Source organism: Phalangium opilio, unplaced genomic scaffold, assembly GCF_054372755.1.
Source record: "Phalangium opilio isolate 3A_F unplaced genomic scaffold, DU_Popi_V2 ptg000094l_1, whole genome shotgun sequence".
Lineage (NCBI taxonomy): Eukaryota > Metazoa > Arthropoda > Arachnida > Opiliones > Phalangiidae > Phalangium > Phalangium opilio.
In genome coordinates this window covers 1,778,968-1,851,056 of record NW_028324199.1, presented here as the reverse complement: position 1 = coordinate 1,851,056, position 72,089 = coordinate 1,778,968, and the positions used below count along the sequence as shown (strand labels likewise).

Sequence of the window (72,089 nt, the reverse complement as noted above, 5' to 3'; positions counted from 1 at the left end):
AGTACATGGTTGGTAGGGACGTCATGTTGAAGGGAGTCCATTGTCAACTTAGCGCTATATTTTTTTTGACGACATGGTCGGTAGGGAAATTTAAAGAGGGAGGGAGAATATGTGTTAGGACTTTGTCAACGTGAAAGATTCTCTTATCAGTTCAAACACAAGAAGATAATCTAACATCAAGGTCATATCTCGGATTTTTACCGTATCCTTTAGTTCTGAAAGTTGTGACGATGAGCTCGGCCAGGACCGAGAAAGAACTTTTGAAGCAGCGCTCCACAGCGGTGGAGAATGAAGTAACATAGGTGGGGCTAATTTTAGCCTGAGAATGGAGGGTTCATCCACGTTGACGGTTTTTACTACTTTACGGCGACGTTGTATTGTGTGGCGTGCTAATGTTTTTTAAAGACGGTATTTAATTAAATATAATGGATAAATTCGTAGCCTTATCTCTAACGAGATTAAAGATAAAGCAAAATTCGTAATTTATATTAAAAAAACTTTAAAGGAAGGGTGAAGTGGAAAATCAAGTGATTTTTTATCGATTCATCTTCTAATTATTAGACCAGTCTGCATAGTGAAACATTCATGAAACACTTCTGAATGATTTTAAAATTCAAATTAGTTTCAGATATTAAGGATAATTTCAAATTAGGACCTCTTACCAATGGCGTAACGCACTGTCTTTCTGTTAAAAAAATTCTCGTGGCACGCTCCATGCCGAATGAAAGTTAGCTGTAGATTTGAAAAAATTTGCGCGCAATGTGACAATCGTGGTGCGAGACATTGAGAGAATTTTGTCAACAAAAAGGCAGGGCGTTACGCGACTGGTCGGAGGTCCTAATTTCAAATTATCCTTAAAATCTGAAGCAAATTTGAATTTTAAAATCATTCAGAAATGTTTCCTGAATGTTTTACTATGCAGACTGGCCTTATAATTAGAAGATGAATCAGCAAAAAATCACTTAATTTTCCACTTCACCCTCCCTTTAAGAAATGAAAAGTTTTGACCGAGTAGCTCATCACGTGCGGAACAAACCTGCTTTCAAAAATATTGAATTTTCATCTCATTAAGGGAGGGGGGGGTTGAATTCTTTTTATGGAGAATCAGTATTCAGTTTACAGACAAGGACTGCTACGCGGGTATAAGATAAGGGCGCCATGTTGATTTTGTCAACCTGGAGCAATATGGTTGAAAAATGCACCGGTCAATTTAAAATTAACCTTCAATTTGCTTAATTTCTTCTTCAGCAGCTATTAATCTAGTTAATTTTTCCGTCATCTGCGAAATTTTTATTTCATCTAGTTGATTTTCCCGTCATATGCTAAATTTGTAAATCATCTACTTAATTGTTCCTTCATCTGCTGAATTTTCCCATCATCTGCTTAGTTTTTCCCATCATCTGCTTAGTTTTTGTTATTGTTCTTAGAGTTTCCTTATTTAGGTTCGAACTGTTGTAACTAGTGCTGAAAAATTTCATATTTTTATTCCAACCTTATTATTCTTCAAAATTTCCTCATTTCCGTTCAAACATTTCTTAAATCTGTTCAATATTTACTTATTCTGCTCAAATTTTTCTTAATTCTGTTCAAAGATTTCTTTTTTCAGTTCAGACATTTCTTATTTCAGTTCAAATATTTTTTATTTCAGTTCAAACTTCTTATTTCAGTTCAAAAAATTTCCTATTTCAGTTCAAACATTTCTTATTTCAGTTCAATTTTTTCTTATTTCAGTTCTAACATTTCTTTTTTTGTTTAAACAATTGTAATTTCGCTTCAAGCATTCCTTATTTCTGTTCAAACATTCAATATCTCTGTGCAAACTTTCACTATTGCTGTTCAAATTTTCACTAGTTCTGTTCAAATGTTTACTAGTTCTGTTCAAATTTTTACTATTTCTGTTCAAACTTCCCCATTTCTGTTCACTTTTTCCCTAATTCTGTTGAAGCTTTCCCTATTTCTGATCAAACTTTCGCCATTTCTGTTCAATTCTTCTCTATACCTTTCAGACATTTCTGTTGACACCTTTGTTATTTCTGCTGAAACCTTTTTCTACCAATGTTCAAACTTTTCTTATTTTTGTTGAAAATTTTTGATTTTTCTAAGCTTTTCAGGTTTTTGTTCAAACTTTTCTATTTCGGTACAAACATTTCTCTTTTATGTTAAAAATTTTATTATTTCTGATTGAACCTCTTGGAACTCCTCCAATACATCAAAAATATTCTACTAATATGTTGCCTGTTTCTTACCCTTATCACATGTTTTTTAGGTTCTGTATATATATATCAAATCTTAACTATGGAAAAGGACATTCGGTCTGATAGAGTTCTAATAATAAAGTTGTTTTATTGTTTATCGCTTAAGTTTCTCTTCAAGAGCCGTTATAATAGTGGTGAGAGAGGTGGGATGTCGCATTAGGCGTCAACTGGGCGTCACTGACGTGAAAGACTCATTACTATCTTACTTTATTATATAAAGAAGCTAAGTTTAAAAAGGTTTTTGGGAGAAAGCCTAGTGTTGAAAAGAACTAGGAACGTTTGCCGAAAAACAAGGGTACGAGGAACTACAGCCGAATGCTTTTCCACCATCCCTCTCGCTTCAACCTAAGACCATTAATCACAGATGGACTTGAATGATAAACTAAAACCCCTATTTTAAGCTTCAGGCAAGTGTTAGTATTTAGTAAAACGCTATGATTCGTGATTTAAGTTAGTGCCTAGAAAGAAATTGTAAGGGCGCTGTTTAGAGCTGTATTGTATTACTGTCAAGGGCAGCCAACGTTCTTTATTTGATGACGCCAATTAATTGTTCATAAATATAGCCCTTAAAGTTAAGGATAAAGTGAAATAAATGTAACAAACCTATAATCCGTAATATTTTGAGTTGAAAGAATGTTTTGCACTATTATTTAAGCACAGCTATGGCATCAAGTAATTCTTGACTCGTTCCTTGGAATTAACTCGCAGTTTTGGTGTAACGCGTCATTGCGAGCGCTTGAATCATTCCTGCTCTTAACGAATCAATCCTGCTTTCTAAACTCTAATGCTGTGCTTTAAACGAAGCGCGGAAAATGGTTTAGCGAAATCACGAGTCTAATTTAGACATTAAAGTTAAATTGGTTTATATTACTATTATTAAACGACGCTTTAAACAAGTAAATTTTATTTCTGAAAGTTTTATTAATCCGAGATTGGATAGAGGTGGACATAAAGAGGATCCGCTGCGAACGGGAATATTCACCCTTTCTAAGATTGAATTCAGTTAGAAGCAGGCCCGCATTACACGCCATTTAAATGATATTACGGTTGGATGACTTTTGAACAAAGTTTGTTAAAGACTTCGGGTAATTATACTCGTAATGAGAATAGTATAGAGTTTAACATAACGCTTCAAACCTTCGTTAAAATTGAATTTGAACTTTGAGGAAATTCGATATCTGAAAGCAAGACTTTCTTCGCTCGAGCTTTTCTATTTATGGTATTGTCAAAGCTTCCCGACGTTAAGTGTTAGGCCAAAGTTTCAGAGCACTGTTTAAAGGTAGGTGCGGGAGGGCAGTGCTATCCAACTTAATTATCGACATGATGAGTGGACTTTCGTGCGCGTATCTATAAAAAGAAAAGGTTATTGTTCAAATCGATCACATAATTACGATTTAAAACGCAAAAATTGCCTGTATTTAATATATCGATAACTTCCCATTAGTTAAATTTCATTTTGGGTGCCACGATATATAAACCTTTACCTGCCTTTCTTCATTTTGTTTTTATGGGGTGGGGTGGGGTGTTCGACGTCTTACTAGAGAGGTAAAGATGCAAGACAAACACCTACCTCTTTTCACTTATGATTCAACCTCGCTAACGCTAGACAAGATGTTAGAATGCAGTCAGTTGTGGAGAGTTAAGGCCTTTTAACGGGAACGAGGGGCTTATAAAATTTCTGTATCAAAAGTGACCGCGTTTGATGGTATGTGTGAATTAAGAGTCAAAATAGATTCTAATCCAAATTTTAATATTCAACATAATATTCAATCTTGTTCATAAATTTTCACAAACTTTTATAGGGGTAAAAATAGGAAATTAAACAAAAAAATCAAACTTATATTTAAGACAGGTTTGCAATTTATAACCTCTATGGAATGTCTCCTTTTAAGTTTCAAATTTAAAATTTTGGGGTGTTTAGGTTAAAATTGCGCAGTTATGCACTAAAAAAATAATGTTCAAAAATAGAAAGTTAAGATTTTAAAAAATGAATCAATCCGTCAACCTTAATCTTAGTTCTTTAACCATAGTTTCAAGTCAGTTTATCAAAAATTTTGAAGTATTTTAATTTCTTACGACAAGTTGCTCCTCTTCCATATTCTTCTTAAGGGTTCTTTTTTCTTCTTTCTCGATTTAAGAGATAATAATGAATTTTTTCTTTTCTCGCGATTTAAGGGTTAATTATAATTTTTATTTTAATAATTCGCGCACTCGCGCTCCTTCTCTTCTTCAACTTAGGGGTCAAAAAAAATATCTCCCGAGTTTCTCTTCCGAAAAATGAAGGATTCAAATTGATTAAAAATAAAAGTATGAAAATGAATAAAATAAAAGTTTCGTTTTAAAATTTACTCCGTAGTTCTAAGGGTTTCTTAAGGGTGAGCCGACAGGGTTTCGTTTAGACAGTTCAGGTGTAGACTGAGGATGGGACAGGAGGGACTTCGTATATATAACTTCTTGTTTTCGCGAGGATCTCTGGGACAATGACGTTTGTTGATTGACTTCCATTTGGCGAATAATGGACCATATTTATTACGTAGCTGGGTGGATTCAGGTTATCAGCGAATAGGCAAAACTTTTACATCTGGGACCAAATACGGATTGGTCAGTTTAAGGGTTTTAAAAAATGTTCTAGAAGTTTCACGGGCCAGGTACCAGGATAGTGACTCAAGGTCTTGTTGCTTGGGGGTCTAAATAAGCGTAGTATTTCTCTGGTTTCTTGGAAAAAGTTTTCGTTGCTAGGTATTTCGTTTTGCACTGTGGATATAAGGGTATAGGATAGTTCTAGAAAGTTCTGTGTCAACATTTATGGGCTAGTTCCTCTTCTATTGTACGAAAGAATTTCTTTTGAGTTTACTTTAAAGGGATAGGTTTAAGTTTAAAGAGCTAGTAATATCTTTATAATGTTAATTTAGGGTATTTCGTTATTAATTTAATGATTAATTGTAAATTTAATTCGATTTTTGAGTAAGATGGTTATAAAAATTATTGCCTATAGACTGAAATCTTTGACGTGCAAGCAAATTGAATTTATGAAGCTCTCGATATGATGCTGGGCCAAGACCTTTACAAAAAGTCCGACAGCACTAGATTTATTAACACTAACTTGAAAGAAAACCGATCGAGAGTTTTGAAAGGTTACAAGGAACTCGCTCGTTTGAGGGAAACTGACCCCGAAAACAAGGACACTTGTCAAAAAGGGTTCGTCGACGACAAGTATCCGAATCGTCCCGACAGCTTGGAAAATCTTAGTTTGCGGGAATTTGGTCAGTTTTACGATTATACGAAGCACTCTGATGGTGTCGAGACAAATGCGAATGTAATCGAGTTGAAAAACAATCTGGGTTTCATGAGAAAGAGAATTAAGCCCTACATAGTGGAGCACTACATTCACGACCCGATAGAGGAGAAAGAAAAGTATTGTCACGTTCTACTGATCCACTTCAAACCGTGGCGTGACGAAAATGAGCTATTAGGCGAGTTTGAAACCTACGCGGATGCTTTCGAAAACTCGCTTTCGGTGTTAAAAGACATGAGAGATTATCACGAGAAACTCTCGGTTTCGAAAGAAGTTGAAAAGAAACGGAAGGCTTCTAAAAAGGCGAAAGAGCCAGAAACCATAATTTCGGAGGCAGAAAGTGAGGACGATGAAAATGCGCTGCAAGGGAAAGAAATTGTTATCGAAACCGAACACGCGATGGCTGATGTGGAAAATGCCATGGAAATGAATTTCGAGACTGATGTTGACAATGTGGCGTCACTAAACTCGGATCAAAAGAGAATTTATGATCAGATCATGAATCACTTCTCCCAAGAGGGAGAAAAATCTAGAAACAAGTGCCTTTTTGTGTCGGGACCTGGTGGCACTGGCAAATCGTTTCTTATCGACACTCTCGCCAACGCCGTAAGGCGACGTTGTCAAAATCCTGCTAGCGTGGCAATTGCCGCGCCAACGGGTTTGGCAGCGTTGAATGTTAATGGCGTAACATTACACAGATTACTAATGTTGCCGGTAGATCATGGGCGTATCGCCGAATACCATTCCCTGAGTTCTGAGAATATAAGCATTATGAAAGAAACTTTGGGTAATTTAAAACTGTTAATTATTGATGAAATTTCTATGGTCTCATCGGTTTTACGTTCACTTGAGGCTGAACGAATTTTGGGAAATGAACCAACCATTTGGTGGAGTTGTATTTATTCTTGTTTTGGGAGACTTTTTCCAATTGCCACCGGTTCAAGGAAATCCCGCGTTTATCAAAATCACTTCCGAAGAAGCCAGACTTAGATTCAATTGCATCGGAGGAAGTGATCTTTGGAAGTTTTTTAAATACGATGAACTAACGCAAAATGTTAGACAAGCCAACGACCAAAGTTACAGCGACATTTTAAGCAGAGTTAGAATTGGAAATATTTCCGAAGCTGATGTTGCAACCTTAAAAAGTAGATTGGTTGCTGAAGGAAATAACATCGAGGTGGCTATGGTAAACGTTTTACTAGGACGCGATCACCACTTTTTCAACCCACCCCGTTCAACCGTTCTGGGAGTTCACATCACAGCTACCTACTATTTCTACTCTTCAAAACTACTCCGTACCCCATTCTCCTTGGCCCCGGTGAAGGAGAATTTCAAGTAACGAGTGACGCAAATTCAATTATAAGTAATAATTATTTGATGAAAGATTACATGCTTACAAATTCTCTTTAATGGCGTTACTAATGAAGATCCCAACAAATAAATTTACTGGTGAAGAACTCTACCAGCAAGTGCTGAACAAGCAAAAAAAGAGATACGGCAGCGAGAAACGGCGCGAGGCAAAAAGGAGACTCAAGCAAGCACCCACTGCGCCTGCGACCGGATCGCCAGCACCCATTTTGCCCGCCACCGGATCGCCAACATCTTCTGCGCCTGCCACCGGATCGCCAACACCCATTTTGCTGCCACCGCATCGCCAACAACTTCTTAGCCTGCCACCGGATCGCAGACACCCATTTCGCCTGCCACAGCATCGCCAACATCTTCTTAGCCTGCCACCGGATCGCCAACATCTTCTTCGCCTGCCACCGGATCGACAGCCCCCATTACGCCTGCCACCGCCTTCTTAGCCTGCCACAGCATTGCCAGCATCCATTTCGCCTGCCACCGGACCGCCAGTACCTATTTTGCCTGCCACCGGATCGCCAGCACCCATTTCGCCTGCCACCGCATCGCCAACATCTTCTTCGCCTGCCACCGGATCGACAGCCCCCATTTTGCTCGCCACAGGATCGCCAGTACCCATTTCGCCTGCCACCGGAGTAGTATAGGGCTACACTTCGTACCTCCGTAGGTGTAGAATGTAGGTGTAGAGTGTAGGTGTAGAATGTCAAGGTCACAGTGTCAATGCCCTCTCGCCACGCCCCCTTGGGAAACTCGCGCGCGCCCCCTGGAAAACTCGCGCGCGCCCCCTCGCGGGAAAACTCGCGGGCCCCCGCGCGCCCCCTGGCGGCTGCGCCCCCTCGCGGGAAAACTCGCGCGCCCCCTCGCGGGAAAACATTGCGCGGGTATCGGGCAGTCCTGTCTACAACTGTATCTGTGACGTCATTGGCGGGAAAACACCTGTCAGTCTCTTCTACAATTGTATTTGTGACGTCATTGATAAGAGACGAGAATTTATTAAACGTACATGGCCAAGGGTTAATGATAGGCTGAAAGTTGCGCAATCCATTGTAATATTTAGTTTGACTCAAAATTTTAACCTTTTTTCAAGGAGTTTATTTTGATTATGGTATTGTTTTTAATGGTAATTAAAAGTCAGTCTCTTCTACAACTGTGACGTCATAGATAAGAGACGATAAAAACTTTAAACGTACATTGCCAAGGCTTAAATCTTCTACAATTGTATCTGTGACGTCATTGATAAGAGACGAATGGAAGCTTTAAACGTACATTGCCAAGGGTTAAATCTTCTACAATTGTAGCTGTGACGTCATTGATAAGAGATGATACGGGTGTAGAGTTACGCTTACAAAAGGAACAAAGATTTGTCAGCCCAAACGGAATCAAATACCAGTACTTAGTTTCAAAATACAATCACAGAAAAGTAAGCATGTGTAAATACTCACCTTTTAAATCTGGCGTATTCAAAGCAATTCACATCTAATTTTCTATTAGAATGGTACTAAAGCCAAGGTGGAGGCCGAGGCTACCCCGTTTACAGGTCAACACCAAATGCCAGGACTCGTCCTAACGTGTCTAAACCTAACCGCTTAGATCCATTAACGGCTGAAGAAAGTCGCAGAGACCCTTGTAAATCTTTGATAGATAAACTACAGTCAGTCAGAGTTGCGGGTGAAAACTATAGCCATAAAGGGCCGTACCCCAACAACTTATTACGTAAGATGGCGAGAAGAAATTCCCCCCCACAGAATTTGACGTCATTTGAAGAATTGTATTTGTGACGTCATTGATAAGAGACGAATGGAAGCTTTAAACGTACATTGCCAAGGGTTAAATCTTCTACAATTGTGACGTCATTCAAAGAGTTGTTGAGGTAGAGTTTTATCATTGTTAAATGAAGATGTGTCAAGTTCATAGTATAACGGATAAAGAAGAGGTTTGGATCGGTAACGTCTTATCCCCGGATTTTTACTGGAAAAGGACTGATACGGGTGTAGAGTTACACTTACAAAAGGAACAAAGATTTGACAGCTCAAACGGAATCAAATACCAGTACTTAGTTTCAAAATACAATCACAGAAAAGTAAGCGTGTGAAAATACTCTCCTTTCAAATCTGGCGCATTCAAAACAATACACATTTAATTTTCTATTAGTATCGTACTAAAACCAACGGTGGAGGCAGAGGCTACCCCGTTTACAGACCAACACCAAATGTCAGGACTCGTCCTAACGTGTCTAAACCTAACCTACCTCCAAGTTATAACGAAGTTATCACTGATTCAAAATAAATCACCGATAGGTTAGTAGTGGTTTGAAAGCAATTACCTATACTAAACCGGACTATTTTGGTAAAGATGTCGTACTTGCAATGGTTTAATAGTAGCAAAATTTCTTCCAACATATAAATGTTTAAGGGATTTGTTTTTTCCAGCTAAATCGGCATCGAAATCTGAAAGGACTCGACTTTAATTTGAGCTGTTAGATTGTCATACCTTTTGAAATAACTAGTTTTTCAGGCATTTTCCTCCTGTCGTATGTTTATATTTATTACCAACGTTCCAATCAAGGTACTAGAACCTATTTTGTTATTCCCTATTGAAATTGAATTCATAGTTTGTTTATTTAAAAATGGATAGAGCACACATTCCACTATTTAGATATTCAAGGTGTAGAAAGTAAATTATTTTTAATTGATTTTAACATAAAGAACAAACTATTTAGCTGTGCCAAGTGATTGAAAATAGAGTCTTCAAGTTTAAAGCAATTAACAACGAGATTGAAGTTATTAATCATATGAGCATTCAGTTAGGAACTGCGCTCAAAACTATATTTCCTCGAATGTCTTTAGAGTATATATCAAAAGACCTGGTTTGTGGAGGTTTTTCAACGGTATACGCTTGTACGCGCGATTATCGTGAAGAAGTTGCGTGGGATGTTGACACCATCTACTTGTCACACGATAGCAAAGAACTGTCACTGACACAAAACATTAAAGGAAAAAAATACAAGACTATGAAAAACAAATTCTTAATGACAATCTCTTCTCAATTGTAAAGAAAAACAGAAAATAAATGTTTTATTGCACCTTAGTGTATTTTATTGTGGTGGGTTACGGTTAAGGTTTGAAGTGCGACTAGGATGATTATTAGAGTTAGGAGTTGTGGATGTAGAGGTCGCTTCAGGTGGTAAGGGCAACCCCTGACTTCTATGCTGTGCTATTATCCATTGACGGTGTTGCTCGTCCAAAACGAAGGGTATTTCCTCAATTGGGTCCTGTTGCTCCTGTACACCTTCACGCAACATCGGTCTGACTCGTGCTATCTGTAAATTTCTCCACGAGGGGTGTTTTTCGTATAATTTCTCATTTTCGGTTCTTATTATCTTATTACTTAATTTTTCTAAAATTGCCTAAAAAATATTTAATTATTAAATTCTAAGACCCAATTGGAAATCATAATATCTTTATTTCGTGCAATTTAGGAAACTATCTTATTACTTAATTTTTCTAAAATTGCCTAAAAAATATTTAATTATTAAATTCTAAGACCCAATTGGAAATCATAATATCTTTATTTCGTGCAATTTAGGAAACTATCGAAAATTGGTTTTAAAAGTTTTTCAGTTTCTTTAATCCGATGTTTAAACCTCATGTTATTATATAGTTCCATGTTATATCGATCTTCCAACGGTATTACATGTACAGTTATTATATGTGAAAAACTAACCAACAATTTTTTCTTTTTTACACAAAGATGCTTTTCTCTCATCAGGTAAAGTTGTTGCGAATAGCTCCTTGTTGGTGTTTAGGTTATTGGGAGAACTAATATTATCTAAAAGAACTAATTAACCGACTGAAAAATTAACTAGTCTTAATATACTTTTGTTGGTTATTTTGTAAATGAATAAACTTTGAGACTTTATTTGCAAGAAATAGTTTATTTTAGCAAGGTTAAAATTAAATGAACTTCTCGCGTTGGAGGTAATTTCGAGAGTGATTCTAAAAAAGTCCACTAGCAAGAGACGCGAGACCCCATACGTCACGTGTCCGTTTTTTATCTTAGAACAGCAGAGGTTTTTTAAGCTGTTATCTTATTATTTTTTTACATTGATCTATTTTGTTAATTTTAGACTATACATTATTAATTTTTATGATTATTTGATTTTTAATTCTAAAATAATTTTCATGGGTCCGCTTTAAAACCAAATGGCAAAGTGTCCCAACCTTTAATTGCACGTTTGTTAAACGTAAATCCAAAGCTTTTTTCTAGTTTTCGACTTAAAAGAGTGGCCGACGTTTTATTTCGAATGACGTTGAAAGGAACGTCCACTTTTAGACGTTTGGATTTATTTTTTATAGAGTCCACTATAGCTTCAAAGTTTATAATTTTCTCGTTAACACGATTAAGGCAAATTCCTTTAACCTTCACGACAGATTGACCGTCCGTAGTTCTGTAACCGTAACTCTTGGGCCCATTTGAAACAAACTCTGTAATTGTAGCGTCCCCTAGTTCGTTAACCCAACATCCTAAATTGTTACCCGTGGGGGGTTTAAAATCGTTTTCCCCCGCCACAAATAAAACGCTATCCGTATCTGTGTATAATGCTCTTTTACCCAATTTATGCAAGGTCTCGAATAAGGTTAATCTTCCGTAACACGAAATGAAACAAGCCACATACGGATTTCCTTTGAAATATGTTGGTGCAAAATCATCCACATTTCTTCATTAATTGGTCTTAAATCTACCAATTCCTTGGTGTCATCAGATAAGATACGCACAAGTTCTGTGCACTCGTTAACAATTAGTGTTTTGGTTTTGTTTGTATTCATACCAAAACGACCCCAAAGACTGTTGAGACAAATCTTTGAAATAGCTCTCAGCGCGGGGTTATGAACTACTTCATCCATCTCGACACTAATACCTTCAGATTCGTAAATCGATTCAATATATTTTTGTTTTTGCTCGTCAGTTTTAACTGAAGACGGATAGCCGGAATTAGCTTGTTTTATCTTCAAAAAATTGTTAACATAACCGCCAAATAGTCCATCGTTAACATGTTTTTCATACTGAAATGTCTCGTCGAAATGATGTACTTCGTATATTTTTATAATTTTATAACCCATTTCTACGGCTTTGTAAATTTCAGGCGAGGGCCAAATACCCGAAATAATTCGTTCCTTGTCAGAATGTCGGCACTCTTCATTATTTGATTCAAGGGCACATGACTTACACAGGGGGAAAAACAATTTTCCATTAAACCTGTATGGTAAAACTGGGATGTATAGATCAGTCGGGGGCAAGAGTTCACACGATATTATACCAAAATAGGCATTTTGTTCATAGTTAAAGTTACTATTTAAAATTTTGGGATGTCCTTTTGGGTAGATTCCGTATTTATTGACAGCGGGATAGAGTGACATGAGGTCGTAATAATAAATTTTTTCGTTTTTTGCTTCATCCGGTTTATGATATAATTTGAAGACTTCTGTCCTTCCACCGTATAAAGCCGACCTGGCTAATATTGGCGGAGGTACCTCTACAGTCTCGCAAAAGGTACTACAAGCGACATTTGTCTTTAACAACTTTTCAAACTCGCATTCCCACATTATTATATACTTTGCATTGGGGTGTAACTTTTTTATAAATTCTATTCTATCCAGACCCTTTTCGTAACAGTTTTTATTTGTATCATTTACTAAACTGTTCCATTCACTACCTTTAAAACATTTCGGACAACCGTGATACGCGCAACCATTGAACTCTAGGATAATTTCAGGATCCTTTGAGTAACCGTCAACTAAATAAGGTCCAATTCTTTTTTCTCCTTCAGGAGATAGGGCTGTCTGTATTTCTACCTTCATTTCTTTACTAACCCAAGCCAACCACTTGATTGCTTTACTACTTTGGTTGTATGACCCACGATAACCCGGACTAGGTACCACACCCAATGTATTTTTTTCTAAATATTTGTGTAAAAACACGTTAGTACAGGCCCCCGATATTGTAATAGCTCCGCAATTAAGAGGATCTAGACCCGATGCTTTTTTGTAAAGTTCTCTAAATTTTGTAATTCCTTTTTGTAAAACTACTACATCTTGTACAGCGTATTCCTCTAATTCGGTCATTATTTTGTACGTGGATTTTTTACCTTTTTCACTGTACCATAAATCAAAGGCTTGTCGGTCCTTTTCATTCATAAATTCAGGTTGAAACGCGGTCTTTTCAGGTAACGGACCTTCATAGTTTAAAGTGTCCTCTTTTAAGAAAATATAAGGAAAAAACTGTTTTTTGTAACTACCCAATTGAAAGGTTTCTGTAAAGGCTCTCAGAGGAAGGGCCACGAAGGAATAACTACAAATAAACCTAAAATTTTGACTTTTAATAAAGAGAGCTAGAATTTTAGAGCCGTCGAATATGACGTCTGGTTTTACATGGTTATTAATTAACCAATTTAATATAAAATACGAATCAAAACCTTTAAAGTTGTGGGCCACTATAGTCAAATTTTCAAATTTAGGTTTACTTATTTTTATTCGTTTATTGTTCCTTGTATAAGATGTCTCATCTTCTGTTTGGGTCAGATATTTCATAAACTTATCAACACAATCAAAACCTCTAAAAATTTGATAATCGTATTCGGTATCATTAATTTGCATGGCCGAAACTAATAGAACTGGGGTATGTTTAGAGTTCATATCAATAGTTTCACAGTCAAAATAACAAAATCTAGTTTCTTTAAAAGTATCATCAAGGGGTGGAACGTAACACATTTTGGGAGGGTGCTCAATTTTACATCTAGAACAAGTTGTAAGACATTTATGTTTGTCATCGTGAATTTCTTTGCAACATTTTAAGCATCGTTTAATTTTTAAACAAGTGTCATTTTCTATGTGAAATTGGAAACATTCAGGCCCTTTAAAGTATCTATTACAGCTTTGACAGCGAGATATTTCAAGCTGAGGGTCTTCGTGAAAGGTCTCAGAGTAACAACGCCAACATTTGGTTTTTTGATTAAAACATTTGTGTTTTTTTGCGTTCTTTGAATTAGTAAACGTTGTTAAACACGTATTGCAATACGACGTGGCCCCAAACATACTGGCTAAACTTTTAATGACGTGCATGTGTTGATCTATTTGTAATAAAAAAATTTTTTTCTCCGAAAACATTTCACCTTGATAAACCTTTTTGAAATTATCATTAGCACTGAAAATAACTATTTGATACTCGGGTTGCAATACTTTTTGAAACATTGCAATTTTGTCTAAACTAACGGGACCAATAGGTACATTAGCCTTGGCATGAAGCTTTAACGCTTCTTCTTTTTGCGAAGGTCTCTGACCTAGTTGTATACGTCTATAACGATTAAAATCAAAAGTCAAAGTACTAAGCTTTTGTTTCTTTAAATATGTTAAATCAGCAACCATCATCCCGCAAACGATTGGTCTTAATACGCATAGTTCATCATCGTTTATTATGGGTAAAAATGTCCTTCCTTTCTGAATATATTTTTCGAGAGCTATCATCGATCTATTTTTAACAGATCGACGACCTGATATTGGTACATTAACGTTTAAAAATATAGCGTCGAGTCTGACATCACCCTCGAGAAAAAAATTTCGCCGGCTTTGACTTACTTGACTAATGGCAGTCATTAATCTTTCAGCCGTTAACTCATTTAGGGCCATAAAATTTAAATTTATAGCATTTTCCAGTAAGTCAGACCTAACACAAAATCTAACGCTATTGTAACCTTGAGAAGATTCTAAAATTGTCTCTATAATGGATTGAAAGATTTTTTTCAATTGTTCATATACTTCTGTCAATTTGAGCATATGAAGGTCTTTAAAAATAATTTTATATTCAGAGGCTAAACAGTTGAACTTTCGAGAGACAGTTTGGTTAACTTTTGATAATTCGTAAAACCTTTTAGGATTAAAATAGGAAAGATCCAAAGGCTCTTCTTTGGATGATGACATGTTTTCTATTTGATCTTAGGCGCGACTCGAGACAAAACTCTTGACGTATACCTAGGAAACAAACTAAAATATCTAAAATAATATACACTACAAGTTCTAAAATAAAAAAAGTATTAATTTTCTAAAAATACGTTTTAAAAATTCTTTATTGTTTAAATTTACAAATTTCTTAATCAGTTACAGGCATTTTCTTTAAAACTTTGTCTATAAGACTGACAACTTCTGGTACCTCATCAAACTTTAAATTTAATTTTTTTTCGCGCATTTCCCCCCTATATTTTGTTAATAAATAGCCCGTATCTTTAAAATTTTCCAGTTCCAGCATTCCCGGGAAACATAGGGTCTGCTTTAGGGTACCGCATGGTTTGCTTAAATTTTTTTTAACTTCTTCTATTACGTCTATCGAAATACATATTCCATATATAAGGGGTTTTTTAAAAGCGTATCTTCTAATGTCTATATATAATTTATTGTTTAATTTAACTAATTTTACACCGATATTATCGCTCTCGTTAAATTTAATTTCGATAGTTTCCCACGTTTGATTTGCCGTCTAAAGACAATAATGATACATTTGGACATGCAGTTTTAAAAACGTGGAAAATTAAAAAAAACTTACTCTGGACATCGTGATAATTTAGATAGTTTATGGTCGAGAGATATTGGTTCAAGTGATTGTACGCCGCGACTTGCGGGGTTATATACTATATCTAAAACGGCCGACGTATCACGTTAAAATAAGTACATTTTGCACTATCATAGATGTAAAAAAATCTTGTTTCCGTTTTACAAAAACAGCTGCTAGTTATAACGGAGAAAAATATATTATAACCTTGACGTCATACGTATATTTCGAATTACCTTTGACGCCAACCTTGTTTTCGCTTTATTAAAACACCTGTTAATTATAACGAAGCAAAATATAACACGGTATAGGCGCTATATTATTCACCTTCAGGTATAACGAATCCTTGGGTCCTAGCTATTTTGATAGTATTTTATAAAACGAATAAAAAACACAATAAACCATTTAAATTGCAATAAAATATACTAAAAGTACAATAAAACTATAATAAAACACAGTAAAACACAATAAAACACTCTAAAACACAATAAAACACTCTAAAACTACAATAAAACACTCTAAAAGTACACTATACCATAATAAAATACACTAAAAGTACAATAAAACTACAATAAAATACAGTAAAACACTCTAAAACTACACTATACCACTATAAAATACACTAAAAGTACAATAAAACATTTAAATTGCTATAAAACTGCAATAAAACAGTCTAAAATTCACTTAAATTAAAACAAAACACACTAAACTACAGTAAAACATGTTTACACTAGACAGCCAAGAAGAAAAACATTGAATTTTTTGAAAGTTATTTATTTGCCTTAGTTTTCCCAGGTTTGTACGAACCATGAATTAAACCTCGTTCAAATAGACAGTTGTTTAAATGGTAAAAAGATAAGGTTTGAAAATAGGCTTATATTAAAGAAAGTCTGCGAAATACTTATTCGCGAAATAATTATTCGCGTCATTGGATCTCATGTGATAATGAACTTCATGAAACATTAAACTGTTAGTGTTATCACACAAACACTCGGCTAACCTGCAAATCTGCATGGCCTTGAATATATAATGCGTAGCTGTGTCGTTTTCATCACTATAATTTTTCCTTATGGTTTTGTTAGTTTTATATACCATAAACATACACATATGAAGAGCTAAGTTAAGAACTCTTAAGTATTGGTTTGGACAATGAAATTCGTATCCTCCATAATAAAATGTACGAAATTTACATCCCTCCTCATTGCGAGGATGGCAACTACCTAACTGACAAATATTTGAGGTTCCATACATTTTGTTCGGTGTCAGGTGTACGTTAAATTCGTGGATACTATCCCCAGTGAATTCTTTCAATTTGAATTGATGAACCTTGTTATTTATGATACATGGAAACTGTCTAGCAAACATGTTAATTAATGACCCTGGGGGTAATTGCACTGTAGAAGTTAGTAATCTGTACATTGCCAAGTGTTTCAATCCAAAATTTATATTAGGACCATTAACGTATTGCCATATATAACCTTCACCATCGGCTATATTATAGACTTCATTCGGTGTGGGGTTTATTAGTAAATACCCCGTTTCGGGATCTGTAGTCCTTTCGGATTTTCCGTAATCTTTATCCCATCCGATAGCACCAAATTTTTCAATTCGTCTTAAGTTGTTTCGTCTAACGACGGCTTCTAAAGTAATGGGTGAATTCATTCTACAATCCTCACTACAGCAGATAGGTTAGGAAGGGGTGTCCGGTGTATTGTCAGTTTCGGAGAACGCTTTTGATTCGTCCCTGATGGTGTAAAAATTAACCAAATACTCTAACTGTTTGTTATAAGAGAGTAAAATATATTTCCAATTATCTTTGACGTCAACCTTGTCTTTGCTTTATAAAAGCAACTGTTATAAGAGAGAAAAATATATTTCCAATTATCTTTGACGTCAAGCTTGTCTTTGCTTTATAAAAGCAACTGTTATAAGAGAGAAAAATATATTTCCAATTATCTTTGACGTCAACCAACCTTGTTTTCGCTTTATAAAAGCAACTGTTATAAGAGATAAAAATATATATCCTTTACAAAAGTAACCTTGGTTCGCTTGTTAAGGACTCTCGCTAAGGGGATTCGAACTCGTGAACAACGAGTTTAAAGGCAGATACGTTAACGAGCGAGCCAATGTTACTTGAGGGTGTATTCGGTTGATGACAATAGTACCGTGGATTTATTAATATAATATGATTCTTTCCCCCCGTGACGAAAAGTATATCTACTGAATAACCAATGTAGTTTTTGCTAACGCAATAGTCGAAAAAATCGTTTAGTTCTAGTTCTTGATAATATGTCTACTGATAAAATGAAACCTTATCCGACTGGATGTTATCAATGCGGCGGAAGCCTTATTGAGTTTCCAGATCACGCCGGACAAACGTTTTATTGCGATGGAGATCTCGATTGTCCTTTAAGACATCACACTGTTTTTGTAACAAAAAATAATCACATACACCCGATAGAAGAAAAATTTCAACCTTTGAGTCCGGATAGAGTGTGTTTAGTATGCGGTACGTATTCGTCAGCGAAGGACGCTCGTAACGCCGAATGTTCCGAAGAAGGCACAACTTGTCGGTTTACGGCTAAATCCGTTATAAAAGCGAGAGGCACCACGACCGTACACTGTAAAATTTGTTTTTTTTGGCATTTAAAAAACACCAAATGCGACACGAAAAACCGTTGCTTCAAATGCGACAAACTTTACCTGATGAGAGAAAATCATCTTTGTGTAAAAAATTAAAAATAATAATAAAATGTTGCTTAGTTTTTCACATATAATAACTGTACATTCCCAATAGCAATCCAATATTATAACGATATTTTTCGTTTGAATCAACTAACCATTCCACGAACATCTGTCACGACAAAACGGAAACAGTAGGTGTACCATTTTTGAACATTTTTCTCCCAATGTTAGTTCAATATAAACCAACTAGTTTTTCTACCTTTGGCTGCATAGTGATAATTTATCTTTGCGTATGAATTTACGATTGTAGGTTTGTTGTTTGTACATTTTTTTATTTAAATGAGAAAGTATACAGATCATATACAAATAACATTGAGATTACTTGAATATCAAGTTTTGATTAACTTAGTTTTGAAGCTGTTGTTTGTACATTTTATATTTAAATCAACATTTATACAGATGAGATTACTTGAATATCAAGTATAGATTAACTTAGTTTTGAAGGAGTCTATTTTCTCAGGCATACTCCAGGAACATTTCGTGGAGGTTATAGTTGGGCATCATATCGACGTCTAAGACTTATACAAATTCTGTGGGGGGAATTTCTTCTCGCCATCTTACGTAATAAGTTGTTGGGGTACGGCCCTTTATGGCTATAGTTTTCACCCGCAACTCTGACTGACTGTAGTTTATCTATCAAAGATTTACAAGGGTCTCTGCGACTTTCTTCAGCCATTAATGGATCTAAGCGGTTAGGTTTAGACACGTTAGGACGAGTCCTGGCATTTGGTGTTGACCTGTAAACAGGGTAGCCTCGGCCTCCACCTTGGCTTTAGTACCATTCTAATAGAAAATTAGATGTGAATTGCTTTGAATACGCCAGATTTGAAAGGTGAGTATTTACACACGCTTACTTTTCTGTGATTGTATTTTGAAACTAAGTACTGGTATTTGATTCCGTTTGGGCTGACAAATCTTTGTTCCTTTTGTAAGCGTAACTCTACACCCGTATCATCTCTTATCAATGACGTCACAGCTACAATTGTAGAAGATTTAACCCTTGGCAATGTACGTTTAAAGCTTCCATTCGTCTCTTATCAATGACGTCACAGATACAATTGTAGAAGATTTAAGCCTTGGCAATGTACGTTTAAAGTTTTTATCGTCTCTTATCTATGACGTCACAGTTGTAGAAGAGACTGACTTTTAATTACCATTAAAAACAATACCATAATCAAAATAAACTCCTTGAAAAAAGGTTAAAATTTTGAGTCAAACTAAATATTACAATGGATTGCGCAACTTTCAGCCTATCATTAACCCTTGGCCATGTACGTTTAATAAATTCTCGTCTCTTATCAATGACGTCACAAATACAATTGTAGAAGAGACTGACAGGTGTTTTCCCGCCAATGACGTCACAGATACAGTTGTAGACAGGACTGCCAGATACCCGCGCAATGTTTTCCCGCGAGGGGGCGCGCGAGTTTTCCCGCGAGGGGGCGCAGCCGCCAGGGGGCGCGCGGGGGCCCGCGAGTTTTCCCGCGAGGGGGCGCGCGCGAGTTTTCCAGGGGGCACGCGCGAGTTGGGGGCGTGGCGAGAGGGCATTGACACTGTGACCTTGACATTCTACACCTACACTCTACACCTACATTCTACACCTACGGAGGTACGAAGTGTAGCCCTATACTACTCACCGGATCGCCAACTTCCATTTTGCCTGCCACCGGATCGCCAGGCACCCATTTTGCCTGCCAACGGATCGCCAACATCTTCTTCGCCTGCCATCGGATCGCCAGCCCCCATTTTGCCTGCCACCAGATCGCCAGCACCCACTCCGCCTGCCACCGCATCGCCAGCACCCACTCCGCCTGCCACCGCATCGCCAGCACCCATTTCGCCTGCCACCGCATCGCCAACATCTTCTACGCCTGCCACCGCATTGCCAACATCTTCTCCTGCCACCGCATTGCCAACATCTTCTCCTGCCACCGCATCGCCAACATCTTCTTCATCCGCCACTGCATCGCCAGCACCCATTTCGCCTACCACAGAATCGCCAACATCCATTTTGCTTACCACTGCATCGCTTATATCTTCGCCTGCCACCAGATCGCCAGCACCCATTCCACCTGCCACCGCATCGCCAGCACCCATTTCGCCTGCCACCGCATCGCCAGCACCCATTTCGCCTGCCACCGCATCGCCAGCACCCACTCCGCCTGCCACCGTATCGCCAGCACCCATTTCGCCTGCCACCGCATCGCCAGCACCCATTTCGCCTGCCACCACATCGCCAGCACCCATTTCGCCTGCCACCGCATCGCCAACATCTTCTCCGCCTGCCACCGCATCGCCAACATCTTCTCCGCCTGCCACCGCATCGCCAACATCTTCTCCGCCTGCCACCGCATCGCCAACATCTTCTCCGCCTGCCACCGCATCGCCAACATCTTCTCCGCCTGCCACCGCATCGCCAACATCTTCTCCGCCTGCCACCGCATCGCCAACATCTTCTTCGCCCGCCACCGCATCGCCAGCACCCATTTTGCCTGCCAACGGATCGCCAACATCTTCTTCGCCTGCCATCGGATCGCCAGCCCCCATTTTGCCTGCCACCAGATCGCCAGCCCCCATTTTGCCTGCCACCAGATCGCCAGCACCCACTCCGCCTGCCACCGCATCGCCAGCACCCACTCCGCCTGCCACCGCATCGCCAGCACCCACTCCGCCTGCCACCGCATCGCCAGCACCCATTTCGCCTGCCACCGCATCGCCAGCACCCATTGTTCAGTCGAACAACATCACTTATTCGTTGTAATGCAGAGTCAGCTACATTATTATGATATACTCCATGTTTTTCATTATTCAAAAAGTACCTGTAGTTAATTCTATACCAAGCCTTATACCTATCCTATCGGGGGATATTTTGTAAAAATGGGGGTAAATGTCAATCGGGGGCTTCTTACACACAATAGAGGACTGGTTTTTCGAGCAAAACATCTTTGAAAGAGAATTTTTAGTATAACGTTCGGCACCTTACTGGAAAGATCACAATTTTTGTTTTTTGATTTTAAATAAAGTTAGTTTGTTACTTTGGTCATTTCTTTCTACATATAATTCACGAACATTTAATGGTCCGTCGAGCCGGATATTCAAAGCGGTTTATAAGAACAATTAGTCGGTCAAGACATTTTGTTTGTTGTCATCAAACCCGAACTGGATAAATAATCGTGATCAAATTGTGTGTATGGCAACGTAGTGACTCTAGTTCAACAACATTTCAACTTGAGTGCATTTCTTAACATTTAACTATGGATCAACTGTTAAACAAAAGGAAAATCATTAAAGGACAAATCACCAGAACTGAGACTATAGTAGCAAATCATGCTACCACACCTTTAAGTGATGCAGCTTTACAAATCTACAAAAACAAGGTGGAACATTACACCAAGGAGCTGGACACACTTCAAAATAGTATCATCTCAATATGTCCTCCCGAAGATTTTGATGCTCATGCAGAAGAATACCATTATCAAAGCACAAGGTTAGAAGACTTAATGATCTTTTTCACTGACGTTATTACTCAAAGAGCAGCAGCTCTTAGTACACAACCAACTAGCTCAGGGAGTGTAGCAGGGTCAACTCTTGGGGACATCAAATTACCCAAGTTAGAAATACCAACTTTTAGTGGAGCATATACAGAATGGATCCCATTTCATGACTTATACGTGACAACAGTACACGCTAATGCAAAACTATCTGATGTGCAAAAGTTTCATTACCTCAAACAAGCGGTACGGAATGAGGCAGCACAATTAATACAGTCCATCCCAGCTACCGAGGCCAACTACAAGGAAGCGTGGGACATACTGTTGAATAGATTCAATAATGAAAAGGAAATAATCGATGCACATCTCAAGCGTCTCTTTACACAACCCAATATTACATCTGAATCTGCCACAATGATTCGTCGTCTCATCGACACAACAGTAGAATGCGTAAGATCTTTGAAGGTTTTAAAACAACCAGTAGACTACGGGGACGCAATACTAGTGTATACAGTCAAAGGGAAGTTAGATAATGAGTCTCGCAGACAATGGGAGCTCTCTCAAACGGGTAGTTCATTACCCACATTCGATCAATTAAAGCTGTTTCTTGAAACACGAGCAAGAGCGTTATCGGCAGCTCAACCAACAGGTACACAAGCCAAACAGAAGCACATTCAAGAAACATTCAAGAAATCAGCAGTTGCTCATTATGGAACAGCTCGAGGCAAATGCAGCATTTGTTCAAATGGAGGACACGCCATTTACAAATGTAATGTCTTTTTGAAAGCATCAAATGAAGATCGTTGGAACTTAGTCAAGAAGAATGCCTTATGTAGTACTTGCTTGCGATCAGATCACCAAACGCGTGATTGCAAGGGTGGAAATTGTCGAAAATGTTCTTCAAAACATAACACTCTTCTACATCCAACTGAAACAAGAGAAACATTAGAAGAAAAGGATCAGTCAACCAATACTATCGTTTCTCATATTTCACAATCAGGTGGCAAAGCAAATGTCCTCTTAGCCACTGCAGTCATTCACGTTAAAGATGCAGCTGGAAGATATCAAAAGGCAAGAGCTCTTTTGGATCAAGCTTCTCAAACAAGTTTTATCAGTGAATCCTGCGTACAGAAATTGCAACTGAAGAGATCAAGGTTATCCATATCAATAGGAAGCATTGGAGACAAAGAAATTGACTATTGTCACAACAGCGTCAGTCTACACATAAGGACAAGCTCAACTAGCAACGAGGACTTAATAGTCGAAGCACTTCTTCTCAAGAGAGTCACAGGACTGATGCCCCTAAAACCATGTGATCCTAGCAAGTGGTCACATATCAAAGGATTGCAATTAGCTGATCCAACATTTCACATACCAAGTGAAGTTGACATCTTACTTGGAGCTGACATTTACATTGACATAATGGAAAATGGAATAGTAAAAGGACCACCTAACACACCAGGGGCATTTAACACTATTTTCGGATGGGTCATATCAGGGCAATCAACCTCGTTTGACAATCAAGCCCACAAACAAGTCCATCACTGCTCACTCAACAATCAAGTTGAAAATTTCTGGACCTTAGAAGAACTTTCAAATAGAAAACCACTTTCCGCAACAGAAGCCGAGTGTGAGAAAATCTTCACTGATACCCATTCAAGAGACAAATCTGGAAGATACGTGGTGCGACTACCATTCAAAACAAACCCAAACGTATTGGGTGATTCAAGAAAAACAGCAATTCGAAGATTCAAATGTGTGGAAAGACAATTAGAAAAAGATCCCGCCAAAAGCGAAAAATATCAACAGTTCATGACTGAATATCTTGCTCTCGGACATATGGAACTGGTGAATGAGGAATCAGAGAGGACAACATCTGGTCCTACTTTCTACCTACCACATCATGCAGTCATGAGCGCATCAAGTACAACTACAAGTCTACGAACTGTTTTTGATGGCTCAGCCAAATCATCAACAGGAGTCTCACTCAATGACATTCTTCTTGTTGGACCCAAGCTGCAGGAAGATCTGATTAATCTTCTCATTCGATTTCGTTTGCATTCCATTGCAATAGTCGCAGATCTTGCAAAAATGTACAGACAAATTTTAGTACATCCAGATGATACTGACTTTCAAAGAATAGTCTGGAGATCAAACATGAATGATGCCATTCAGACATACAGATTACTCACAGTAACATATGGAACATCTGCAGCTCCTTATTTGGCAGTAAAAGTATTGAAACAATTGGCTCATGACGAGAAAGAAGAGTTTTCTTTGGCGTCACCAGTTCTTGCAAATGACTTTTATGTGGATAATCTAATGTCAGGAGGAGAAACATTGTCTGCAATCTTAGACCTGCAAGCAGAATTGCTGAAGTTAACCTAAAAAGGAGGATTCGAACTCAGAAAATGGGCGTCAAACAATCCCGCATTAATGGAATCGTTACCTCCAGAATTCAGAGAATTACAAGGTCCAATGAAGATAGACAACGAAGACACGGTCCAAACTTTTGGATTATATTGGCAACCGTCAGCTGATCATTTCATATTCTAAGTTACGTTGCCAAAGACAACAAATCTTGTCACGAAGAAAACTATTTTGTCTGATACGTCAAGGATATTCGATCCTCTGGGTTTTCTAGCTCCGATCATAATCATCGCAAAAATTATTCTTCAACAACTTTGGTCGTGCAAGCTAGATTGGGATCAACCTTTATCGGCAAACAAAGAAAACGAGTGGTTATTGAACAAATGGACCTCATACAGAAAGGAATTGCCAGAAATTCAAAACATCACTATACAGCGTCACATATCTCAACCAGAGGTACAAGAAATCAGTTTACATGGGTTTTGTGATGCTTCTGAACAAGCATATGCCGCTGCTGTGTATCTTAAAACCATAGATATCAAAGGCCAAGTACAAGTTACACTTGTAGCAGCAAAAACAAGGGTTTCACCATTAAACTCAGAATCAATTCCCAGATTAGAACTTTGCGGAGCGTTATTATTAACACGATTGATGAAGATAATTCAAGAATCACTCAAGATTGACATCCAAGAAATACATGGATGGACTGATTCAACAATAGTCCTAGCATGGATATCATCAACTCCACAAAGATGGAAAACATTTGTAGCAAACAGAGTTTCTCAGATTCAGCAGACCATTCCAAACATGAAATGGCACCACGTCTCAGGAAATTCTAACCCATGTGATTGTGCATCAAGAGGCATATCTGTGGCGGAAATGAGAATTCACGACTTATGGTGGCATGGACCGCAATGGTTAAAACAACAAACACCAATTGACGCAAATGACAGCACACCAGAGTCAGAAGAGTGTTTGAAAGAAGAAAAAAAGAGCAAGCACATAGCAACTCACTTTCACTACGACACTTCTCTCTTAACATCTATTTCATCATTCAGAAAGCTGATCCATGTCACGGCTTACTTATTGAGATTTGTACATAATCTGAAGATAGCAGTTAAGGAAAAACAGAAAGCACCTCTTCTGGATAACAAAAGAAAAGGAACATTAACTACATTTGAATTGGATAACGCCTTAACGCATTGGATTAAAGTAGTACAATCGGAACATTACTTAGAGGAGATTCAACGAATTAAAACCAACAAGCAACTAAAGAAGACAAGCAAATTGCTATGTTTAAATCCATATCTAGATAAGGACCAGGTTCTACGTGTTGGTGGAAGATTGCGCCATGCTAACATACCAGGAAGTCAGAAAAATCCAATAATTCTACCAAAGAAAAGCCTTCTAATTGACCTTCTCATCAAACATGAACACGAGAAAAGTTTCCATGGAGGAGCTCAACTGCTTCTAGCCATACTGCAGAGAAAATATTGGATCATTGGCCTTAAAGATGCGGTTCGATTCCACATTAGAAAATGCATGCGCTGTGTAAGACAACAAGCGTCTACCATACAACAATTAATGGGAGACTTACCAGCACCAAGAGTAAACCCTTCACGAGCGTTTTTACATTGTGGAGTGGATTATGCGGGTCCTTTCCTTCTGCGCGTCATCAAAGGAAGAGGGAACAAAATGTTCAAGGCATACATTGCTGTATTTGTCTGCTTTTCCACACGCGCTTTACATCTGGAACTAGTCAGTGACATGACTACTGACGCATTCCTCGCTGCACTAAAGAGATTTGTATCTCGACGAGGAAAACCAGCAGAGATGAACAGTGATTGCGGAACCAATTTCATTGGTGAAAATCGAGAGATGAAAGAATTTTTGAAATTCATAACCACAACAACACACAATGATCAGGTGTCACTCTGGTGCACTGATGAAGGAATTCAATGGAATTTTAATCCACCTGCAGCACCACATTTTGGTGGATTATTTGAAGCAGGGGTGAAGTCGGTAAAATCTCATCTAAAAAGAGTAATAGGAGCAACAAACTTGACGTTTGAAGAAATGCAAACATTGCTTTGCCAAATTGAAGCATGTGTAAATTCTCGACCACTGACTCCCCTCATTACAGACCCAACTAGTTTGGGAGCATTAACTCCAGGACACTTCCTGATAGGAGATGCCTTAACAGCAATTCCGGAACCAGATCTAACCACTACAAAACTCAACAGACTTTCCAAATGGCAGGTGGGCCAACAAATCCTACAACACTTTTGGAAACGGTGGAGCAGTGAATACCTTTCAAGGTTGCAACAAAGGCCCAAATGGGTCAAGAAAAAACCAAATCTAGCAGTTGGCGATCTTGTTCTCATTAAAGAATCTGATCTTCCTCCTACCAAATGGAAAATGGGACGTATCTTGCAACTACATCCAGGTGCTGATAATTGTGTTCGTGTGGTAACTTTAAAAACAGTTGACAAGGAACTCAGACCAATTACAAAACTTTGCCCGCTGCCGTTAGAGTAAAAACATTCAAATATTAGCAAAATCAAACATTTGTTATAAAAAAACTTAATTGAAAACAAGCATTTCAAGGCGGGCGGGATGTTCAGTCGAACAACATCACTTATTCGTTGTAATGCAGGGTCAGCTACATTATTATGATATACTCCATGTTTTTCATTATTCAAAAAGTACCTGTAGTTAATTCTATACCAAGCCTTGCTTTCCTATAGGGGGATATTTTGTAAAAATGGGGGTAAATGTCAATCGGGGGCTTCTTACACACAATAGAGGACTGGTTTTTCGAGCAAAACATCTTTGAAAGAGAATTTTTAGTATAACGTTCGGCACCTTACTGGAAAGATCACAATTTTTGTTTTTTGATTTTAAATAAAGTTAGTTTGTTACTTTGGTCATTTCTTTCTACATATAATTCACGAACACCCATTTCGCCTGCCACTGCATCGCCAGCACCCATTTCGCCTGCCACCGCATCGCCAACATCTTCTCCGCCTGCCACCGCATCACCAACATCTTCTTCGCCTGCCACCGCATCGCCAACATCTTCTCCTGCCACCGCATCGCCAACATCTTCTTCGCCCGCCACCGCATCGCCAACATCTTCTTCGCCCGCCACCGCATCGCCAGCACCCATTTCGCCTGCCACCGCATCGCCAATATCTTCTTAGCCTGCCACCGGATCGCCAACTTCCATTTTGCCTGCCACCTGATCGCCAACATCTTCTGCGCCTGCCACCGCATCGCCAACACGCATTACGCCTGCCACCGCATCGTCAACATCTTCTTAGCCTGCCACCGGATCGCCAACTTCCATTTTGCCTGCCATCGGATCGCCAACATCTTCTGCGCCTGCCACCGGATCGCCAGCACCCATTTTGCCTGCCAACGGATCGCCAACATCTTCTTCGCCTGCCATCGGATCGCCAGCCCCCATTTTGCCTGCCACCAGATCGCCAGCACCCACTCCGCCTGCCACCGCATCGCCAGCACCCACTCCGCCTGCCACCGCATCGGCAGCACCCATTTCGCCTGCCACCGCATCGCCAACATCTTCTTAGCCTGCCACCGGATCGCCAACTTCCATTTTGCCTGCCACCGGATCGCTAACATCTTCTGCGCCTGCCACCGCATCGCCAACACCCATTTCGCCTGCCACCGCATCGTCAACATCTTCTTAGCCTGCCACCGGATCGCCAACTTCCATTTTGCCTGCCACCGGATCGCCAACATCTTCTGCGCCTGCCACCGGATCGCCAGCACCCATTTTGCCTGCCAACGGATCGCCAACATCTTCTTCGCCTGCCATCGGATCGCCAGCCCCCATTTTGCCTGCCACCAGATCGCCAGCACCCACTCCGCCTGCCACCGCATCGCCAGCACCCACTCCGCCTGCCACCGCATCGGCAGCACCCATTTCGCCTGCCACCGCATCGCCAACATCTTCTCCGCCTGCCACCGCATCGCCAACATCTTCTTCTGCCACCGCATCGCCAACATCTTCTTTTCCCGCCACCGCATCGCCAGCACGCATTTCGCCTACCACAGAATCGCCAACATCCATTTTGCCTACCAGTGCATCGCTTACATCTTCGCCTGCCACCGGATCGCCAGCACCCATTTTGCCTGCCACCGGATCGCCAACATCCATTTTGCCTACCACCGCACCGCCAACATCATCTACGCCTGCCGCCGGATCGACGGCCTCCATTTTGACTGCCACCGGATCGTCAGCACCCATTTTTCCAGCCACCGGATCGCCAATACCCATTTCGCCTGCCACCGGATAGCCAGCACCCACTTGGATGTTGGCGATCCGTTGGCAGGCAAAATGGGTGCTGGCGATCCGGTGGTAGACGCAGAAGATGTTGGCGATCCGGTGGTAGACGCAGAAGATGTTGGCGATCCGGTGGCAGGCAAAATGGAAGTTGGCGATCCGGTGGCAGGCAAAATGGAAGTTGGCGATCCGGTGGCAGGCTAAGAAGATGTTGACGATGCGGTGGCAGGCGAAATGGGTGTTGGCGATGCGGTGGCAGGCGCAGAAGATGTTGGCGATCCGGTGGCAGGCAAAATGGAAGTTGGCGATCCGGTGGCAGGCTAAGAAGATGTTGGCGATGCGGTGGCAGGCGAAATGGGTGTTGGCGATGCGGTGGCAGGAGAAGATGTTGGCGATGCGGTGGCAGTCGGAGAAGATGTCCAACATCCCACGCTGGCTCGAATTGCTTTGCGTTATCGAGTGCGTGATGGAGTTGGCTATGCCTGGAGTCCCTACCTTGAAGGAGAGAGGAATGGAGTTGAAACCCCCATACCTATAGCGTTGGCTGTGTACCCCCACCTACGGCAACATGGTCCTCTCAGCATCCTCAGCGGTTAGGTAGGGTCGTACTGGACGAAATTGTAAAAGGCGCTCCATCTATCTTCAAAATAGAAGCTAGTTCTCATACAAATAAAATGGCGCTCCGCGGCAGCACTTTGCAATCGCCTACCGAAGGGTAGGGGCGTGCGCGAGGTACATAGGGAGAGATACGGTGCCGCAGGTCTCCCATCATCATTTCCAATCCATCTCAACTCCCTTATCCCTGTCCCAACCCCCGCGACTTCCAACCACTAGCATAGCCCACTCGATCACGCTCTCTTTTCCCCGGCTACATATTTTGAAGATGGCACTTTTTTGGCGTATTAACAATCTTGGATCATCTTTGTGAACTTTTAGGGTAGCCCTGACTATATTTTGTTTAAGATTTTAAGCTTAATATCAAACAGACTTTAGTTTTTGCTACAAAAAAGTTTGAAATTGACAATCTCGGATCGTCCTTATGAAATTTTAAGGATATCCGAATTTCATTTTGGGCTTATGACAAATTTTGTAAAATTGTCAATTTGGTCCTATTTCTGGAATTTTTAGGGAGGCACCTCGCGTTTTACTAAATGATTGTAAAAAATTGTATTATGTTAATTACAATAAGAATACAAACTTTTATTGATTTTCGTTTTTTTTGTAGTATCATTATAAATGTCTGATTGAGCTAAAGTTATGGTCCCCTTTATATATGTTTCTGCTTAGTGCAGATTTGAAAATGTAAAACAGTTTCTTAACATTCTTAATTAAAATGAAGACTGAAGGAACAGATATTAATCAAAAATGTCTTGATTAGAATCAAGACCTAAAAAGTATCGATAAGACTGAAGGATCAGATATTAATTTTTCTTTTTAATTGAAACTTAAATGCATGCTTAAGAAAAAACAACGTTCCATTACCGTTTTCCGTTGAAATAAATTATTTTACTGGTAATCAATTTCAAAAATTTACTTATCTCGGCTTTTCGACCACAATTCCATTCCCCGAAAACATTTTATCATTACATTAATTACTTTTGGGAGATAACGTGTCAAAATAAGCTGTAAAACAATAAAAAAAACTGTAATAGCGGTCTGTTTAGCCATGACAACAACCTTTTAAAAGTTACAAGCACCATATAACCCTTTCGAGACTAACAGGACCTGAGCAAACTATAGCTTAACTTGCTACTAGTACGACCAGGGAGAATTGATGTAAACTGGTGTTGAAATCTCATCATGTACGACCTGCGGCCCAGAAACCCTCCCATAGTCCCAGTGTTTGTAGAAAATAATTTTTTCGCTGTTATCTGCCAAAATCAATCTTTCTAGGTAGTGCCGCCTCCTCACTTGAATTTTTCATGATATATTAAGGTTTGAACGAACAAAATTCTAGATTACTATTTTCACTACCATGTCCCTCTGCTACCTTGAAGCAAACTTTCCTCTCTTTTGGCTGCTCATTACCGGTGCCATTCTCTTGACGCTCTGTTCGTTATAACTACTATCATGAGTTTATTTATTTCAAACCAAAATATAAAAAAATGGATTATTTTTCCTTTTGTGCTACTTAGAATTTACAAATGTATATAACGTTGTGCCGTGCCATATCAAATAGTCTCTAACCATTGTTAGAAACTAGAGAGAGAAATTGGTCAGTAACACTGATCATGACCTGAACTATGAGAAAGAACAATAAGACGGTTCACTAAAGTACACTCGATATTACATCATTTTGCAAAACCGCGAGTAAAAATCTTACTGTCCCTATTGAATTTGGCGCCATTGGTTTTAGAATAATTAAAATGTACCACTGCGAAGCGTGCCGGTTACGAATGGGGATGTAACGTCTTTAGGAACCTTTTAAAACGCAAAACCATACACGTGCTCTCCCAAAAGTAATTAATGTAATGATAAAATGTTTTCGGGGAATGGAATTGTGGTCGAAAAGCCCAGATAAGTAAATTTTTGAAATTTATTACCAGTAAACTAATTTATTTCAACGGAAAACGGTAATGGAACGTTGTTTTTTCTTAAGCATGCATTTAAGTTTCAATTAAAAAGAAACATTAATATCTGATCCTTCAGACAAGTGATAACCTCAGTCTTATCGATACTTTTTAGGTCTTGATTCTAATCAAGACATTTTTGATTATTTACATCAGGCTTGATAGTCATTTCATTTAACAAAAGTGCAAAATATTTTTCGTGTTCCGGCAGATTGTCAAGGTCTGTTAATTCAACCATTTCGTTGAAAACGTCTTCTTGAAATCCAGATGTATTTTTAAAGTGTGATCATGTTTATATAATGTGCGAGTTGTTGGTAAGATTACAATTCCACTTTTCTTCAATGACTCATAAGCTGATTTTGGTTTACACATGTAAAAAAATAAATAAAGAATCTGGCTATTACAACCCCTATTTAATGCTCTAGAAAAGAAAGCATCATGCAACTTATATAGTGCACTAATTCAACCCCTATTTGACTACATGAATATATTCTACGCTGATGGAAATAAGTCATATATGAATCAACTGCAAGTCCTACAAAACAGTTGTGCGAGGCGAATCTTACATAGAGGGCGACGCTCATCCGCAACTGTCGCAAGGTCTGAGTTGAATTGGTTGGACGTGGCATGCAGATATGAGTTGCATCTTGCAACACTTATTTTTAATATCATAAAGGGAAATACTCCTCATTATATATTAAATATCTTTGATTGCGCTCTAAATGGACCTAAAATTATCAAACTAGAGGCAGCTCATATAACTTATACATGATGAATACCTCTAATAAATTTAATCAAAAACAAATAAAGACTAGAGGCGTATTTAGGGGTATATTTTTATCCAACGCAGTGATTATCACTGAACTCAATTCACTTCAAACAAATTTGCCTGATAGCACAATCTGTCTATTTATAAGCTTCATAAACACAACACCATCTTCGAGAGTTTCCATTGAGCATCCTCTTGGTGGAGATAAGGCTCTCAATTCCAAGTTTGATTTTGAATTATTCTCATCTATTATCTACAAAAACATCAAATTTAAGAAAGGACTACCATGGTTAAATGTTTCATTGTATTTACGTTAATTTCTTTTATGATTTGAAGATTTTCCTTCGGTTTCAAGGCAACTGTAATTTCTTTCTATAAACACACGCAATATATTTTAATGTAGTTCAACATACTTCAAAAGCAAGGGAATCTTGAAATGAGATACTTACATTAGGATTTCTAAGACTAGCCAGTGAAATTGGGTCAGGATTTTCTTCAGTCGGTCCATTTAGATCATGAAAATGTCTTGAACAAATGTAGGTCCCACGAGAAACATCAGATATTTGGAAATCATTCCGCCCACAAGCCTGAACCCAACGTTGGCATTTTTCTGTCTCTTTTTTTTACAGAAGGAAACTTGATAAAACGTACTCCTGGGGCTCCATTAACTTGTCTATTTGTGGAATTTTGTTTAGAGATGCAAGAACCATATTTGCAGGCTATTCGTTGAGGCATTCCTGAAGTTAATGGATTAACGTAGGCAACGGGTGAACAGACCAATGCAGAACCGGACTAAACCAAAATTACACTTTCAATACAAATTTTCTTATATTCAAGCGTGATACATTTACTTTCGTTTAAATACTCTCTTTGAATATTTTCTTCTAATATTTTTTTAACGTAATTTTTAAAGTAATTTGAAATTTCCATGTTCAAAATTTTTCAAGCAAGCGCGCTTCCTTAACCTCCCATAACCGTTACGTTAGGCTCGTTAGCACTTGGCAGAAGCAGACGACAAAAAAAGTTATCTTTATTATTATTGGTTACTGTCAACCTCACGGTAACCAATAAAAATCTAGAGAATTTTATTCAAAGTGGTCATGTGACCGGAACTTAGCCTGGCCTGTTATTCGAGACGCGCCTGCTCGTTTGAGCTACATCCTGTTTTGCACTGCCAAAGGCAGGAGCTTCCGCTCCCTTTCTTAATTCTCTCTGATAGAGCTAGGGGTTCCGTGAACCAGGAAATAGCCGACTGGCACTTTCCAATGGCCATTTATTGCTACAGCCATGAAAACTAGGGCCGATATTGCAATCTCGTCAGAATCTTGGGCATTGTGGCCTAACCCTAAGTTTTCGTAACCGGAGAACTCTTTCCCTGTCCATTCTGTATGTTTTTGATGGACATTTCATCCAAAGATAACGCTATTAATAGCGAGTGTTTTGATTTTAGCACCTCATTTTTGATGTATGCAAAGCTTTCAGCAGTGAAACCAGGTTGGCCATCAATTTTATTTACCCATTCACGTATAGTGTTTGGGTGGGGCAAACAACGCGTTTTCCTCAAATATTCATACGCTTTGGGCGAAAAAAAGTGGACCGTCAAGGCAAAGCTTCGAATTAACTGAGGGTATTTTTGTTTTGTTGGATTTCTCACTCCTGTGTGTCGTAAAAGTTTAAACATTTCTTTCGCAGTTGGTCCAAAGCGCTCTTGAATAAGCATCGCATTTTCTTCTAAAAGAAGATTTTGCTTCCTCATTTCACGAAGAGCGTCATTGAGGCAAGAAAGTTTTAAATTCTTTCGCCGTCGTGTTTGATGAGCGACCTTGAGCTTTTTTCGATGGGTTTTATTTTTGTTTTTTCTTTTTGTAGTGCATATTGAAGCGCCATCAAATGCATGGATGTTTGACTGGATTTCTGTTTAGTGGAAAGTAAATTTCACGACGAAGAATTTAATATTGTTAGGTATGTTTTAGATAATTGATTTTTCAAACCTCGCGTGTTTCTTTTTTTTTATGAACTGATGGCGAATCATAGGTACTGTGCCTCCTGAAATATGTCTTAAAAACCGTGGAAAAAACCTACTGTATGCACTGATATCGTAATTATTACTCGTAGCTCAGCCGCCTACATGATCATATTTGTTTTGTATTTGTGTTATCTCTTGGTAATCATGAACCCCATCAGGTTCTTGTACATCCATGGTGTTTCCTAGGTCATCAATTGAAGGATTACCTTCTCCCACATCATCGATCATTTCACTTGATCCAGCCTCAATTAATGCATTGTGGTCCAAAATCTCCGCAGACTTCCCATTGCAAATAATATATTATTAACCAAGCTGGGTCTTAATTATTATAATTTAATTATATTATTAATTTTCAAGATATGTACTTCGACGCTGTGGACGGCTGATGTACAGACTTCAACTTCGTGGGTAAAGAACAGAAAATCTTGGATCGATGATGAAGACTCTGTTGCGCGATGTTGGGTGGGTATTGTACTAGGCAATGCACTGTCAATGTATGGTTTCTGCAAATCTCTCGCGCCCGATTTGCCATAGGTGCGCTATTATGTTACATACTATGTACTGACATTCCGAACTTAATATTGCAGCGGCCTCATCCCTGAAGCCGTTGCAGACGATGACGGAGGGCTGAGCACCTTAGTCCACTTTGGGACTATGTTCAGCCTGCCGCCATCTAAGCCTCTCCTCCGTTCTTATTCTATCCTTAAAAAAAACCCCGTTTAAAAAATCAAACCGAGGCGAAAAGGAACGCCGGTTTGTTTCATATAGTTTAGTTCGCCTTTTTGTTTCTGCGGGTCAGTTCGTTTTTAGTTCCCGAACAGTTAGTTCGTTTGTGATTCTCACGGGACCAGGCACGGGTCCATTTCGGCTAAAGTATTTTTGAACGAACTAAATTGTATTCCGCGTGTATCGCGATTCCAATCTTGGATCTCGATTAATTTTTGACAGTTAAATTACTTCGACTTAATAAAGAATTATTCAAAGATCGACCACAAGGTATGTTTATTTACCTTTAAATCAAATTCCCTTATGGGACGATAGTGACGGTTTTGAGTTAGGCCTACACAACTCCCCTCGCTATTGTACACAAGGGACTTGTAGCGCGAACCCCTCCAACGACCGGCCGATAATTCTTTTTCCGAGGGGGAACCGTTACAAATGGTGCCGTGCTCGTCTTTCTGGGACTCGGTCTTTTTTTCCGTCGGGGTGATCGGGCCCGATTCGCGAGTTAGCTAAGGTGCTCAGCCCTCCGTCATCGTCTGCAACGGCTTCAGGGATGAGGCCGCTGCAATATTAAGTTCGGAATGTCAGTACATAGTATGTAACATAATAGCGCACCTATGGCAAATCGGGCGCGAGAGATTTGCAGAAACCATACATTGACAGTGCATTGCCTAGTACAATACCCACCCAACATCGCGCAACAGAGTCTTCATCATCGATCCAAGATTTTCTGTTCTTTACCCACGAAGTTGAAGTCTGTACATCAGCCGTCCACAGCGTCGAAGTACATATCTTGAAAATTAATAATATAATTAAATTATAATAATTAAGACCCAGCTTGGTTAATAATATATTATTTGCAATGGGAAGTCTGCGGAGATTTTGGACCACAATGCATTAATTGAGGCTGGATCAAGTGAAATGATCGATGATGTGGGAGAAGGTAATCCTTCAATTGATGACCTAGGAAACACCATGGATGTACAAGAACCTGATGGGGTTCATGATTACCAAGAGATAACACAAATACAAAACAAATATGATCATGTAGGCGGCTGAGCTACGAGTAATAATTACGATATCAGTGCATACAGTAGGTTTTTTCCACGGTTTTTAAGACATATTTCAGGAGGCACAGTACCTATGATTCGCCATCAGTTCATAAAAAAAAAGAAACACGCGAGGTTTGAAAAATCAATTATCTAAAACATACCTAACAATATTAAATTCTTCGTCGTGAAATTTACTTTCCACTAAACAGAAATCCAGTCAAACATCCATGCATTTGATGGCGCTTCAATATGCACTACAAAAAGAAAAAACAAAAATAAAACCCATCGAAAAAAGCTCAAGGTCGCTCATCAAACACGACGGCGAAAGAATTTAAAACTTTCTTGCCTCAATGACGCTCTTCGTGAAATGAGGAAGCAAAATCTTCTTTTAGAAGAAAATGCGATGCTTATTCAAGAGCGCTTTGGACCAACTGCGAAAGAAATGTTTAAACTTTTACGACACACAGGAGTGAGAAATCCAACAAAACAAAAATACCCTCAGTTAATTCGAAGCTTTGCCTTGACGGTCCACTTTTTTTCGCCCAAAGCGTATGAATATTTGAGGAAAACGCGTTGTTTGCCCCACCCAAACACTATACGTGAATGGGTAAATAAAATTGATGGCCAACCTGGTTTCACTGCTGAAAGCTTTGCATACATCAAAAATGAGGTGCTAAAATCAAAACACTCGCTATTAATAGCGTTATCTTTGGATGAAATGTCCATCAAAAACATACAGAATGGACAGGGAAAGAGTTCTCCGGTTACGAAAACTTAGGGTTAGGCCACAATGCCCAAGATTCTGACGAGATTGCAATATCGGCCCTAGTTTTCATGGCTGTAGCAATAAATGGCCATTGGAAAGTGCCAGTCGGCTATTTCCTGGTTCACGGAACCCCTAGCTCTATCAGAGAGAATTAAGAAAGGGAGCGGAAGCTCCTGCCTTTGGCAGTGCAAAACAGGATGTAGCTCAAACGAGCAGGCACGTCTCGAATAACAGGCCAGGCTAAGTTCCGGTCACATGACCACTTTGAATAAAATTCTCTAGATTTTTATTGGTTACCGTGAGGTTGACAGTAACCAATAATAATAAAGATAACTTTTTTTGTCGTCTGCTTCTGCCAAGTGCTAACGAGCCTAACGTAACGGTTATGGGAGGTTAAGGAAGCGCGCTTGCTTGAAAAATTTTGAACATGGAAATTTCAAATTACTTTAAAAATTACGTTAAAAAAATATTAGAAGAAAATATTCAAAGAGAGTATTTAAACGAAAGTAAATGTATCACGCTTGAATATAAGAAAATTTGTATTGAAAGTGTAATTTTGGTTTAGTCCGGTTCTGCATTGGTCTGTTCACCCGTTGCCTACGTTAATCCATTAACTTCAGGAATGCCTCAACGAATAGCCTGCAAATATGGTTCTTGCATCTCTAAACAAAATTCCACAAATAGACAAGTTAATGGAGCCCCAGGAGTACGTTTTATCAAGTTTCCTTCTGTAAAAAAAAGAGACAGAAAAATGCCAACGTTGGGTTCAGGCTTGTGGGCGGAATGATTTCCAAATATCTGATGTTTCTCGTGGGACCTACATTTGTTCAAGACATTTTCATGATCTAAATGGACCGACTGAAGAAAATCCTGACCCAATTTCACTGGCTAGTCTTAGAAATCCTAATGTAAGTATCTCATTTCAAGATTCCCTTGCTTTTGAAGTATGTTGAACTACATTAAAATATATTGCGTGTGTTTATAGAAAGAAATTACAGTTGCCTTGAAACCGAAGGAAAATCTTCAAATCATAAAAGAAATTAACGTAAATACAATGAAACATTTAACCATGGTAGTCCTTTCTTAAATTTGATGTTTTTGTAGATAATAGATGAGAATAATTCAAAATCAAACTTGGAATTGAGAGCCTTATCTCCACCAAGAGGATGCTCAATGGAAACTCTCGAAGATGGTGTTGTGTTTATGAAGCTTATAAATAGACAGATTGTGCTATCAGGCAAATTTGTTTGAAGTGAATTGAGTTCAGTGATAATCACTGCGTTGGATAAAAATATACCCCTAAATACAATAGAGAACAACCTTCAAATTGTTGAAAATACTATTAATGACGACATATATAACTTCTTATCAAGAATGAATCATTTCAAAATTTGCCTGGGAAATAACGTTGAAGATCTCATCCAGCTCTATAAAGCGAGACAACCAAATAATCACCGAACCAGTAGCTATTACTCAGAACACCTAAAAACAATATATAGCGACAAATGCCAAGCTCTTATTCCGGTATATAAGAAGCGATGTATTGCTTGTCATTTGTATCGAACCCTGCGTTTGCGTAGCAAAACCTTAACCAAATCACTTTCCTATCAAATTGACTCAAAAGCTAAGCATCCCAAGAAAAAATTTAAAACAAACCTCATTTTATCTACCAAAGGGAAGAAAAAAAGACGCACTAAAGCAGGTTTTTAAAGAAAAAATGAAAAACGAAACCCCTGGCTCTTTTATGTCAATTTTAATAAAACAGCAATTAAGGGCTTTGGAAAGATCTAAATATGGCATGAGGTGGGATAGTTTCTTCCTTAAGTGGTGCTCTTACATGAAAAATAAATAGTAGTAATAATAGTAATAATAATAATAATGGGCTTTATTCATCGGATATTCCCGTTCAGAAATTTTCTAGTTTACGAGGGAGTCCGCCTTTTAAATTATATATTGTACAATAGCTATTTTTGTTTCAAATAAATTTTCATTTGCTTTACAAAACATGGTTTAGATTCTATTTGTTTTATACCCACTGGTAAATTGTTCCATAGTGTTACGCCTCTAGTCTTTATTTGTTTTTGATTAAATTTATTAGAGGTATTCATCATGTATAAGTTATATGAGCTGCCTCTAGTTTGATAATTTTAGGTCCATTTAGAGCGCAATCAAAGATATTTAATATATAATGAGGAGTATTTCCCTTTATGATATTAAAAATAAGTGTTGCAAGATGCAACTCATATCTGCATGCCACGTCCAACCAATTCAACTCAGACCTTGCGACAGTTGTGGATGAGCGTCGCCCTCTATGTAAGATTCGCCTCGCACAACTGTTTTGTAGGACTTGCAGTTGATTCATATATGACTTATTTCCATCAGCGTAGAATATATTCATGTAGTCAAATAGGGGTTGAATTAGTGCACTATATAAGTTGCATGATGCTTTCTTTTCTAGAGCATTAAATAGGGGTTGTAATAGCCAGATTCTTTATTTATTTTTTTACATGTGTAAACCAAAATCAGCTTATGAGTCATTGAAGAAAAGTGGAATTGTAATCTTACCAACAACTCGCACATTATATAAACATGATCACACTTTAAAAATACATCTGGATTTCAAGAAGACGTTTTCAACGAAATGGTTGAATTAACAGACCTTGACAATCTGCCGGAACACGAAAAATATTTTGCACTTTTGTTAAATGAAATGACTATCAAGCCTGATGTAAATAATCAAAAATGTCTTGATTAGAATCAAGACCTAAAAAGTATCGATAAGACTGAGGTTATCACTTGTCTGAAGGTTCAGATATTAATGTTTCTTTTTAATTGAAACTTAAATGCATGCTTAAGAAAAAACAACGTTCCATTACCGTTTTCCGTTGAAATAAATTAGTTTACTGGTAATAAATTTCAAAAATTTACTTATCTGGGCTTTTCGACCACAATTCCATTCCCCGAAAACATTTTATCATTACATTAATTACTTTTGGGAGAGCACGTGTATGGTTTTGCGTTTTAAAAGGTTCCTAAAGACGTTACATCCCCATTCGTAACCGGCACGCTTCGCAGTGGTACATTTTAATTATTCTAAAACCAATGGCGCCAAATTCAATAGGGACAGTAAGATTTTTACTCGCGGTTTTGCAAAATGATGTAATATCGAGTGTACTTTAGTGAACCGTCTTATTGTTCTTTCTCATAGTTCAGGTCATGATCAGTGTTACTGACCAATTTCTCTCTCTAGTTTCTAACAATGGTTAGAGACTATTTGATATGGCACGGCACAACGTTATATACATTTGTAAATTCTAAGTAGCACAAAAGGAAAAATAATCCATTTTTTTATATTTTGGTTTGAAATAAATAAACTCATGATAGTAGTTATAACGAACAGAGCGTCAAGAGAATGGCACCGGTAATGAGCAGCCAAAAGAGAGGAAAGTTTGCTTCAAGGTAGCAGAGGGACATGGTAGTGAAAATAGTAATCTAGAATTTTGTTCGTTCAAACCTTAATATATCATGAAAAATTCAAGTGAGGAGGCGGCACTACCTAGAAAGATTGATTTTGGCAGATAACAGCGAAAAAATTATTTTCTACAAACACTGGGACTATGGGAGGGTTTCTGGGCCGCAGGTCGTACATGATGAGATTTCAACACCAGTTTACATCAATTCTCCCTGGTCGTACTAGTAGCAAGTTAAGCTATAGTTTGCTCAGGTCCTGTTAGTCTCGAAAGGGTTATATGGTGCTTGTAACTTTTAAAAGGTTGTTGTCATGGCTAAACAGACCGCTATTACAGTTTTTTTTATTGTTTTACAGCTTATTTTGACACGTTATCTCCCAAAAGTAATTAATGTAATGATAAAATATTTTCGGGGAATGGAATTGTGGTCGAAAAGCCGAGATAAGTAAATTTTTGAAATTGATTACCAGTAAAATAATTTATTTCAACGGAAAACGGTAATGGAACGTTGTTTTTTCTTAAGCATGCATTTAAGTTTCAATTAAAAAGAAAAATTAATATCTGATCCTTCAGTCTTATCGATACTTTTTAGGTCTTGATTCTAATCAAGACATTTTTGATTAATATCTGTTCCTTCAGTCTTCATTTTAATTAAGAATGTTAAGAAACTGTTTTACATTTTCAAATCTGCACTAAGCAGAAACATATATAAAGGGGACCATAACTTTAGCTCAATCAGACATTTATAATGATACTACAAAAAAAACGAAAATCAATAAAAGTTTGTATTCTTATTGTAATTAACATAATACAATTTTTTACAATCATTTAGTAAAACGCGAGGTGCCTCCCTAAAAATTCCAGAAATAGGACCAAATTGACAATTTTACAAAATTTGTCATAAGCCCAAAATGAAATTCGGATATCCTTAAAATTTCATAAGGACGATCCGAGATTGTCAATTTCAAACTTTTTTGTAGCAAAAACTAAAGTCTGTTTGATATTAAGCTTAAAATCTTAAACAAAATATAGTCAGGGCTACCCTAAAAGTTCACAAAGATGATCCAAGATTGTTAATACGCCAAAAAAGTGCCATCTTCAAAATATGTAGCCGGGGAAAAGAGAGCGTGATCGAGTGGGCTATGCTAGTGGTTGGAAGTCGCGGGGGTTGGGACAGGGATAAGGGAGTTGAGATGGATTGGAAATGATGATGGGAGACCTGCGGCACCGTATCTCTCCCTATGTACCTCGCGCACGCCCCTACCCTTCGGTAGGCGATTGCAAAGTGCTGCCGCGGAGCGCCATTTTATTTGTATGAGAACTAGCTTCTATTTTGAAGATAGATGGAGCGCCTTTTACAATTTCGTCCAGTACGACCCTACCTAACCGCTGAGGATGCTGAGAGGACCATGTTGCCGTAGGTGGGGGTACACAGCCAACGCTATAGGTATGGGGGTTTCAACTCCATTCCTCTCTCCTTCAAGGTAGGGACTCCAGGCATAGCCAACTCCATCACGCACTCGATAACGCAAAGCAATTCGAGCCAGCGTGGGATGTTGGACATCTTCTCCGACTGCCACCGCATCGCCAACATCTTCTCCTGCCACCGCATCGCCAACACCCATTTCGCCTGCCACCGCATCGCCAACATCTTCTTAGCCTGCCACCGGATCGCCAACTTCCATTTTGCCTGCCACCGGATCGCCAACATCTTCTGCGCCTGCCACCGCATCGCCAACACCCATTTCGCCTGCCACCGCATCGTCAACATCTTCTTAGCCTGCCACCGGATCGCCAACTTCCATTTTGCCTGCCACCGGATCGCCAACTTCCATTTTGCCTGCCACCGGATCGCCAACATCTTCTGCGTCTACCACCGGATCGCCAACATCTTCTGCGTCTACCACCGGATCGCCAGCACCCATTTTGCCTGCCAACGGATCGCCAACATCCAAGTGGGTGCTGGCTATCCGGTGGCAGGCGAAATGGGTATTGGCGATCCGGTGGCTGGAAAAATGGGTGCTGACGATCCGGTGGCAGTCAAAATGGAGGCCGTCGATCCGGCGGCAGGCGTAGATGATGTTGGCGGTGCGGTGGTAGGCAAAATGGATGTTGGCGATCCGGTGGCAGGCAAAATGGGTGCTGGCGATCCGGTGGCAGGCGAAGATGTAAGCGATGCACTGATGATGTTGGCGATTCTGTGGTAGGCGAAATGCGTGCTGGCGATGCGGTGGCGGGAAAAGAAGATGTTGGCGATGCGGTGGCAGAAGAAGATGTTGGCGATGCGGTGGCAGGCGGAGAAGATGTTGGCGATGCGGTGGCAGGCGAAATGGGTGCTGCCGATGCGGTGGCAGGCGGAGTGGGTGCTGGCGATGCGGTGGCAGGCGGAGTGGGTGCTGGCGATCTGGTGGCAGGCAAAATGGGGGCTGGCGATCCGATGGCAGGCGAAGAAGATGTTGGCGATCCGTTGGCAGGCAAAATGGGTGCTGGCGATCCGGTGGCAGGCGCAGAAGATGTTGGCGATCCGGTGGCAGGCAAAATGGAAGTTGGCGATCCGGTGGCAGGCTAAGAAGATGTTGACGATGCGGTGGCAGGCGAAATGGGTGTTGGCGATGCGGTGGCAGGCGCAGAAGATGTTAGCGATCCGGTGGCAGGCAAAATGGAAGTTGGCGATCCGGTGGCAGGCTAAGAAGATGTTGGCGATGCGGTGGCAGGCGAAATGGGTGCTGCCGATGCGGTGGCAGGCGGAGTGGGTGCTGGCGATGCGGTGGCAGGCGGAGTGGGTGCTGGCGATCTGGTGGCAGGCAAAATGGGGGCTGGCGATCCGATGGCAGGCGAAGAAGATGTTGGCGATCCGTTGGCAGGCAAAATGGGTGCTGGCGATCCGGTGGCAGGCGCAGAAGATGTTGGCGATCCGATGGCAGGCAAAATGGAAGTTGGCGATCCGGTGGCAGGCTAAGAAGATGTTGACGATGCGGTGGCAGGCGTAATGCGTGTTGGCGATGCGGTGGCAGGCGCAGAAGATGTTGGCGATCAGGTGGCAGGCAAAATGGAAGTTGGCGATCCGGTGGCAGGCTAAGAAGATATTGGCGATGCGGTGGCAGGCGAAATGGGTGCTGGCGATGCGGTGGCGGGCGAAGAAGATGTTGGCGATGCGGTGGCGGGCGAAGAAGATGTTGGCGATGCGGTGGCAGGAGAAGATGTTGGCGATGCGGTGGCAGGCGAAGAAGATGTTGGTGATGCGGTGGCAGGCGGAGAAGATGTTGGTGATGCGGTGGCAGGCGAAATGGGTGCTGGCGATGCGGTGGCAGGCGAAATGGGTGCTGGCGATGCAGTGGCAGGCGAAATGGGTGTTCGTGAATTATATGTAGAAAGAAATGACCAAAGTAACAAACTAACTTTATTTAAAATCAAAAAACAAAAATTGTGATCTTTCCAGTAAGGTGCCGAACGTTATACTAAAAATTCTCTTTCAAAGATGTTTTGCTCGAAAAACCAGTCCTCTATTGTGTGTAAGAAGCCCCCGATTGACATTTACCCCCATTTTTACAAAATATCCCCCTATAGGAAAGCAAGGCTTGGTATAGAATTAACTACAGGTACTTTTTGAATAATGAAAAACATGGAGTATATCATAATAATGTAGCTGACCCTGCATTACAACGAATAAGTGATGTTGTTTGACTGAACATCCCGCCCGCCTTGAAATGCTTGTTTTCAATTAAGTTTTTTTATAACAAATGTTTGATTTTGCTAATATTTGAATGTTTTTACTCTAACGGCAGCGGGCAAAGTTTTGTAATTGGTCTGAGTTCCTTGTCAACTGTTTTTAAAGTTACCACACGAACACAATTATCAGCACCTGGATGTAGTTGCAAGATACGTCCCATTTTCCATTTGGTAGGAGGAAGATCAGATTCTTTAATGAGAACAAGATCGCCAACTGCTAGATTTGGTTTTTTCTTGACCCATTTGGGCCTTTGTTGCAACCTTGAAAGGTATTCACTGCTCCACCGTTTCCAAAAGTGTTGTAGGATTTGTTGGCCCACCTGCCATTTGGAAAGTCTGTTGAGTTTTGTAGTGGTTAGATCTGGTTCCGGAATTGCTGTTAAGGCATCTCCTATCAGGAAGTGTCCTGGAGTTAATGCTCCCAAACTAGTTGGGTCTGTAATGAGGGGAGTCAGTGGTCGAGAATTTACACATGCTTCAATTTGGCAAAGCAATGTTTGCATTTCTTCAAACGTCAAGTTTGTTGCTCCTATTACTCTTTTTAGATGAGATTTTACCGACTTCACCCCTGCTTCAAATAATCCACCAAAATGTGGTGCTGCAGGTGGATTAAAATTCCATTGAATTCCTTCATCAGTGCACCAGAGTGACACCTGATCATTGTGTGTTGTTGTGGTTATGAATTTCAAAAATTCTTTCATCTCTCGATTTTCACCAATGAAATTGGTTCCGCAATCACTGTTCATCTCTGCTGGTTTTCCTCGTCGAGATACAAATCTCTTTAGTGCAGCGAGGAATGCGTCAGTAGTCATGTCACTGACTAGTTCCAGATGTAAAGCGCGTGTGGAAAAGCAGACAAATACAGCAATGTATGCCTTGAACATTTTGTTCCCTCTTCCTTTGATGACGCGCAGAAGGAAAGGACCCGCATAATCCACTCCACAATGTAAAAACGCTCGTGAAGGGTTTACTCTTGGTGCTGGTAAGTCTCCCATTAATTGTTGTATGGTAGACGCTTGTTGTCTTACACAGCGCATGCATTTTCTAATGTGGAATCGAACCGCATCTTTAAGGCCAATGATCCAATATTTTCTCTGCAGTATGGCTAGAAGCAGTTGAGCTCCTCCATGGAAACTTTTCTCGTGTTCATGTTTGATGAAAAGGTCAATTAGAAGGCTTTTCTTTGGTAGAATTATTGGATTTTTCTGACTTCCTGGTATGTTAGCATGGCGCAATCTTCCACCAACACGTAGAACCTGGTCCTTATCTAGATATGGATTTAAACATAGCAATTTGCTTGTCTTCTTTAGTTGCTTGTTGGTTTTAATTCGTTGAATCTCCTCTAAGTAATGTTCCGATTGTACTACTTTAATCCAATGCGTTAAGGCGTTATCCAATTCAAATGTAGTTAATGTTCCTTTTCTTTTGTTATCCAGAAGAGGTGCTTTCTGTTTTTCCTTAACTGCTATCTTCAGATTATGTACAAATCTCAATAAGTAAGCCGTGACATGGATCAGCTTTCTGAATGATGAAATAGATGTTAAGAGAGAAGTGTCGTAGTGAAAGTGAGTTGCTATGTGCTTGCTCTTTTTTTCTTCTTTCAAACACTCTTCTGACTCTGGTGTGCTGTCATTTGCGTCAATTGGTGTTTGTTGTTTTAACCATTGCGGTCCATGCCACCATAAGTCGTGAATTCTCATTTCCGCCACAGATATGCCTCTTGATGCACAATCACATGGGTTAGAATTTCCTGAGACGTGGTGCCATTTCATGTTTGGAATGGTCTGCTGAATCTGAGAAACTCTGTTTGCTACAAATGTTTTCCATCTTTGTGGAGTTGATGATATCCATGCTAGGACTATTGTTGAATCAGTCCATCCATGTATTTCTTGGATGTCAATCTTGAGTGATTCTTGAATTATCTTCATCAATCGTGTTAATAATAACGCTCCGCAAAGTTCTAATCTGGGAATTGATTCTGAGTTTAATGGTGAAACCCTTGTTTTTGCTGCTACAAGTGTAACTTGTACTTGGCCTTTGATATCTATGGTTTTAAGATACACAGCAGCGGCATATGCTTGTTCAGAAGCATCACAAAACCCATGTAAACTGATTTCTTGTACCTCTGGTTGAGATATGTGACGCTGTATAGTGATGTTTTGAATTTCTGGCAATTCCTTTCTGTATGAGGTCCATTTGTTCAATAACCACTCGTTTTCTTTGTTTGCCGATAAAGGTTGATCCCAATCTAGCTTGCACGACCAAAGTTGTTGAAGAATAATTTTTGCGATGATTATGATCGGAGCTAGAAAACCCAGAGGATCGAATATCCTTGACGTATCAGACAAAATAGTTTTCTTCGTGACAAGATTTGTTGTCTTTGGCAACGTAACTTAGAATATGAAATGATCAGCTGACGGTTGCCAATATAATCCAAAAGTTTGGACCGTGTCTTCGTTGTCTATCTTCATTGGACCTTGTAATTCTCTGAATTCTGGAGGTAACGATTCCATTAATGCGGGATTGTTTGACGCCCATTTTCTGAGTTCGAATCCTCCTTTTTAGGTTAACTTCAGCAATTCTGCTTGCAGGTCTAAGATTGCAGACAATGTTTCTCCTCCTGACATTAGATTATCCACATAAAAGTCATTTGCAAGAACTGGTGACGCCAAAGAAAACTCTTCTTTCTCGTCATGAGCCAATTGTTTCAATACTTTTACTGCCAAATAAGGAGCTGCAGATGTTCCATATGTTACTGTGAGTAATCTGTATGTCTGAATGGCATCATTCATGTTTGATCTCCAGACTATTCTTTGAAAGTCAGTATCATCTGGATGTACTAAAATTTGTCTGTACATTTTTGCAAGATCTGCGACTATTGCAATGGAATGCAAACGAAATCGAATGAGAAGATTAATCAGATCTTCCTGCAGCTTGGGTCCAACAAGAAGAATGTCATTGAGTGAGACTCCTGTTGATGATTTGGCTGAGCCATCAAAAACAGTTCGTAGACTTGTAGTTGTACTTGATGCGCTCATGACTGCATGATGTGGTAGGTAGAAAGTAGGACCAGATGTTGTCCTCTCTGATTCCTCATTCACCAGTTCCATATGTCCGAGAGCAAGATATTCAGTCATGAACTGTTGATATTTTTCGCTTTTGGCGGGATCTTTTTCTAATTGTCTTTCCACACATTTGAATCTTCGAATTGCTGTTTTTCTTGAATCACCCAATACGTTTGGGTTTGTTTTGAATGGTAGTCGCACCACGTATCTTCCAGATTTGTCTCTTGAATGGGTATCAGTGAAGATTTTCTCACACTCGGCTTCTGTTGCGGAAAGTGGTTTTCTATTTGAAAGTTCTTCTAAGGTCCAGAAATTTTCAACTTGATTGTTGAGTGAGCAGTGATGGACTTGTTTGTGGGCTTGATTGTCAAACGAGGTTGATTGCCCTGATATGACCCATCCGAAAATAGTGTTAAATGCCCCTGGTGTGTTAGGTGGTCCTTTTACTATTCCATTTTCCATTATGTCAATGTAAATGTCAGCTCCAAGTAAGATGTCAACTTCACTTGGTATGTGAAATGTTGGATCAGCTAATTGCAATCCTTTGATATGTGACCACTTGCTAGGATCACATGGTTTTAGGGGCATCAGTCCTGTGACTCTCTTGAGAAGAAGTGCTTCGACTATTAAGTCCTCGTTGCTAGTTGAGCTTGTCCTTATGTGTAGACTGACGCTGTTGTGACAATAGTCAATTTCTTTGTCTCCAATGCTTCCTATTGATATGGATAACCTTGATCTCTTCAGTTGCAATTTCTGTACGCAGGATTCACTGATAAAACTTGTTTGAGAAGCTTGATCCAAAAGAGCTCTTGCCTTTTGATATCTTCCAGCTGCATCTTTAACGTGAATGACTGCAGTGGCTAAGAGGACATTTGCTTTGCCACCTGATTGTGAAATATGAGAAACGATAGTATTGGTTGACTGATCCTTTTCTTCTAATGTTTCTCTTGTTTCAGTTGGATGTAGAAGAGTGTTATGTTTTGAAGAACATTTTCGACAATTTCCACCCTTGCAATCACGCGTTTGGTGATCTGATCGCAAGCAAGTACTACATAAGGCATTCTTCTTGACTAAGTTCCAACGATCTTCATTTGATGCTTTCAAAAAGACATTACATTTGTAAATGGCGTGTCCTCCATTTGAACAAATGCTGCATTTGCCTCGAGCTGTTCCATAATGAGCAACTGCTGATTTCTTGAATGTTTCTTGAATGTGCTTCTGTTTGGCTTGTGTACCTGTTGGTTGAGCTGCCGATAACGCTCTTGCTCGTGTTTCAAGAAACAGCTTTAATTGATCGAATGTGGGTAATGAACTACCCGTTTGAGAGAGCTCCCATTGTCTGCGAGACTCATTATCTAACTTCCCTTTGACTGTATACACTAGTATTGCGTCCCCGTAGTCTACTGGTTGTTTTAAAACCTTCAAAGATCTTACGCATTCTACTGTTGTGTCGATGAGACGACGAATCATTGTGGCAGATTCAGATGTAATATTGGGTTGTGTAAAGAGACGCTTGAGATGTGCATCGATTATTTCCTTTTCATTATTGAATCTATTCAACAGTATGTCCCACGCTTCCTTGTAGTTGGCCTCGGTAGCTGGGATGGACTGTATTAATTGTGCTGCCTCATTCCGTACCGCTTGTTTGAGGTAATGAAACTTTTGCACATCAGATAGTTTTGCATTAGCGTGTACTGTTGTCACGTATAAGTCATGAAATGGGATCCATTCTGTATATGCTCCACTAAAAGTTGGTATTTCTAACTTGGGTAATTTGATGTCCCCAAGAGTTGACCCTGCTACACTCCCTGAGCTAGTTGGTTGTGTACTAAGAGCTGCTGCTCTTTGAGTAATAACGTCAGTGAAAAAGATCATTAAGTCTTCTAACCTTGTGCTTTGATAATGGTATTCTTCTGCATGAGCATCAAAATCTTCGGGAGGACATATTGAGATGATACTATTTTGAAGTGTGTCCAGCTCCTTGGTGTAATGTTCCACCTTGTTTTTGTAGATTTGTAAAGCTGCATCACTTAAAGGTGTGGTAGCATGATTTGCTACTATAGTCTCAGTTCTGGTGATTTGTCCTTTAATGATTTTCCTTTTGTTTAACAGTTGATCCATAGTTAAATGTTAAGAAATGCACTCAAGTTGAAATGTTGTTGAACTAGAGTCACTACGTTGCCATACACACAATTTGATCACGATTACTTATCCAGTTCGGGTTTGATGACAACAAACAAAATGTCTTGACCGACTAATTGTTCTTATAAACCGCTTTGAATATCCGGCTCGACGGACCATTAAATGTTCGTGAATTATATGTAGAAAGAAATGACCAAAGTAACAAACTAACTTTATTTAAAATCAAAAAACAAAAATTGTGATCTTTCCAGTAAGGTGCCGAACGTTATACTAAAAATTCTCTTTCAAAGATGTTTTGCTCGAAAAACCAGTCCTCTATTGTGTGTAAGAAGCCCCCGATTGACATTTACCCCCATTTTTACAAAATATCCCCCGATAGGATAGGTATAAGGCTTGGTATAGAATTAACTACAGGTACTTTTTGAATAATGAAAAACATGGAGTATATCATAATAATGTAGCTGACTCTGCATTACAACGAATAAGTGATGTTGTTCGACTGAACAATGGGTGCTGGCGATGCGGTGGCAGGCGAAATGGGTGCTGGCGATGCGGTGGCAGGCGGAGTGGGTGCTGGCGATGCGGTGGCAGGCGGAGTGGGTGCTGGCGATGCGGTGGCAGGCGGAGTGGGTGCTGGCGATCTGGTGGCAGGCAAAATGGGGGCTGGCGATCTGGTGGCAGGCAAAATGGGGGCTGGCGATCCGATGGCAGGCGAAGAAGATGTTGGCGATCCGTTGGCAGGCAAAATGGGTGCTGGCGATGCGGTGGCGGGCGAAGAAGATGTTGGCGATGCGGTGGCAGGCGGAGAAGATGTTGGCGATGCGGTGGCAGGCGGAGAAGATGTTGGCGATGCGGTGGCAGGCGGAGAAGATGTTGGCGATGCGGTGGCAGGCGGAGAAGATGTTGGCGATGCGGTGGCAGGCGGAGAAGATGTTGGCGATGCGGTGGCAGGCGGAGAAGATGTTGGCGATGCGGTGGCAGGCGAAATGGGTGCTGGCGATGTGGTGGCAGGCGAAATGGGTGCTGGCGATGCGGTGGCAGGCGAAATGGGTGCTGGCGATACGGTGGCAGGCGGAGTGGGTGCTGGCGATGCGGTGGCAGGCGAAATGGGTGCTGGCGATGCGGTGGCAGGCGAAATGGGTGCTGGCGATGCGGTGGCAGGTGGAATGGGTGCTGGCGATCTGGTGGCAGGCGAAGATATAAGCGATGCAGTGGTAAGCAAAATGGATGTTGGCGATTCTGTGGTAGGCGAAATGGGTGCTGGCGATGCAGTGGCGGATGAAGAAGATGTTGGCGATGCGGTGGCAGGAGAAGATGTTGGCAATGCGGTGGCAGGAGAAGATGTTGGCAATGCGGTGGCAGGCGTAGAAGATGTTGGCGATGCGGTGGCAGGCGAAATGGGTGCTGGCGATGCGGTGGCAGGCGGAGTGGGTGCTGGCGATGCGGTGGCAGGCGGAGTGGGTGCTGGCGATCTGGTGGCAGGCAAAATGGGGGCTGGCGATCCGATGGCAGGCGAAGAAGATGTTGGCGATCCGTTGGCAGGCAAAATGGGTGCCTGGCGATCCGGTGGCAGGCAAAATGGAAGTTGGCGATCCGGTGAGTAGTATAGGGCTACACTTCGTACCTCCGTAGGTGTAGAATGTAGGTGTAGAGTGTAGGTGTAGAATGTCAAGGTCACAGTGTCAATGCCCTCTCGCCACGCCCCCAACTCGCGCGTGCCCCCTGGAAAACTCGCGCGCGCCCCCTCGCGGGAAAACTCGCGGGCCCCCGCGCGCCCCCTGGCGGCTGCGCCCCCTCGCGGGAAAACTCGCGCGCCCCCTCGCGGGAAAACATTGCGCGGGTATCTGGCAGTCCTGTCTACAACTGTATCTGTGACGTCATTGGCGGGAAAACACCTGTCAGTCTCTTCTACAATTGTATTTGTGACGTCATTGATAAGAGACGAGAATTTATTAAACGTACATGGCCAAGGGTTAATGATAGGCTGAAAGTTGCGCAATCCATTGTAATATTTAGTTTGACTCAAAATTTTAACCTTTTTTCAAGGAGTTTATTTTGATTATGGTATTGTTTTTAATGGTAATTAAAAGTCAGTCTCTTCTACAACTGTGACGTCATAGATAAGAGACGATAAAAACTTTAAACGTACATTGCCAAGGCTTAAATCTTCTACAATTGTATCTGTGACGTCATTGATAAGAGACGAATGGAAGCTTTAAACGTACATTGCCAAGGGTTAAATCTTCTACAATTGTAGCTGTGACGTCATTGATAAGAGATGATACGGGTGTAGAGTTACGCTTACAAAAGGAACAAAGATTTGTCAGCCCAAACGGAATCAAATACCAGTACTTAGTTTCAAAATACAATCACAGAAAAGTAAGCGTGTGTAAATACTCACCTTTCAAATCTGGCGTATTCAAAGCAATTCACATCTAATTTTCTATTAGAATGGTACTAAAGCCAAGGTGGAGGCCGAGGCTACCCTGTTTACAGGTCAACACCAAATGCCAGGACTCGTCCTAACGTGTCTAAACCTAACCGCTTAGATCCATTAATGGCTGAAGAAAGTCGCAGAGACCCTTGTAAATCTTTGATAGATAAACTACAGTCAGTCAGAGTTGCGGGTGAAAACTATAGCCATAAAGGGCCGTACCCCAACAACTTATTACGTAAGATGGCGAGAAGAAATTCCCCCCACAGAATTTGTATAAGTCTTAGACGTCGATATGATGCCCAACTATAACCTCCACGAAATGTTCCTGGAGTATGCCTGAGAAAATAGACTCCTTCAAAACTAAGTTAATCTATACTTGATATTCAAGTAATCTCATCTGTATAAATGTTGATTTAAATATAAAATGTACAAACAACAGCTTCAAAACTAAGTTAATCAAAACTTGATATTCAAGTAATCTCAATGTTATTTGTATATGATCTGTATACTTTCTCATTTAAATAAAAAAATGTACAAACAACAAACCTACAATCGTAAATTCATACGCAAAGATAAATTATCACTATGCAGCCAAAGGTAGAAAAACTAGTTGGTTTATATTGAACTAACATTGGGAGAAAAATGTTCAAAAATGGTACACCTACTGTTTCCGTTTTGTCGTGACAGATGTTCGTGGAATGGTTAGTTGATTCAAACGAAAAATATCGTTATAATATTGGATTGCTATTGGGAATGTACAGTTATTATATGTGAAAAACTAAGCAACATTTTATTATTATTTTTAATTTTTTACACAAAGATGATTTTCTCTCATCAGGTAAAGTTTGTCGCATTTGAAGCAACGGTTTTTCGTGTCGCATTTGGTGTTTTTTAAATGCCAAAAAAAACAAATTTTACAGTGTACGGTCGTGGTGCCTCTCGCTTTTATAACGGATTTAGCCGTAAACCGACAAGTTGTGCCTTCTTCGGAACATTCGGCGTTACGAGCGTCCTTCGCTGACGAATACGTACCGCATACTAAACACACTCTATCCGGACTCAAAGGTTGAAATTTTTCTTCTATCGGGTGTATGTGATTATTTTTTGTTACAAAAACAGTGTGATGTCTTAAAGGACAATCGAGATCTCCATCGCAATAAAACGTTTGTCCGGCGTGATCTGGAAACTCAATAAGGCTTCCGCCGCATTGATAACATCCAGTCGGATAAGGTTTCATTTTATCAGTAGACATATTATCAAGAACTAGAACTAAACGATTTTTTCGACTATTGCGTTAGCAAAAACTACATTGGTTATTCAGTAGATATACTTTTCGTCACGGGGGGAAAGAATCATATTATATTAATAAATCCACGGTACTATTGTCATCAACCGAATACACCCTCAAGTAACATTGGCTCGCTCGTTAACGTATCTGCCTTTAAACTCGTTGTTCACGAGTTCGAATCCCCTTAGCGAGAGTCCTTAACAAGCGAACCAAGGTTACTTTTGTAAAGGATATATATTTTTATCTCTTATAACAGTTGCTTTTATAAAGCGAAAACAAGGTTGGTTGACGTCAAAGATAATTGGAAATATATTTTTCTCTCTTATAACAGTTGCTTTTATAAAGCAAAGACAAGCTTGACGTCAAAGATAATTGGAAATATATTTTTCTCTCTTATAACAGTTGCTTTTATAAAGCAAAGACAAGGTTGACGTCAAAGATAATTGGAAATATATTTTACTCTCTTATAACAAACAGTTAGAGTATTTGGTTAATTTTTACACCATCAGGGACGAATCAAAAGCGTTCTCCGAAACTGACAATACACCGGACACCCCTTCCTAACCTATCTGCTGTAGTGAGGATTGTAGAATGAATTCACCCATTACTTTAGAAGCCGTCGTTAGACGAAACAACTTAAGACGAATTGAAAAATTTGGTGCTATCGGATGGGATAAAGATTACGGAAAATCCGAAAGGACTACAGATCCCGAAACGGGGTATTTACTAATAAACCCCACACCGAATGAAGTCTATAATATAGCCGATGGTGAAGGTTATATATGGCAATACGTTAATGGTCCTAATATAAATTTTGGATTGAAACACTTGGCAATGTACAGATTACTAACTTCTACAGTGCAATTACCCCCAGGGTCATTAATTAACATGTTTGCTAGACAGTTTCCATGTATCATAAATAACAAGGTTCATCAATTCAAATTGAAAGAATTCACTGGGGATAGTATCCACGAATTTAACGTACACCTGACACCGAACAAAATGTATGGAACCTCAAATATTTGTCAGTTAGGTAGTTGCCATCCTCGCAATGAGGAGGGATGTAAATTTCGTACATTTTATTATGGAGGATACGAATTTCATTGTCCAAACCAATACTTAAGAGTTCTTAACTTAGCTCTTCATATGTGTATGTTTATGGTATATAAAACTAACAAAACCATAAGGAAAAATTATAGTGATGAAAACGACACAGCTACGCATTATATATTCAAGGCCATGCAGATTTGCAGGTTAGCCGAGTGTTTGTGTGATAACACTAACAGTTTAATGTTTCATGAAGTTCATTATCACATGAGATCCAATGACGCGAATAATTATTTCGCGAATAAGTATTTCGCAGACTTTCTTTAATATAAGCCTATTTTCAAACCTTATCTTTTTACCATTTAAACAACTGTCTATTTGAACGAGGTTTAATTCATGGTTCGTACAAACCTGGGAAAACTAAGGCAAATAAATAACTTTCAAAAAATTCAATGTTTTTCTTCTTGGCTGTCTAGTGTAAACATGTTTTACTGTAGTTTAGTGTGTTTTGTTTTAATTTAAGTGAATTTTAGACTGTTTTATTGCAGTTTTATAGCAATTTAAATGTTTTATTGTACTTTTAGTGTATTTTATAGTGGTATAGTGTAGTTTTAGAGTGTTTTATTGTGTTTTACTGTATTTTATTGTAGTTTTATTGTACTTTTAGTGTATTTTATTATGGTATAGTGTACTTTTAGAGTGTTTTATTGTAGTTTTAGAGTGTTTTATTGTGTTTTAGAGTGTTTTATTGTGTTTTACTGTGTTTTATTATAGTTTTATTGTACTTTTAGTATATTTTATTGCAATTTAAATGGTTTATTGTGTTTTTTATTCGTTTTATAAAATACTATCAAAATAGCTAGGACCCAAGGATTCGTTATACCTGAAGGTGAATAATATAGCGCCTATACCGTGTTATATTTTGCTTCGTTATAATTAACAGGTGTTTTAATAAAGCGAAAACAAGGTTGGCGTCAAAGGTAATTCGAAATATACGTATGACGTCAAGGTTATAATATATTTTTCTCCGTTATAACTAGCAGCTGTTTTTGTAAAACGGAAACAAGATTTTTTTACATCTATGATAGTGCAAAATGTACTTATTTTAACGTGATACGTCGGCCGTTTTAGATATAGTATATAACCCCGCAAGTCGCGGCGTACAATCACTTGAACCAATTTCTCTCGACCATAAACTATCTAAATTATCACGATGTCCAGAGTAAGTTTTTTTTAATTTTCCACGTTTTTAAAACTGCATGTCCAAATGTATCATTATTGTCTTTAGACGGCAAATCAAACGTGGGAAACTATCGAAATTAAATTTAACGAGAGCGATAATATCGGTGTAAAATTAGTTAAATTAAACAATAAATTATATATAGACATTAGAAGATACGCTTTTAAAAAACCCCTTATATATGGAATATGTATTTCGATAGACGTAATAGAAGAAGTTAAAAAAAATTTAAGCAAACCATGCGGTACCCTAAAGCAGACCCTATGTTTCCCGGGAATGCTGGAACTGGAAAATTTTAAAGATACGGGCTATTTATTAACAAAATATAGGGGGGAAATGCGCGAAAAAAAATTAAATTTAAAGTTTGATGAGGTACCAGAAGTTGTCAGTCTTATAGACAAAGTTTTAAAGAAAATGCCTGTAACTGATTAAGAAATTTGTAAATTTAAACAATAAAGAATTTTTAAAACGTATTTTTAGAAAATTAATACTTTTTTTATTTTAGAACTTGTAGTGTATATTATTTTAGATATTTTAGTTTGTTTCCTAGGTATACGTCAAGAGTTTTGTCTCGAGTCGCGCCTAAGATCAAATAGAAAACATGTCATCATCCAAAGAAGAGCCTTTGGATCTTTCCTATTTTAATCCTAAAAGGTTTTACGAATTATCAAAAGTTAACCAAACTGTCTCTCGAAAGTTCAACTGTTTAGCCTCTGAATATAAAATTATTTTTAAAGACCTTCATATGCTCAAATTGACAGAAGTATATGAACAATTGAAAAAAATCTTTCAATCCATTATAGAGACAATTTTAGAATCTTCTCAAGGTTACAATAGCGTTAGATTTTGTGTTAGGTCTGACTTACTGGAAAATGCTATAAATTTAAATTTTATGGCCCTAAATGAGTTAACGGCTGAAAGATTAATGACTGCCATTAGTCAAGTAAGTCAAAGCCGGCGAAATTTTTTTCTCGAGGGTGATGTCAGACTCGACGCTATATTTTTAAACGTTAATGTACCAATATCAGGTCGTCGATCTGTTAAAAATAGATCGATGATAGCTCTCGAAAAATATATTCAGAAAGGAAGGACATTTTTACCCATAATAAACGATGATGAACTATGCGTATTAAGACCAATCGTTTGCGGGATGATGGTTGCTGATTTAACATATTTAAAGAAACAAAAGCTTAGTACTTTGACTTTTGATTTTAATCGTTATAGACGTATACAACTAGGTCAGAGACCTTCGCAAAAAGAAGAAGCGTTAAAGCTTCATGCCAAGGCTAATGTACCTATTGGTCCCGTTAGTTTAGACAAAATTGCAATGTTTCAAAAAGTATTGCAACCCGAGTATCAAATAGTTATTTTCAGTGCTAATGATAATTTCAAAAAGGTTTATCAAGGTGAAATGTTTTCGGAGAAAAAAATTTTTTTATTACAAATAGATCAACACATGCACGTCATTAAAAGTTTAGCCAGTATGTTTGGGGCCACGTCGTATTGCAATACGTGTTTAACAACGTTTACTAATTCAAAGAACGCAAAAAAACACAAATGTTTTAATCAAAAAACCAAATGTTGGCGTTGTTACTCTGAGACCTTTCACGAAGACCCTCAGCTTGAAATATCTCGCTGTCAAAGCTGTAATAGATACTTTAAAGGGCCTGAATGTTTCCAATTTCACATAGAAAATGACACTTGTTTAAAAATTAAACGATGCTTAAAATGTTGCAAAGAAATTCACGATGACAAACATAAATGTCTTACAACTTGTTCTAGATGTAAAATTGAGCACCCTCCCAAAATGTGTTACGTTCCACCCCTTGATGATACTTTTAAAGAAACTAGATTTTGTTATTTTGACTGTGAAACTATTGATATGAACTCTAAACATACCCCAGTTCTATTAGTTTCGGCCATGCAAATTAATGATACCGAATACGATTATCAAATTTTTAGAGGTTTTGATTGTGTTGATAAGTTTATGAAATATCTGACCCAAACAGAAGATGAGACATCTTATACAAGGAACAATAAACGAATAAAAATAAGTAAACCTAAATTTGAAAATTTGACTATAGTGGCCCACAACTTTAAAGGTTTTGATTCGTATTTTATATTAAATTGGTTAATTAATAACCATGTAAAACCAGACGTCATATTCGACGGCTCTAAAATTCTAGCTCTCTTTATTAAAAGTCAAAATTTTAGGTTTATTTGTAGTTATTCCTTCGTGGCCCTTCCTCTGAGAGCCTTTACAGAAACCTTTCAATTGGGTAGTTACAAAAAACAGTTTTTTCCTTATATTTTCTTAAAAGAGGACACTTTAAACTATGAAGGTCCGTTACCTGAAAAGACCGCGTTTCAACCTGAATTTATGAATGAAAAGGACCGACAAGCCTTTGATTTATGGTACAGAGAAAAAGGTAAAAAATCCACGTACAAAATAATGACCGAATTAGAGGAATACGCTGTACAAGATGTAGTAGTTTTACAAAAAGGAATTACAAAATTTAGAGAACTTTACAAAAAAGCATCGGGTCTAGATCCTCTTAATTGCGGAGCTATTACAATATCGGGGGCCTGTACTAACGTGTTTTTACACAAATATTTAGAAAAAAATACATTGGGTGTGGTACCTAGTCCGGGTTATCGTGGGTCATACAACCAAAGTAGTAAAGCAATCAAGTGGTTGGCTTGGGTTAGTAAAGAAATGAAGGTAGAAATACAGACAGCCCTATCTCCTGAAGGAGAAAAAAGAATTGGACCTTATTTAGTTGACGGTTACTCAAAGGATCCTGAAATTATCCTAGAGTTCAATGGTTGCGCGTATCACGGTTGTCCGAAATGTTTTAAAGGTAGTGAATGGAACAGTTTAGTAAATGATACAAATAAAAACTGTTACGAAAAGGGTCTGGATAGAATAGAATTTATAAAAAAGTTACACCCCAATGCAAAGTATATAATAATGTGGGAATGCGAGTTTGAAAAGTTGTTAAAGACAAATGTCGCTTGTAGTACCTTTTGCGAGACTGTAGAGGTACCTCCGCCAATATTAGCCAGGTCGGCTTTATACGGTGGAAGGACAGAAGTCTTCAAATTATATCATAAACCGGATGAAGCAAAAAACGAAAAAATTTATTATTACGACCTCATGTCACTCTATCCCGCTGTCAATAAATACGGAATCTACCCAAAAGGACATCCCAAAATTTTAAATAGTAACTTTAACTATGAACAAAATGCCTATTTTGGTATAATATCGTGTGAACTCTTGCCCCCGACTGATCTATACATCCCAGTTTTACCATACAGGTTTAATGGAAAATTGTTTTTCCCCCTGTGTAAGTCATGTGCCCTTGAATCAAATAATGAAGAGTGCCGACATTCTGACAAGGAACGAATTATTTCGGGTATTTGGCCCTCGCCTGAAATTTACAAAGCCGTAGAAATGGGTTATAAAATTATAAAAATATACGAAGTACATCATTTCGACGAGACATTTCAGTATGAAAAACATGTTAACGATGGACTATTTGGCGGTTATGTTAACAATTTTTTGAAGATAAAACAAGCTAATTCCGGCTATCCGTCTTCAGTTAAAACTGACGAGCAAAAACAAAAATATATTGAATCGATTTACGAATCTGAAGGTATTAGTGTCGAGATGGATGAAGTAGTTCATAACCCCGCGCTGAGAGCTATTTCAAAGATTTGTCTCAACAGTCTTTGGGGTCGTTTTGGTATGAATACAAACAAAACCAAAACACTAATTGTTAACGAGTGCACAGAACTTGTGCGTATCTTATCTGATGACACCAAGGAATTGGTAGATTTAAGACCAATTAATGAAGAAATGTGGATGATTTTGCACCAACATATTTCAAAGGAAATCCGTATGTGGCTTGTTTCATTTCGTGTTACGGAAGATTAACCTTATTCGAGACCTTGCATAAATTGGGTAAAAGAGCATTATACACAGATACGGATAGCGTTTTATTTGTGGCGGGGGAAAACGATTTTAAACCCCCCACGGGTAACAATTTAGGATGTTGGGTTAACGAACTAGGGGACGCTACAATTACAGAGTTTGTTTCAAATGGGCCCAAGAGTTACGGTTACAGAACTACGGACGGTCAATCTGTCGTGAAGGTTAAAGGAATTTGCCTTAATCGTGTTAACGAGAAAATTATAAACTTTGAAGCTATAGTGGACTCTATAAAAAATAAATCCAAACGTCTAAAAGTGGACGTTCCTTTCAACGTCATTCGAAATAAAACGTCGGCCACTCTTTTAAGTCGAAAACTAGAAAAAAGCTTTGGATTTACGTTTAACAAACGTGCAATTAAAGGTTGGGACACTTTGCCATTTGGTTTTAAAGCGGACCCATGAAAATTATTTTAGAATTAAAAATCAAATAATCATAAAAATTAATAATGTATAGTCTAAAATTAACAAAATAGATCAATGTAAAAAAATAATAAGATAACAGCTTAAAAAACCTCTGCTGTTCTAAGATAAAAAACGGACACGTGACGTATGGGGTCTCGCGTCTCTTGCTAGTGGACTTTTTTAGAATCACTCTCGAAATTACCTCCAACGCGAGAAGTTCATTTAATTTTAACCTTGCTAAAATAAACTATTTCTTGCAAATAAAGTCTCAAAGTTTATTCATTTACAAAATAACCAACAAAAGTATATTAAGACTAGTTAATTTTTCAGTCGGTTAATTAGTTCTTTTAGATAATATTAGTTCTCCCAATAACCTAAACACCAACAAGGAGCTATTCGCAACAACTTTACCTGATGAGAGAAAAGCATCTTTGTGTAAAAAAGAAAAAATTGTTGGTTAGTTTTTCACATATAATAACTGTACATGTAATACCGTTGGAAGATCGATATAACATGGAACTATATAATAACATGAGGTTTAAACATCGGATTAAAGAAACTGAAAAACTTTTAAAACCAATTTTCGATAGTTTCCTAAATTGCACGAAATAAAGATATTATGATTTCCAATTGGGTCTTAGAATTTAATAATTAAATATTTTTTAGGCAATTTTAGAAAAATTAAGTAATAAGATAGTTTCCTAAATTGCACGAAATAAAGATATTATGATTTCCAATTGGGTCTTAGAATTTAATAATTAAATATTTTTTAGGCAATTTTAGAAAAATTAAGTAATAAGATAATAAGAACCGAAAATGAGAAATTATACGAAAAACACCCCTCGTGGAGAAATTTACAGATAGCACGAGTCAGACCGATGTTGCGTGAAGGTGTACAGGAGCAACAGGACCCAATTGAGGAAATACCCTTCGTTTTGGACGAGCAACACCGTCAATTGATAATAGCACAGCATAGAAGTCAGGGGTTGCCCTTACCACCTGAAGCGACCTCTACATCCACAACTCCTAACTCTAATAATCATCCTAGTCGCACTTCAAACCTTAACCGTAACCCACCACAATAAAATACACTAAGGTGCAATAAAACATTTATTTTCTGTTTTTCTTTACAATTGAGAAGAGATTGTCATTAAGAATTTGTTTTTCATAGTCTTGTATTTTTTTCCTTTAATGTTTTGTGTCAGTGACAGTTCTTTGCTATCGTGTGACAAGTAGATGGTGTCAACATCCCACGCAACTTCTTCACGATAATCGCGCGTACAAGCGTATACCGTTGAAAAACCTCCACAAACCAGGTCTTTTGATATATACTCTAAAGACATTCGAGGAAATATAGTTTTGAGCGCAGTTCCTAACTGAATGCTCATATGATTAATAACTTCAATCTCGTTGTTAATTGCTTTAAACTTGAAGACTCTATTTTCAATCACTTGGCACAGCTAAATAGTTTGTTCTTTATGTTAAAATCAATTAAAAATAATTTACTTTCTACACCTTGAATATCTAAATAGTGGAATGTGTGCTCTATCCATTTTTAAATAAACAAACTATGAATTCAATTTCAATAGGGAATAACAAAATAGGTTCTAGTACCTTGATTGGAACGTTGGTAATAAATATAAACATACGACAGGAGGAAAATGCCTGAAAAACTAGTTATTTCAAAAGGTATGACAATCTAACAGCTCAAATTAAAGTCGAGTCCTTTCAGATTTCGATGCCGATTTAGCTGGAAAAAACAAATCCCTTAAACATTTATATGTTGGAAGAAATTTTGCTACTATTAAACCATTGCAAGTACGACATCTTTACCAAAATAGTCCGGTTTAGTATAGGTAATTGCTTTCAAACCACTACTAACCTATCGGTGATTTATTTTGAATCAGTGATAACTTCGTTATAACTTGGAGGTAGGTTAGGTTTAGACACGTTAGGACGAGTCCTGACATTTGGTGTTGGTCTGTAAACGGGGTAGCCTCTGCCTCCACCGTTGGTTTTAGTACGATACTAATAGAAAATTAAATGTGTATTGTTTTGAATGCGCCAGATTTGAAAGGAGAGTATTTTCACACGCTTACTTTTCTGTGATTGTATTTTGAAACTAAGTACTGGTATTTGATTCCGTTTGAGCTGTCAAATCTTTGTTCCTTTTGTAAGTGTAACTCTACACCCGTATCAGTCCTTTTCCAGTAAAAATCCGGGGATAAGACGTTACCGATCCAAACCTCTTCTTTATCCGTTATACTATGAACTTGACACATCTTCATTTAACAATGATAAAACTCTACCTCAACAACTCTTTGAATGACGTCACAATTGTAGAAGATTTAACCCTTGGCAATGTACGTTTAAAGCTTCCATTCGTCTCTTATCAATGACGTCACAAATACAATTCTTCAAATGACGTCAAATTCTGTGGGGGGGAATTTCTTCTCGCCATCTTACGTAATAAGTTGTTGGGGTACGGCCCTTTATGGCTATAGTTTTCACCCGCAACTCTGACTGACTGTAGTTTATCTATCAAAGATTTACAAGGGTCTCTGCGACTTTCTTCAGCCGTTAATGGATCTAAGCGGTTAGGTTTAGACACGTTAGGACGAGTCCTGGCATTTGGTGTTGACCTGTAAACGGGGTAGCCTCGGCCTCCACCTTGGCTTTAGTACCATTCTAATAGAAAATTAGATGTGAATTGCTTTGAATACGCCAGATTTAAAAGGTGAGTATTTACACATGCTTACTTTTCTGTGATTGTATTTTGAAACTAAGTACTGGTATTTGATTCCGTTTGGGCTGACAAATCTTTGTTCCTTTTGTAAGCGTAACTCTACACCCGTATCATCTCTTATCAATGACGTCACAGCTACAATTGTAGAAGATTTAACCCTTGGCAATGTACGTTTAAAGCTTCCATTCGTCTCTTATCAATGACGTCACAGATACAATTGTAGAAGATTTAAGCCTTGGCAATGTACGTTTAAAGTTTTTATCGTCTCTTATCTATGACGTCACAGTTGTAGAAGAGACTGACTTTTAATTACCATTAAAAACAATACCATAATCAAAATAAACTCCTTGAAAAAAGGTTAAAATTTTGAGTCAAACTAAATATTACAATGGATTGCGCAACTTTCAGCCTATCATTAACCCTTGGCCATGTACGTTTAATAAATTCTCGTCTCTTATCAATGACGTCACAAATACAATTGTAGAAGAGACTGACAGGTGTTTTCCCGCCAATGACGTCACAGATACAGTTGTAGACAGGACTGCCCGATACCCGCGCAATGTTTTCCCGCGAGGGGGCGCGCGAGTTTTCCCGCGAGGGGGCGCAGCCGCCAGGGGGCGCGCGGGGGCCCGCGAGTTTTCCCGCGAGGGGGCGCGCGCGAGTTTTCCAGGGGGCGCGCGCGAGTTTTCCAGGGGGCGCGCGCGAGTTTCCCAAGGGGGCGTGGCGAGAGGGCATTGACACTGTGACCTTGACATTCTACACCTACACTCTACACCTACATTCTACACCTACGGAGGTACGAAGTGTAGCCCTATACTACTCCGGTGGCAGGCGAAATGGGTGCTGGCTATCCAGTGGCAGGCGAAATGGGTACTGGCGATCCTGTGGCGAGCAAAATGGGGGCTGTCGATCCGGTGGCAGGCGAAGAAGATGTTGGCGATGCGGTGGCAGGCGAAATGGGTGCTGGCGATCCGGTGGCAGGCAAAATAGGTACTGGCGGTCCGGTGGCAGGCGAAATGGATGCTGGCGATGCTGTGGCAGGCTAAGAAGGCGGTGGCAGGCGTAATGGGGGCTGTCGATCCGGTGGCAGGCGAAGAAGATGTTGGCGATCCGGTGGCAGGCTAAGAAGATGTTGGCGATGCTGTGGCAGGCGAAATGGGTGTCTGCGATCCGGTGGCAGGCTAAGAAGTTGTTGGCGATGCGGTGGCAGCAAAATGGGTGTTGGCGATCCGGTGGCAGGCGCAGAAGATGTTGGCGATCCGGTGGCGGGCAAAATGGGTGCTGGCGATCCGGTCGCAGGCGCAGTGGGTGCTTGCTTGAGTCTCCTTTTTGCCTCGCGCCGTTTCTCGCTGCCGTATCTCTTTTTTTGCTTGTTCAGCACTTGCTGGTAGAGTTCTTCACCAGTAAATTTATTTGTTGGGATCTTCATTAGTAACGCCATTAAAGAGAATTTGTAAGCATGTAATCTTTCATCAAATAATTATTACTTATAATTGAATTTGCGTCACTCGTTACTTGAAATTCTCCTTCACCGGGGCCAAGGAGAATGGGGTACGGAGTAGTTTTGAAGAGTAGAAATAGTAGGTAGCTGTGATGTGAACTCCCAGAACGGTTGAACGGGGTGGGTTGAAAAAGTGGTGATCGCGTCCTAGTAAAACGTTTACCATAGCCACCTCGATGTTATTTCCTTCAGCAACCAATCTACTTTTTAAGGTTGCAACATCAGCTTCGGAAATATTTCCAATTCTAACTCTGCTTAAAATGTCGCTGTAACTTTGGTCGTTGGCTTGTCTAACATTTTGCGTTAGTTCATCGTATTTAAAAAACTTCCAAAGATCACTTCCTCCGATGCAATTGAATCTAAGTCTGGCTTCTTCGGAAGTGATTTTGATAAACGCGGGATTTCCTTGAACCGGTGGCAATTGGAAAAAGTCTCCCAAAACAAGAATAAATACAACTCCACCAAATGGTTGGTTCATTTCCCAAAATTCGTTCAGCCTCAAGTGAACGTAAAACCGATGAGACCATAGAAATTTCATCAATAATTAACAGTTTTAAATTACCCAAAGTTTCTTTCATAATGCTTATATTCTCAGAACTCAGGGAATGGTATTCGGCGATACGCCCATGATCTACCGTCAACATTAGTAATCTGTGTAATGTTACGCCATTAACATTCAACGCTGCCAAACCCGTTGGCGCGGCAATTGCCACGCTAGCAGGATTTTGACAACGTCGCCTTACGGCGTTGGCGAGAGTGTCGATAAGAAACGATTTGCCAGTGCCACCAGGTCCCGACACAAAAAGGCACTTGTTTCTAGATTTTTCTCCCTCTTGGGAGAAGTGATTCATGATCTGATCATAAATTCTCTTTTGATCCGAGTTTAGTGACGCCACATTGTCAACATCAGTCTCGAAATTCATTTCCATGGCATTTTCCACATCAGCCATCGCGTGTTCGGTTTCGATAACAATTTCTTTCCCTTGCAGCGCATTTTCATCGTCCTCACTTTCTGCCTCCGAAATTATGGTTTCTGGCTCTTTCGCCTTTTTAGAAGCCTTCCGTTTCTTTTCAACTTCTTTCGAAACCGAGAGTTTCTCGTGATAATCTCTCATGTCTTTTAACACCGAAAGCGAGTTTTCGAAAGCATCCGCGTAGGTTTCAAACTCGCCTAATAGCTCATTTTCGTCACGCCACGGTTTGAAGTGGATCAGTAGAACGTGACAATACTTTTCTTTCTCCTCTATCGGGTCGTGAATGTAGTGCTCCACTATGTAGGGCTTAATTCTCTTTCTCATGAAACCCAGATTGTTTTTCAACTCGATTACATTCGCATTTGTCTCGACACCATCAGAGTGCTTCGTATAATCGTAAAACTGACCAAATTCCCGCAAACTAAGATTTTCCAAGCTGTCGGGACGATTCGGATACTTGTCGTCGACGAACCCTTTTTGACAAGTGTCCTTGTTTTCGGGGTCAGTTTCCCTCAAACGAGCGAGTTCCTTGTAACCTTTCAAAACTCTCGATCGGTTTTCTTTCAAGTTAGTGTTAATAAATCTAGTGCTGTCGGACTTTTTGTAAAGGTCTTGGCCCAGCATCATATCGAGAGCTTCATAAATTCAATTTGCTTGCACGTCAAAGATTTCAGTCTATAGGCAATAATTTTTATAACCATCTTACTCAAAAATCGAATTAAATTTACAATTAATCATTAAATTAATAACGAAATACCCTAAATTAACATTATAAAGATATTACTAGCTCTTTAAACTTAAACCTATCCCTTTAAAGTAAACTCAAAAGAAATTCTTTCGTACAATAGAAGAGGAACTAGCCCATAAATGTTGACACAGAACTTTCTAGAACTATCCTATACCCTTATATCCACAGTGCAAAACGAAATACCTAGCAACGAAAACTTTTTCCAAGAAACCAGAGAAATACTACGCTTATTTAGACCCCCAAGCAACAAGACCTTGAGTCACTATCCTGGTACCTGGCCCGTGAAACTTCTAGAACATTTTTTAAAACCCTTAAACTGACCAATCCGTATTTGGTCCCAGATGTAAAAGTTTTGCCTATTCGCTGATAACCTGAATCCACCCAGCTACGTAATAAATATGGTCCATTATTCGCCAAATGGAAGTCAATCAACAAACGTCATTGTCCCAGAGATCCTCGCGAAAACAAGAAGTTATATATACGAAGTCCCTCCTGTCCCATCCTCAGTCTACACCTGAACTGTCTAAACGAAACCCTGTCGGCTCACCCTTAAGAAACCCTTAGAACTACGGAGTAAATTTTAAAACGAAACTTTTATTTTATTCATTTTCATACTTTTATTTTTAATCAATTTGAATCCTTCATTTTTCGGAAGAGAAACTCGGGAGATATTTTTTTTGACCCCTAAGTTGAAGAAGAGAAGGAGCGCGAGTGCGCGAATTATTAAAATAAAAATTATAATTAACCCTTAAATCGCGAGAAAAGAAAAAATTCATTATTATCTCTTAAATCGAGAAAGAAGAAAAAAGAACCCTTAAGAAGAATATGGAAGAGGAGCAACTTGTCGTAAGAAATTAAAATACTTCAAAATTTTTGATAAACTGACTTGAAACTATGGTTAAAGAACTAAGATTAAGGTTGACGGATTGATTCATTTTTTAAAATCTTAACTTTCTATTTTTGAACATTATTTTTTTAGTGCATAACTGCGCAATTTTAACCTAAACACCCCAAAATTTTAAATTTGAAACTTAAAAGGAGACATTCCATAGAGGTTATAAATTGCAAACCTGTCTTAAATATAAGTTTGATTTTTTTGTTTAATTTCCTATTTTTACCCCTATAAAAGTTTGTGAAAATTTATGAACAAGATTGAATATTATGTTGAATATTAAAATTTGGATTAGAATCTATTTTGACTCTTAATTCACACATACCATCAAACGCGGTCACTTTTGATACAGAAATTTTATAAGCCCCTCGTTCCCGTTAAAAGGCCTTAACTCTCCACAACTGACTGCATTCTAACATCTTGTCTAGCGTTAGCGAGGTTGAATCATAAGTGAAAAGAGGTAGGTGTTTGTCTTGCATCTTTACCTCTCTAGTAAGACGTCGAACACCCCACCCCACCCCATAAAAACAAAATGAAGAAAGGCAGGTAAAGGTTTATATATCGTGGCACCCAAAATGAAATTTAACTAATGGGAAGTTATCGATATATTAAATACAGGCAATTTTTGCGTTTTAAATCGTAATTATGTGATCGATTTGAACAATAACCTTTTCTTTTTATAGATACGCGCACGAAAGTCCACTCATCATGTCGATAATTAAGTTGGATAGCACTGCCCTCCCGCACCTACCTTTAAACAGTGCTCTGAAACTTTGGCCTAACACTTAACGTCGGGAAGCTTTGACAATACCATAAATAGAAAAGCTCGAGCGAAGAAAGTCTTGCTTTCAGATATCGAATTTCCTCAAAGTTCAAATTCAATTTTAACGAAGGTTTGAAGCGTTATGTTAAACTCTATACTATTCTCATTACGAGTATAATTACCCGAAGTCTTTAACAAACTTTGTTCAAAAGTCATCCAACCGTAATATCATTTAAATGGCGTGTAATGCGGGCCTGCTTCTAACTGAATTCAATCTTAGAAAGGGTGAATATTCCCGTTCGCAGCGGATCCTCTTTATGTCCACCTCTATCCAATCTCGGATTAATAAAACTTTCAGAAATAAAATTTACTTGTTTAAAGCGTCGTTTAATAATAGTAATATAAACCAATTTAACTTTAATGTCTAAATTAGACTCGTGATTTCGCTAAACCATTTTCCGCGCTTCGTTTAAAGCACAGCATTAGAGTTTAGAAAGCAGGATTGATTCGTTAAGAGCAGGAATGATTCAAGCGCTCGCAATGACGCGTTACACCAAAACTGCGAGTTAATTCCAAGGAACGAGTCAAGAATTACTTGATGCCATAGCTGTGCTTAAATAATAGTGCAAAACATTCTTTCAACTCAAAATATTACGGATTATAGGTTTGTTACATTTATTTCACTTTATCCTTAACTTTAAGGGCTATATTTATGAACAATTAATTGGCGTCATCAAATAAAGAACGTTGGCTGCCCTTGACAGTAATACAATACAGCTCTAAACAGCGCCCTTACAATTTCTTTCTAGGCACTAACTTAAATCACGAATCATAGCGTTTTACTAAATACTAACACTTGCCTGAAGCTTAAAATAGGGGTTTTAGTTTATCATTCAAGTCCATCTGTGATTAATGGTCTTAGGTTGAAGCGAGAGGGATGGTGGAAAAGCATTCGGCTGTAGTTCCTCGTACCCTTGTTTTTCGGCAAACGTTCCTAGTTCTTTTCAACACTAGGCTTTCTCCCAAAAACCTTTTTAAACTTAGCTTCTTTATATAATAAAGTAAGATAGTAATGAGTCTTTCACGTCAGTGACGCCCAGTTGACGCCTAATGCGACATCCCACCTCTCTCACCACTATTATAACGGCTCTTGAAGAGAAACTTAAGAGATAAACAATAAAACAACTTTATTATTAGAACTCTATCAGACCGAATGTCCTTTTCCATAGTTAAGATTTGATATATATATACAGAACCTAAAAAACATGTGATAAGGGTAAGAAACAGGCAACATATTAGTAGAATATTTTTGCTGTATTGGAGGAGTTCCAAGAGGTTCAATCAGAAATAATAAAATTTTTAACATAAAAGAGAAATGTTTGTACCGAAATAGAAAAGTTTGAACAAAAACCTGAAAAGCTTAGAAAAATCAAAAATTTTCAACAAAAATAAGAAAAGTTTGAACATTGGTAGAAAAAGGTTTCAGCAGAAATAACAAAGGTGTCAACAGAAATGTCTGAAAGGTATAGAGAAGAATTGAACAGAAATGGCGAAAGTTTGATCAGAAATAGGGAAAGCTTCAACAGAATTAGGGAAAAAGTGAACAGAAATGGGGAAGTTTGAACAGAAATAGTAAAAATTTGAACAGAACTAGTAAACATTTGAACAGAACTAGTGAAAATTTGAACAGCAATAGTGAAAGTTTGCACAGAGATATTGAATGTTTGAACAGAAATAAGGAATGCTTGAAGCGAAATTACAATTGTTTAAACAAAAAAAGAAATGTTAGAACTGAAATAAGAAAAAATTGAACTGAAATAAGAAATGTTTGAACTGAAATAGGAAATTTTTTGAACTGAAATAAGAAGTTTGAACTGAAATAAAAAATATTTGAACTGAAATAAGAAATGTCTGAACTGAAAAAAGAAATCTTTGAACAGAATTAAGAAAAATTTGAGCAGAATAAGTAAATATTGAACAGATTTAAGAAATGTTTGAACGGAAATGAGGAAATTTTGAAGAATAATAAGGTTGGAATAAAAATATGAAATTTTTCAGCACTAGTTACAACAGTTCGAACCTAAATAAGGAAACTCTAAGAACAATAACAAAAACTAAGCAGATGATGGGAAAAACTAAGCAGATGATGGGAAAATTCAGCAGATGAAGGAACAATTAAGTAGATGATTTACAAATTTAGCATATGACGGGAAAATCAACTAGATGAAATAAAAATTTCGCAGATGACGGAAAAATTAACTAGATTAATAGCTGCTGAAGAAGAAATTAAGCAAATTGAAGGTTAATTTTAAATTGACCGGTGCATTTTTCAACCATATTGCTCCAGGTTGACAAAATCAACATGGCGCCCTTATCTTATACCCGCGTAGCAGTCCTTGTCTGTAAACTGAATACTGATTCTCCATAAAAAGAATTCAACCCCCCCCTCCCTTAATGAGATGAAAATTCAATATTTTTGAAAGCAGGTTTGTTCCGCACGTGATGAGCTACTCGGTCAAAACTTTTCATTTCTTAAAGGGAGGGTGAAGTGGAAAATTAAGTGATTTTTTGCTGATTCATCTTCTAATTATAAGGCCAGTCTGCATAGTAAAACATTCAGGAAACATTTCTGAATGATTTTAAAATTCAAATTTGCTTCAGATTTTAAGGATAATTTGAAATTAGGACCTCCGACCAGTCGCGTAACGCCCTGCCTTTTTGTTGACAAAATTCTCTCAATGTCTCGCACCACGATTGTCACATTGCGCGCAAATTTTTTCAAATCTACAGCTAACTTTCATTCGGCATGGAGCGTGCCACGAGAATTTTTTTAACAGAAAGACAGTGCGTTACGCCATTGGTAAGAGGTCCTAATTTGAAATTATCCTTAATATCTGAAACTAATTTGAATTTTAAAATCATTCAGAAGTGTTTCATGAATGTTTCACTATGCAGACTGGTCTAATAATTAGAAGATGAATCGATAAAAAATCACTTGATTTTCCACTTCACCCTTCCTTTAAAGTTTTTTTAATATAAATTACGAATTTTGCTTTATCTTTAATCTCGTTAGAGATAAGGCTACGAATTTATCCATTATATTTAATTAAATACCGTCTTTAAAAAACATTAGCACGCCACACAATACAACGTCGCCGTAAAGTAGTAAAAACCGTCAACGTGGATGAACCCTCCATTCTCAGGCTAAAATTAGCCCCACCTATGTTACTTCATTCTCCACCGCTGTGGAGCGCTGCTTCAAAAGTTCTTTCTCGGTCCTGGCCGAGCTCATCGTCACAACTTTCAGAACTAAAGGATACGGTAAAAATCCGAGATATGACCTTGATGTTAGATTATCTTCTTGTGTTTGAACTGATAAGAGAATCTTTCACGTTGACAAAGTCCTAACACATATTCTCCCTCCCTCTTTAAATTTCCCTACCGACCATGTCGTCAAAAAAAATATAGCGCTAAGTTGACAATGGACTCCCTTCAACATGACGTCCCTACCAACCATGTACTTCTTCTTGTATTACCCTATCCACGTCATGGCATTTTCCCTACAAATGTCAACATGGTGCCAAGAGGTGACGGGTTTTTCCCCCGCCAAAAATCTGACGTCAATTTTGAGGACGCCATCTTGGTGTCAGGTGTCAACTCAGTGTCAGGCGTAAACTGGGCGTCACTGACGTGAAGGACTTATTCCTATCCTACTTACTAAAAACAAAATTTTTTGGGATGTGGATAGAAATTTTTCAAAAATTACATTTTACTTTTTTATTTTTTGAATTGTTTAAAGGATTTCGTGATTTATTTATTGCTTTTGGATTTTTCGAAATGAGCAAGAAAAATGTTTTTGATTTCCTTCCGGATTTCTGATTTTGTTACTGATTTCAGATTTCGTAAGTTGGATTTCGCGAGCTGCTTGCGGGATTTCGTGAATGACCAACCCCTCGGTCTGAGCTATTACCTCCACTGATTTTCTATTTTACTACTATTAAACACTCCTGTTTTTTAATAGTATTTATTTGTTAATAATTGTAAAATTATCAGCAACTCTTTAATGACTTCGAAAGTTTCACATTAAATTCTTGCAAGTATTAACGTAGAACCCAAAATGGCATTGAACCCATTCAAATTTCTTGGAAATAACCGATATTTTAAATACAGGTAATCTTCTGCATTTTCAGATCGTGATGATGTGGGGATTACAAAAATAACTTTTCTTCATAGGTACGCCCAGGAAACTGGAATAAACGTGACGACAGTTACAGTGAGTTCATGTCAACATTGGTATCGAGACTCGGAGAATGGCTTTTCTGATGGAAATAAACGTTTATTTCTTGTCAGGAATCGTGGGATTTAGAGCGTGCGGGGTCAACTTACAAATTCGTAGCAGAATATCTAAAACGATCCTACAACATTAAGTATAGTGGTTTGAATTAAAAATTGGGCCGAACGAGATAGTATTGCGCGATAGTCCTCGCTCGCACGTTCGGTCAAATGAGTGCGCGAATGTTCAAGAATGTCAATAAATTCTTTGCCTTGTTCGACACGATTAATTTGGAAATTTAAACTATTAATCGAGAAGCGTTTGTTTATACGTTAGAAATTTGAGAAATCAAATCGGATTTCAACTACTTTTTAAATCGCAGTCAAAAACTATTAATCGCGCAATTAACAAAATAGTCTCTTGTATACTTTCTATTGTTAACCATGTCTCATAAAGGAATATTAGCTTACTTATGGACTTATTGTTTTATAACATTATACTCTATACTGTCGATAATTTATTATAGGGTCTCTTTCGATGAGCATAAAGTTGACTTTTCTGACATTACCACAATATACGATGAGCCTGATGCTTTCATTGTAAGTGAAACGGAAAGAAATCAGACCGAATTTAATAACAGAAATTAAACAAAGTTTTAATGATCCTTCTTAACTCTGGTTTTAGAAATTAAATATTATCATGATTCCCTTTCCACTGTCGATTTTCTATGGCCGACAAGAACAATTCACTCCGTCTCCGGTGTTCGAAACTGCCAGGATTATTATAGTGTCAGCCGCCCCAAAAAGAGTCTTGTCCACGTCCTTGTCTTTCTTAAATATGAACACGAATGTACACATGGCTGAATAACAATCCAATTCATTTAAATAACTACATTATTCGCTTAATTAGGTGGTGATTTTTATTGGGTTTACATTGGTGCTTCTGTCACTTTTGCTCGCCCTTCACTCCATCGTAACCAACAATTACAAGTCGATGACTACCAAGAAAGTTGTCAAGAAAATGGCGCAAGAAACCATAGAAAATG

General features: G+C 38.8%; 4 protein-coding genes across 4 annotated transcripts; 2 read left to right on the top strand and 2 right to left on the bottom strand.

The window, feature by feature from the left end:
* The first annotated feature begins 21,512 nt into the window (after positions 1 to 21,512).
* LOC149637889 (uncharacterized) lies at positions 21,513 to 24,137 on the top strand. Its single transcript, XM_089850798.1, has one exon. The coding sequence runs from the start codon at positions 21,513 to 21,515 to the stop codon at positions 24,135 to 24,137; it is 2,625 nt and encodes an 874-aa protein (XP_089706924.1).
* Positions 24,138 to 24,185: 48 nt separating this feature from the next.
* On the top strand, positions 24,186 to 26,657 carry LOC149637888 (uncharacterized). The gene is made up of 2 exons (XM_089850797.1): positions 24,186 to 24,280; positions 24,368 to 26,657. Exons 1-2 carry the CDS (start codon positions 24,186 to 24,188, stop codon positions 26,655 to 26,657), a joined length of 2,385 nt encoding a protein of 794 aa, XP_089706923.1.
* A 16,917-nt stretch (positions 26,658 to 43,574) lies between these two features.
* On the bottom strand, positions 43,575 to 46,046 carry LOC149637887 (uncharacterized). The gene is made up of 2 exons (XM_089850796.1): positions 45,952 to 46,046; positions 43,575 to 45,864 (listed from the first exon to the last, which is right to left on the bottom strand). The coding sequence occupies exons 1-2, from the start codon at positions 46,044 to 46,046 to the stop codon at positions 43,575 to 43,577; spliced, it is 2,385 nt and encodes a 794-aa protein (XP_089706922.1).
* Positions 46,047 to 46,094: 48 nt separating this feature from the next.
* Positions 46,095 to 48,719, bottom strand: LOC149637886 (uncharacterized). Its single transcript, XM_089850795.1, has one exon. The coding sequence runs from the start codon at positions 48,717 to 48,719 to the stop codon at positions 46,095 to 46,097; it is 2,625 nt and encodes an 874-aa protein (XP_089706921.1).
* Positions 48,720 to 72,089: the final 23,370 nt, after the last annotated feature.

Coding starts and splice junctions, on each gene's coding strand:
- LOC149637889 (XM_089850798.1), top strand. CDS start 21,513: ATGGATCAACTGTTAAACAAAAGGAAAATCATTAAAGGACAAATCACC.
- LOC149637888 (XM_089850797.1), top strand. CDS start 24,186: ATGGAATCGTTACCTCCAGAATTCAGAGAATTACAAGGTCCAATGAAG. Junction 24,281..24,367: donor TTTGGATTATATTGGCAACC/GTCAGCTGATCA, acceptor TGATACGTCAAG/GATATTCGATCCTCTGGGTT.
- LOC149637887 (XM_089850796.1), bottom strand. CDS start 46,046: ATGGAATCGTTACCTCCAGAATTCAGAGAATTACAAGGTCCAATGAAG. Junction 45,865..45,951: donor TTTGGATTATATTGGCAACC/GTCAGCTGATCA, acceptor TGATACGTCAAG/GATATTCGATCCTCTGGGTT.
- LOC149637886 (XM_089850795.1), bottom strand. CDS start 48,719: ATGGATCAACTGTTAAACAAAAGGAAAATCATTAAAGGACAAATCACC.